At 34.8% G+C, this 72,089-nt stretch overlaps 2 protein-coding genes and 2 long non-coding RNA genes across 5 annotated transcripts; all 4 read left to right on the forward strand.

The window, feature by feature from the left end:
• The first annotated feature begins 10,195 nt into the window (after window positions 1–10,195).
• Window positions 10,196–27,350, forward strand: LOC143593880 (uncharacterized). Its single transcript, XM_077073358.1, has 2 exons — window positions 10,196–10,221; window positions 26,192–27,350. Exon 2 carries the CDS (start codon window positions 26,214–26,216, stop codon window positions 27,327–27,329), a length of 1,116 nt encoding a protein of 371 aa, XP_076929473.1. The 5' UTR covers window positions 10,196–10,221; window positions 26,192–26,213; the 3' UTR covers window positions 27,330–27,350.
• A 747-nt stretch (window positions 27,351–28,097) lies between these two features.
• Window positions 28,098–32,930, forward strand: LOC143593879 (DNA repair protein rhp7-like). Its single transcript, XM_077073356.1, has 4 exons — window positions 28,098–28,417; window positions 29,068–29,229; window positions 29,759–29,834; window positions 32,750–32,930. The coding sequence occupies exons 1-4, from the start codon at window positions 28,098–28,100 to the stop codon at window positions 32,906–32,908; spliced, it is 717 nt and encodes a 238-aa protein (XP_076929471.1). The 3' UTR covers window positions 32,909–32,930.
• A 14,495-nt stretch (window positions 32,931–47,425) lies between these two features.
• On the forward strand, window positions 47,426–47,860 carry LOC143593877 (uncharacterized). Its single transcript, XR_013146210.1, has 2 exons — window positions 47,426–47,467; window positions 47,561–47,860. It is a non-coding gene; the product is annotated as an uncharacterized LOC143593877 (long non-coding RNA).
• Window positions 47,861–50,262: 2,402 nt separating this feature from the next.
• LOC143593878 (uncharacterized) lies at window positions 50,263–52,636 on the forward strand. Of its 2 annotated transcripts, XR_013146212.1 has the most exons (4): window positions 50,263–50,407; window positions 50,631–50,687; window positions 51,771–52,031; window positions 52,376–52,636. It is a non-coding gene; the product is annotated as an uncharacterized LOC143593878 (long non-coding RNA). The 2 variants fall into 2 exon arrangements; XR_013146211.1 differs by lacking the exons at window positions 50,263–50,407; window positions 50,631–50,687 and adding an exon at window positions 50,807–51,476.
• The last annotated feature ends 19,453 nt before the right edge of the window (window positions 52,637–72,089 follow it).

Here is a 72,089-nt window from a genome sequence, read left to right on the forward strand (position 1 = left end):
AATTTTGAATTTTGAATGGTTTTCATTTTTAGCAGTATGATAATTACTATTAGGCTTATTCTCAGTTTTAGCAGGCCTCACACCTCTGAATCGCTGCTTCAGAGGGCAATCTTCAATAAGATGTCCTAATTGATTACACCTAAAACAACACCTATGCTTAACTTTTTTATCAACCGGTGTTTTAGATGTCGAGGCTTTATTACCGCCCGTTCGTCTCACATATGGTGGGACGTACGGGTTTAGTGGAGTACTCTTTTTATTCGTCTTATCTTTCTCTCCACCATTGGGTAATACCACCTCCTCTTTTGCCTTACCAGACTCGGATGACTTATCCGAATCCGATGAGACTGGACTTGGATCAGAAATTTTAACACTTGAAACAGGAGAACTTGTTTCGCCTCCACTAACATTTGGTTCTTTACAAGTTACTTTAACTGGTACTGTCTGAGCAACCTCAAAGTCAACAGATTTCTGAACACTAGGGTTAAAAGTGTAATTGTGATTATAAGGTGGTGGAACCTCATGATAACCGATTCCTCCTCTCTTAGCAGAGGAACCTTGATCACTAACAAGGTGATCAAGAATAGCAGAGGAATTTCTGAACTGCTCTAGTTTTCTATTCAGTTCCACCACTTTTACCTGGTGATCAGCAATCTGTTTTTCTCTATCAGCAATTAGTTTGGTTTTTTCTTCCAAAACTTCATAGCTTAAATCAATCACTTCAATTTCTTCAGCAAGTTTTGTTTTTAGACTTTTAACATCTTTTTCACAGGCTTTTATTTTGACTTTATAGCTATTTTCTCTTGCTTTTGTAAAATGATGATCTTCTTTTAGGGTTTTAAATTCAGCATCCAACCTAAAATACTGATCGGTTATAGTTGCTAATTGCTCAGACAAGTTTTCGCATTTAGAACAAGTAGGTTTAGAACATACCTCGGAGAGCTGGTCTTTAACATCTGCCATGAAAGCTTTTTCTTCTCCGGTAACCTTCTCACTTTCTTTAGTTTCAACCTTCGCCAAATTTGCCTGCTCAAAAGTTTCTTTAGAATGCAGGTTCCAGTTGTATTCACCATCTTCTCTGGACATCATGGCACTATAATCTTTTCTACCCTCATTATGCTGTGTAGACTTTCCTTGACTACGTTCTACACGCTCATTCCTGCACTCCTTAGCAAAGTGGCCGTTTTGCTGACAGTTGTAGCATCTCACCTTCGTCTTGTCAAACCCTGGCTTTCCACCGACAAACTTTCTTCTGGTCTTTCTCATAAACCGCTTCACTCTTCTTACGATCATAGCCATCTGCCATTGCAAATCCATTTCCTCCAGATCATCAGCATCAATCTGGTCATAGTCTTCATCCAACACAGCTGGATCAACAATCTTCCCTTGAATGTAGTTCTCATAGGAAGCAATAAAAGAAGCATAGAGACCAAACTGCTCTTCAGCAGACTTGACACTCATAGGCATCTTGGAGTAGTTGTTGCTGGGAATACTTGGAGAGTAACTACTCTTGCTTACCTGGGGTTGAGAACCACTCGATCCACTTGCTACATAGCAAACATCACCATTTGTGTTGACTGACACATGACCCTCATGTGATGAGTTTGCGCCCGACTCTCCCTTCGAGTAGTAGGCAGCAGATTCAGTCTTCGATCCTGAGCTAGTGTTGACTTTAGCTCCATACATACCTGGATCTTGAACCTGATCCATAGGTGTCTCCTTTCTGACCATATTAAGCTCAAAGGTTCGGAGCTTGTTAACTGCCGTTTCTAGATCATATGTGGGAAAGTCTTTGTCTTCCCTCATCAGCACAGTGTACATGTCCCATTTTGGTGGGAGAGCATCTAGAAGCTTCTCAACTATTTCTTCTTCTCGGTAGGAAATTGAATAGTTGCTCAATTCAGTCATCAGATGGTAATATCGAGTGATAATATCATCTAAAGATTCATTCTTCAAATACTTGAAGACTGAGAACTGGGTTTTGAGCAATTTTATCTTTGAAGCACGGATTCCTACATTCCCTTCAAATCTGTTCTCAAGAGCTTCCCAAAGCTCTCTTGCTGACGTGTACTTTCTAAACGTATGAAGGATCTCTTGTGGAAGAGCCATAGTAATAGCAGCATGAGCCTTGCTCTCGGCCTCATACATCTTTTTCTCTTCTTCTTCCATTTTGCTATACTTTTTGATTTGATCACGACCTTCATACTCCATAACTGGTGGAATATAACCATCCTGGATGCATACCCACATCTTCGCATCCTGGTATTTGACGTATTGTATGAACCGATCCTTCCATGCAACGAAATCGGTTCCCTTCATCAATCTTGGGGCCTTAGTAGCTGACCCTGCTTCAACTTCCATCTTCACTAACTCAGAGATGTTAATCGACGACATATTTCCCGAAAAGTAAGAAACCCGAAAAAAAATCAAAAAATTTTCTGAAAAGTACTGTAGGCGAAGTTACGGATAACTTCGCTTAATCCTTAACTTCGCCGCTGATTAACTTCGCTGAAGAACTTCGCAGATGATTAACTTCGCTTAAGGTAAGCGAACTTAGGAGGTAGGCGGAGTTGTAGAGAACTTCGCTGAGTTAGGCGAACTTGAGAAGGTAGGCGAAGTTGTGGATAACTTCGCCTAACCTTATATCTTCGCCGAAACCCTACGTATCCTGACGGCAACTTCGCCTGATGAACACGGACGTTTTTGCATATCTGAAATCCGGATTTTACGAGGTTTTTGACGGTGCAAAGGCTTGATTACGATGGTAGGAGGTAAGATTGACTCAAAAACACAGAAAACACGTCCCGCGAATAGTCGAAACGGGACGATTTCTACACCCGCGTGAATACCCGAACCACACAATCGAGCAAATGCTCTGATACCAATTGTAGGTTCCCTGGACGGATCGCACGAGATATCTCGATCAACTCAGGTGCGGAATCCCTGCGTAGATCATTACGAGTATAGAACACGAATCACACGAACACACGAAACGAACACACGTTATATAATAACTCAAACACGTGATACGATATCACTATTACAGACTCTCGTCCTCACGTTACAATGAACTTGATAAACTACTGAAACGAACAACTGATTGGAACTTAACACAAAACCAAGCCGTAACCTAGGTATATAAATACACGACAACTTCGCCAGGCATGTTCAGGCGAAGTTGTCCATAACTTCGCTTGACTAACAAGTTCGCCTGTAAGCGAACTTGTCAGTAACTTCGCTTAAACATACAAAACATAATTAAACATTACAGACTCGATTACAGACACTAGACTATGAACTACTAACATTATGCATCAACAAGGTCCCTACTTGATCGAGTCAGAAGCCGGAAAGGGGGTATATCACCTGCTGACTATGGAAGGCAACAGGTTACCTAGAGCATGGAAGCTATTCATCTCAAGAAATACTTTTTCTAATCATGATCAAGTATCCTCAGAATGATCAGGGATCCTGAAATTGGTAATATCTATCCGATCACTTATTCATTTCAGATTCTTATTAATTTAAGGATAATATATTTTTAACGTTTGTCTTTTTCCAAGTTTTAAATAACAATGCAGATTTCAACAAGAGGTTCAATGTCTAAGAGGTTGGCCACTTCTCCTTTACATTTAAGGTACTTTACTATTTCCCTTGGCCTAGCCCACGATTGGATATGACCCCCGACGGTCATATCCCCTAAGGTTTAAAGTTTTTCGCCTTTCTGATAAATTAGAGTTTCTACACTCTCGCCTGGAGCCCACGCTATCCAACGTATAGTCCGGGGCAGCGGGACCAGTACAGGTTTAGTGGCTGACAATTTCGTTGTTTCGGCTATATGGAGGATCCTACGATTTATGGTAGACGTACCATACCACCGGTTTATAACGTTTTCACGTTATCTCACGTTTGGGCTAAATCCCGGTTTGGGCGAGTCCCCAGTTAACATCCGTATCTTTGTGCCAGTCCCCAGTTGTTTTTGGGCTTGTCCCCAGTTCACGGGCTTGTCCCCAGTTGCACGGGCTTGTCCCCAGTTTATTTGGGCCTGTCCCTAGTTTGTTGGGTTTAATCCCAGTTAATATCATAAGTTATTTGCATCAGGTATCCTAAGTTCAATTACAAGGATCACAGAAGGATCAACACTTATGGTAACTTAATGGTGTTAGATATACAGCCGAAAGGAAAGTTCCCAAGGAAACTCCATTGATATATGACAATTATACCCAGTTTGTCAAATCTCAATTGTTTTGCAGGAAGTTTGATTTCAAAGTCAAAATGACAGTTGTGATCTTATCACAACCGCCATTTTGGGGGCAATTGTTAGTGCATGGAAATTTGACACTGTGGATATGTTATCCTGGCATATAATATGAATCAATTATCCTTAGAATATGTTGCAGATCCTGTCAGGATCAATGATCCTCAGTACTTATTATTTATTAACGATTTTCCTTTGTTATCTTGATATTTATGGCAGGTATAACGGCTAATGACCAAGTCAAAGCTATATTCTCGTAATCAAATTAATATACCGCGTGGATAATGAAGGAAAGAGCTATAATTATGGAAAGGCTTGATTCTAGGCTAAAATTAGGATATTTGTTATTTTTTTCCTATTTAAATTGAGTTATGATCAGTTAGGGCACACCACCTATATATAGTACACGTTCATAATCATCCAGGGACAAGCAAGGCTAGCAATACACACTCACTTAGATAATATTATATCACTGATCATAATCTCCACCGATTGTAACACCCTTTATTCGATTAATAAACTTGACGGTGATAGTTTTCACCGTCCGGGGGTTTTTTATGCCGGAGATTAATATAATCACGTACTATCCGACCAAAGGTTACCTCGATAATCCTTGACCGAAGTGGTTCGACCAAAGATTACCTTGTTAAGTTTTGACCGAAGTAAGATTATCGTATTCAAGGGCTTTTTCCCTCGTGATAAAATCATTGTGTACATCAAGATTTCGATTACATATTCGTTATTATCAACATAGCACTATACCTCACTTTACAGATTTGGACACTTAATCCTTAGCTGATTTTTATCCAAAACAATAGTTTACTAAATTAAACAAAAAATAAATTGAAAGATTGTAATCATATATTTATAATTTATAAATTTATATGACAATATACAAAAAAAACAACAGATAAATGGATTTATTTTTTTAAAAATGGATCAACTTTTAAGCACATATTTATAATTTAATGATCAAAAAAATACTTCGTAAACTGAAAGCATATTAAAGTTTTTTTTGTTTTTTTTATTTACAATCTTCAACAATATACATAATATGATATATAAATGATAACATTTAAAATTATATTCTTTTCAATATTTAGCAAACACGGTTTGTTGTTGATTTTTGGATTTCACAAAGTATGTTGTAAAATATGTTCTTACGATGTATAGTAGTATAATATGTAAATATTTATTTTTATAAAAGTGTATAGATATAATATAAATAGAGTTTAAAGGAAAGTGAATAGTTTAATCATGTTATAGTGTAGGTTCCCAGCCGGATCTACACGAGATATCTCGTTCTACGTAGGTGCGGAATCCTTACGTAAGACGTTACGAGCGTAGAAGACGATACGAGTTAACACGATCGAACACACGTTACAATAAACAAATACTCGTTTTATTGCAACCTTAAACACGTGATACGATGATCACTGATTACAGGACTCTCTGACTCGTAAACTCGAATAATTAAACTTCTTCTAAAACAGCCGTAACCTAAAGGCTTATATAATCACGACAACTTCGCCTGGCATGTTCAGGCGAAGTTGTCCCTAACTTCGCTTAGTTCACAAGTTCGCCAGTATCAGCGAACTTGTGAGCTAACTTCGCTTACATACAAAAACACAAATCTAACAAACTCGATTACAGACACTTGACACTGAACTACTGACATCATGCACCAACATATAGTTATTATATAAATGGAATGTAAAAGGAAAGTGAATAATTATTGATCTATGACATATATTAGTTTTAGAGGAAAAAAATTATGAGGATTAACAACAAACTGACACGTATTTACATTTATTTTACTTTATTTGAATAGGTAGATTGAAAATTATATAAATAATATTTAATTATTGTATATTTACATTTGACTAAACCATTGATCTAAATCCCTAAGTTTCTTGGGCTGGTGAGTATCTAATTAAGTAGCCCATGAAACTTAGGGTTTATAGACTTTAAGGAATTACAAATAGAAGGTTTTCTCATAAGTTGTAAAATTCAAAAAGTACAAAATAAACCCTAGCCGCCTCACACCTTGAGTCCCCTTTCGCCCAATCCAACACCGCCGGAGTTTTATTTTTGTTGTTCATTTGGTGATTCTCGCATACGGGCTACACATTTCGTTGCGGATATCATTAGTTAAATCATTCATTCATTCCTACAAGAATAAAAGGTAAGACAATTAAAGTGTTTTAATTGTTGTTGTTCTTCCTCCTTTTCTCCGATTTCTTTTGTTCTTGCGTCTGGATTTCTTGTTGGATGTTTTGTGTTCGATCAAAATGGTTTTTCGTGGTTTCAATCAACTGTTGCATAAACCTTAATTTAAAAAAGTCACAACGAATTCCCAAAAATTACAATGTGCACCCAAAATCAAAACGTAGTGACAGCTGTGTTTCGATCTGTAACTACAAAGTTCACGACGGTTTTCTTACATGCATATATACATTGCACAAACGATTAGTCAATAACATTCCAAAACCCATCATCTCTGTAAGAAAAAACCGTCATTTCCGATTACTAGAAGTCTAAATGATATATAATGATAATGTAAAAAAAGGAAAAAACACATTGATTTTGATTTGAATGAATTTCTATTGTAAGAGTACAAACTATAAAAATACCAATGTAACCAAACACAAAAGATACCAATTGTTGTAGCTCTTTATAGCATAAACTAATAAATTATCATCATCATATAATCTTTTGATAACTTTTTAAAAAAGCCCCATGTGGGCCCACCACACAACACTTTTCACACTATTGGTTGGTGTTGTTCTTATTCCTTAACTTGTTTTGTTTTTCCCCCAATTTTCAACCATGAAGAATCGGAATCCTTGTGCTGAAGACGGTGGCTACAGTTATAATACACAACCGCCGGAAACACTCCGTACAACCAACCGGAAACCCCCTAATTAATTAACGGTACTCGATCGATTCGATTGTTATTGCCACATTACATCAAAATTAGGTTCATTTATACTTTAATTGTTCAATTGAATATTGGACTGTAACATATTATAGCTTCTTCTCATTGTATAGATATTATACCTAGGGTTCGGTTCGGTTCGGTTTCTTTTCTGTTTTTATATTTATTAATAATATTTTATTTGTAAAAACCAACCTAACATTTAAATTTTATTATTAATTTATTATTTATGTTCAGTTTCTTTTGTTAGTGGTTTGTTTTTTAAATCTTGCTTTAACTAACAACAATTAATCTAACTTGTGACTGGTGGATTATTATTATTATTATTATTATTATTATTATTAGGTGTTTAACTTTATATTTAATTAAGGTGATTTGTAATGTTTTGGATTAAGAAAGTTGCTTTTTTTCTTAAGTAGTACATGTTCGTTTGCGTTCGTGAACAGGTTCAATTCTTAACGAACGAACACAAATAAGATTTTCCGTTCGGTTAGTGTTCATGAACCGTTTGTGAACAAGTTTAATGCTAAATGAACGAACATGAACAAGGTTTCGTATGGTTCGGGTCGGTTCATTTACAACCCTAATTATGGCTGATCACTGATCATTCAGTTTCAGAGTGAATTATGGATTATGTTATTAAGTCTTTGATTTTGATGTAAGCATGTGAAGTTGAGGTGTATGCTTCTGTTTTAGCTAAGGTTTTGTACATATTGATTTGGGTTGGTTGTTATTTTTTGTTTAGATTTAGGTTTAATTGATATGACTGGCTACCTAATGTGGCTTGTGTGTAAGCTCCAAGCCTTAATTTTAATGAATCAGTTGCTCGTTTGTTGTTACTGGTTTAAGTTGTAAAGTGTTCCATATTGTTTTGACTTGTTACATATGATGCAACTGTTCATATTTTATGATCTTTGCATTCTCAATACATATGCAAATCTTGAGAAGAGCACATTGTTATATCTCAAGGAAGGAAATACAACACTGGATTTGCAATTCATATGTTCTCTTGAAGTCACTATCATATAATGATACGCTTTCTTGCATTTATGGTGTGAGTGGTTTTGTTGAATTTTCTACTAATTGACAGTTTCCTTTTTTGTATGCAAATAGATGGCCAGTTATGAAGAACATGGAAGGTGAATTGCTGAAGCCATTAAGAGATGGTACTTTTAGTTCAATTTTATGGTACTCTTATTCTTTGTCAAGTTTAACTTATCTATACACGTGCATAGCATAAAGATAAAACACAATTTTCACTAGCTAAAGTTTTGATGATATGAAAACATTTCGTTTTATAATTCATTTTGAATTGTTTCATTATTGTGCTTCGATTCAAAACTATTTATTTATTTTTAAAACTAAAGTATATTTAAGAGAGAGTGACAAATGTCACGTACATTGTTTTAAACTAGTCATTATCTGTGCCTGAAATATTATATGGTGTAAACACACTAAGAACCTGCAATCCCTCCACAATGATCTACTTTGCGACTTATAGGTAGCGAACATGTATACGAAATCATGAGTAAGTAGGGCAATTGGTTAGTACGTATAAAAAAGCAAACTACAGAGACTTGGTCAAATATCAGAACAATATCACATTATCACTAATCATAAATACAACACTTATTTCTCTCTCTCCTCGTTTGGACACATGTCAAAACTCTTTGAGTGGGATGAACATTTTTAAGGCTTTTGATATATACTCATATCTCACTTAGCATTATGTAGATGCATGGCTAAAAAATCATGATCAAACTTATGTAAAGGTGCTTTTGAGCTCAGTTTTAAACTATGCATGTTTGAGCTCAGCTTTGGTATAATTGATCAATCTTTGTGTATGTGTTTATTTAGAAATATTAGGAGTTTTTCTTTTCCTTGTATATCTGCAATTTTGGTAAAATCTTTGTTGATTTATGTTTTTTTGTCTTTGTGCTCAGATAGATTCTTAGCTCTATTGTTGAAGCCATCAAGAGAAGGTACTATTAGTTCTATTTGAAGTGTTCTTGATTATGTCAAGTATATCATATATATGCACTTATATAGCATAACTATTAATCTAGTTTCACCGTTTAAAGTTCAAAGATTTATATCGATAAGTATATTGATTTAGATTTTCTTGTATTGGTGATCCGTTAAAAAATTATATCGTTAGACAAAGGTATTTGTAGTATGGGAAACTTAACTAGAGAGGTATAGTCAAATATAACAACATTATCACAAGTCAGAGATACATCATCTCTCCCTCTCTCTCTCTCTCTGTGTCTTAGATACATGCTAAAACTATTAAGGAGTGGGAGGAGCATGTGTGAAGGCTTATGTGATTTAAATATATGACAGTTTATAAAGAGGTGTTTTTGAGCCCAATTACAAACTATTTGTATTTGTGTGCTAAGGTATAGGCTTTCATATAGTTTTAGCCCAAAGTCAAACTGTGTATGTTTTTGGGCTAAAGTATAGGCTTTCAAATAGTTGAAGCCCAACTTCAAGCTATGTATGTTTGTGGGCTTTGGGCTTTTTATAGTTTAAGCCCAAATTCAAACTATGTATGTTTGTGGGCTAAAGTATGGGCTTTCAACTAGTTTTTGCCCATTTTCAAACTATGTATGTTTGTGGGCTAAATTGTGGGCTTTCAAATAGTTTTAGCTTAATATATCGTATTCAGGCATCAATTTATTGCGTTTGTCGTATTCTCATAAATGTTTTAAACTTTTACACCGTCACATCGCTAATATCTTAGTTGTCATTACTTTTCTCTTTTTTGTTTTTTCTTTCCCTTTTCTTTATATATCACAAGGAATGCAACTTACAAGAGCGTGAGTTTTTATATGTTTTCATCGTTCTCGAGTTTGTTGCGACCGCTCTGATATAATTGATCAATCGTTCTGTATGTCTTTGCTTATAAATAATGTGTATTTGATTTCTTGTATATCTGCAATTTTGGTAAACTGATGACTAATCTTGTTTCCCTCCTTGTGCTTAGATAGATCCTTCGCTCCAATGTTGAAGCCATCAAGAAAAGGTACTTTTAGATCTGTTTGAATCATTTGTTGTTTATGTCAACTATACCATTTTTATTACATATATAGCATAACTATTAGTCCAATTTCACTGTTTTAATTTCAAAGATTTTTAATTGGTTAGTAGATTGATTTAGGTTTTCTTTATTTTAGGGCAAATTGGATTTTAATAATCTAACCTTTTTGCAGTTGGCCGATAATTATCCCACCTCAAAAAACCAGACCCACCTTTCACCCCATTTTTTCTCGTGGGTCCCCCGTAAAAAAAACCTTAACACCATTAAGTTTTTTCTGAATTTCAAATGATGTATTAGGGCTTTTGATCGAAAGAAGGATACGAGTCAATTGATGTAAAACTTTCCTCGAAAACAGTGCTCCAAACGACGAAACAATGCTTCAATTCGGGTGTTTAAACTTCCAATTAACAAATATCAAGCCGTTTGAAGCACCATTTCGAGATAAGAATTACATCAATCAACTCGTTTCTACCTTCCGATCAAAAGCCCTAAAACATCAGTTTGTTTAAAATTCAGAAAAAACTTAATGGAGTTAAGTTATTTTTAATTGGGGCCCAATGAGAAATATAGGGCGAAAGGTGGGACTTGTCGCACACATTTTTAAAGGTAGGATTATTATCGGCCAACTGCATAAAGGTGAGATTTATAAAATCCAATTTGCCTTATTTAGGGGTTCGTTTACTTTCAAGCTGGTTCCGTGCTTTAGCATATCTCTTCATTTTTCTTTTTAATATTTTATGATTATTAGTAGTTTATTCACAACTTTTGGTTATTGTTAGTATATTATCTTTTACTAATGTACCATCATTGTGAGTGGGATTTTTACTGATCAAGTTTACTACTTGAACGTGAGTAATTTCATCCCCCATTTTCCATTTTTCGTTTTGGGGGTGATATTGCATGCTTATTCAAACTAAATGTTTTATACTTGATTCTTAAACCACAAACTTTGTTGTATACCTTACTTAAATAAATGCTCGATTTGGTGTTATATGCATACATGCTTATTTGCTAATGTGTTTACCGCTTTTGGTTAGTTGATTCATAAATCCGAGTATATTTGGCATCCCCTTATAGAAAGGTGTCGTTAATGTATTCTTATTAACGATTTCATAAAAATCCGAGTCTATTTGACATCCCCTTATAAAAAGGTGTCGTTAATGTATTCTTATTAACGATTTCATAAAAATTCGTGTCTATTTGGCATCCCCTTATAGAAACGTGTCGTTAATATATTCTTATTAACGATTGTATAAATCCGAATCTATTTGGCATCCCCTTATAAAAAGGTGTTGTTAATGTATTTTTATTAACGATTTCATTATCTAAATTGTTACTATTATAATAGTTTTGTATACAAGTTGTGGAATTTCCTATTATATACTTATTGTTCAAAACTATGAAATTGCTCACCAACCTTTGTGTTGAAAAATTCTATTTTATTCAATGTTACATGTTTGACTTTAGGTTGACTCGAGTACTTGAAGAGAAAACGTTATCAAGACTATTAGGATATTAGCAAAACGAACAACATATTATTTGCTATGTTTGAATTCGGTTATTGTATGAATAAGTTATGTGACTGTTTATGATTTTATGAATTTAAATGAGTTGATTAAATATTGTCACTTTAATAGTGTCTTGTGTTCTTGGGCAATCCGTTGCACCCCGGCATGTTCCGCCTCCTTTGGTCGGGTATGACATACGATAACCCCTTGATAATTAACCAGCTTTGCATTTTAAAAAATACTTCAAATAAAGCTTATGAATGTCGTCACTGCTTAATTGTACGGGACATTTGAAATATATGAATCCGTAAAGGATTAAAATTCCAGAAGCATTAAAAACATTACCTCGAGATATTCTAATATGAATCTCAAGAAATCTGGTCATATATGGTACAATCGACTCATTATATATTGTTCAAAGAAAGATACAAGTTTCATAAAATTAGGCATGTCTATTTATTAAAATTGTCACTCTAAAAGTTCAGTACAATCGCAGTTTACGGTGATGATTTAAACATCATCGAGAGGAATTGTCGAACTTCTAGCAATAGATTTTGAAAGACATTGACACAACAAAATTAAACCTAGACATGGTGTTCGAGTATATTTTTCCATCAATCAAACTATACAGAAGATGTTAGCATATTTTAATACGTGCCAAGTTTATTTGTTAAGCACACTCATGATTATACTGTAACATCCTACTTTTGATAATAATAAATAAAAGAATTTCGTTTACTTAATGATGTGTTATTATTTAGCTAAGTTAAATACAAATAATAGAGTGTGAGTTTGGACAATAAAAGACAGAATAAGGGATGATGATAAGCCTTAGGTCCATGGGCTTAGGGGTATATAAACACCCTTAAACCTTTCTAAAACCTTAAAAACCCTAATTCCACCAACTTTGCCTCCTTACACACTCAAAAACACACACAAACACTCCTATTTCATTTCGGCTTAGATCCGAATCCGAACCAAGAAGATTTTGTGTTAGATCTTCGTCAAACAACAAGAAACATATCTAGATTCACGTGTTGAATCAGAACCGAAGCAAGAAGTGACCCAAAAAGGTACATTTTAGGTTAAAGGTTAAGTTTTTGAGGTCGGTTTGCCATATGATTTGATACTAAGGCAAACCAGGCCTTATTATGTAATAAAAATGTAAACTTGAACGTAAGCAAGATGTTTTAGTGAAATGGGACAAACGAGTGACGATTGGGACACACATTTATGAGAAGAAATGTAATAGCATTAATTATCCTGGGACTAAATATATTGACATTAGTTATTTGAGGATTAATTAATTGTGTTCCTGATTAAATATAATTGATATATCAGAAAAACAGTAATTACATATTAGTATTTGGTTTAAATGTATTATATATATTAACTAGCTTTAGAGCCCGTGTAACACACGGGATAATCTAAATAATTAAGTTACAAATAAAGCAATACATAACGTTTACAGAAAAATGTATTACATCTATGCTTGTATCATTATATATAAATTGATTTTATTTATATCACAAAACAATTTTTTCCAAAACGATTTCAGGATACAGGTATCAACCAGGATATGGCTAAGGAACTTCAGAAGCTTAAGGATATGATATCCAGCGTGCCAGGAGTGGTCCATCCGATTCCTGAAATACCAGAAGTAAGCCCCAAGTTGTCCAGATTCGCTCCACCTATTTGTGATGCTGAAGTACCAAAACGATTTCAGACCCCCAATATGAAGGTGTATGATGAAACAACTGATCCCGAAAAGCATGTGGCTCAATACAGGGAGAGAATGGAAATCAATCCAATTCCCGAAAAAATCAAGGAGGCTTGTTTATGCAAGGGTTTCGGATCCACACTAACAGGATCTGCATTAAAATGGCTGCTAAGTCTTCCTCCCTTTTCTGTTACTTCTTTTTCACATTTAGTTAACTTGTTCAACAGCCAATTTTCTTGTAGTAGGAAATTTGAGAAGTTAACTAGTGATTTGTATAGAGTTGTCCAACCTTATAATGAATCCCTTAGGGATTTTGTTACAAGGTTTGGCAGGGAGGCCCTAGAGATCCCTAGTCTTGATATGGCTACGGCTGTTGAAGCATTCAAGATGGGACTTCAAAGGGGCTCCCCATTTTATGACGATCTTGTGATGACCCCATGTAGAACTTTAGATGAAGTCAGAAACAGGGTACTCAGATTTATAAGGCTAGAAGATGACAAGAAGATCCAAGAACGGTTAGGAACTCCAACGAAACAAGAGTCACCTAACCAGAAACAAGGATCCTCATTTAGGAACAACGAATCAAAGCTGTACTCCAAATTCAACAATCAAACTGTTCGGGCAGTTGAAGAAGGAGAAGATGATGAGGACTACCCAAGTATTTCCGAGTATTGCTTCCCTGTTGATACCCATGGTTTGATTTGTGTCACGAAGGATCTTGGAGAGAAAGCAAGGTGGCCTCGAAAAAAATGAGAAAACAACATCCTTTAAAGACAAGTCCAAGTGGTGTGCATTCCATGAAGACTTTGGCCATCAGACAGAAGGTTGTATTGGTTTAAGGAGGGAAATTGGATACCTCCTACGCAAGGGTCATTTCAAAGAGCTCTTGGGAAGAAAAAAGTCTAGGATCCAGGATCCTGAAGATATACCACAGAAAGCAACTCCGCCCGCACCAGACGCACAAGAATCAACTTCAACTCTGATGGCTCAGATATATGCGGTACTTCTTTCTCCTCAGCAAAAAGACACGCCAAAGAAACAAAGTTGGAGAACGGAGAACGACCAGTCATATCCACTACTTTGACGACTGACAAAAGAATCTTCTTTGACGAAGAAGATAAGACAAGCATCCAGGATCCTCACCATGACGGTTTGATTATAACTTTATTTGTTGCTAACCATTATGTGCACAGGATCCTAGTCGATGGTGGAAGCTCGGTCAATATCATCCAACATGACGTACTACTGAAAATGAACATCCCGGACTCAGAAATCATCCCGAGAATGTCGGTGCTAGTGGGTTTCAGTGGTGAAACTAAGAAAACATTGGGGGACATCAAACTCCCAATATACATCGAAGGGTTAAACTCTTACCAAAAGTTTTGTGTTATTGACAGTCTTTCTTGTTGCAATGTTATTCTTGGCAGGCCTTGGATACATGGAATGAAGGTTGTAGCCTCTACTTACCATCAGTGCATCAAACTACCAACTCCTTGGGGAGTAGTAAGGATAGATGGTGACCGAGTGGAAGCCAAGAATTATTATTCTTCATCAATGAAGCCGACAGCTAAACAAACGATAGCATAGCAATTACAACAACATCCTAGGGACGTGCTGGAAGCTCGGGAGCGAGATGTAAAAAAAGTATCTTTAGATCCTGAAGATCCAGACATGAAGGTGTTCCTAGGATCCTGTATCCCTGACGAGATCGAGGAGGAAATGGTACCCTTCCTAAAGCGACGAAAATCCACGTTTGCCTTCAGACATTCAGACATGACAGGTATTTCTAAGGAGGTAATTACTCATAAATTGGGTCTTGATCATTCTATTAAACCCGTCCATCAAAAGCGAAGGAAATTCTCTCCTGAGAGGAACGCGATCATACAAGAGGAAGTTGAAAAACTTCTTAAGGCCGGTATGATCAGAGAGGTTAAGTATCCTCGATGGTTGGCTAATGTGGTTGTTGTTTCTAAAAAGAATGGAAAGTGGAGGGTATGTGTCGATTTTACCGATTTAAACAAGGCATGCCCCAAGGATCCTTTCCCGTTACAACATATAGACTCCACGGTGGATGCAACGGCAGGGCGTGAGATGCTTACCTTTATGGATGCTTCCTCTGGATTTCAACAAATTCAGATGGAACCATCTGATCAAGAGGATACATCATTCATTACTCCTACCGGCATATATTGTTATATTGCTATGCCGTTCGGACTAAGAAATGCAGGGGCAACATATCAAAGATTGGTCAACACGATGTTTAAGGATCAGTTAGGCAAAACCATAGAAGTCTACATAGATGACATGGTAGTGAAGTCGAAGAGGGCTGAGGATCACCTTAGAGATCTTGAAGAAGCATTCAATATACTTGACCAATATAACATGAAACTGAACCCGTCAAAATGCCATTTTGGTGTTAAGGCTGGAAAGTTTCTAGGATACATGGTGACCAAAAGGGAATAGAAGCGAGCCCAGAGCAGATAGAAGCCATCATTAATTTAAAGTCTCCTGTGAATGCTAAAGATGTCCAAAGGCTGACGGGAAGAATAGCTGCTCTCAACAGATTCATTTCCAGATCCTCAGAGAAGTGCAAAGACTACTATGATATCTTGAGGAAAAATAAAAAGTTTGAATGGACTCAAAGGCACGAAGATGCACTAAAGTCTCTTAACGATTATCTATCCTCAGCGCCTGCTTTGATGAAGCCAATAGATGGTGAGCCGCTGTCCCTGTACTTAGATGTGTCAGGTAATGCAATCAGTGCTGTTCTGGCCAAGGATCATGAAGGACAACAGCACCCGGTATATTATGTAAGTAAAAGCCTGTTAAATGCAGAGGTCAGGTATTCTCACCTTGAAAAATTAATTCTTGCTTTGATTATGGCCTTAACCAAGTTGAGACACTATTTTGAAACACATACTATTATTTTAAGAACTAATTATACTGTTAAGAATGTGCTTAGAAAACCAAAATTGTCAGGAAGGATGGCTAAATGGGCTGTGAAATTGAGTGCATATGATATTCAGTATGAGCCCAGAACAGCCATTAAGTCACAAGCGCTTGCAGACTTTGTGGCTGATTTCAGTAGTGACATGCTAGATGAAGCTGATTTGGAGGTTCAACAACTGGAAGAAACAAAGGATCCTTGGATCCTCTTTACTGATGGAGCATCCAACGTAAGAGGAACAGGATTGGGTATCCTACTGAAATCGCCACAGGGGGCATAATACCAATTGCGTGTGCATTCCAAGCCACCAATAATGAAACGGAATATGAAGCTCTGATCGTAGGTTTGCAGTTAGCTAAACACATGAGGATCGGGTATCTTCAAGTATATGTAGACTTGTTATTAATGGCTAACCACTTTAATGGCTCATATGCTGTTAAAGGTGAAAAAATAATCAAATATCTAGATGTTGTGAAGGAACTATCAAAGTCCTTCGATTCTTTTAGTATTATACAAGTACCAAGAGAAGAGAATGTTGGGGCAGATGCTTTAGCAAATTTAGCTTCATCATTGAAGATTCCAGAAGATACGAAGATCCCAATCATCCATGTACTCTCACCAGTAATAGGAGAACAAGAAGTTGGGGAGATAACAACTGACAAAGATATTGTGCCTTTGTATCCATTATCCTCAAGTAATCAAGGATCTTGGATCCTCCCGATCAAGAAGTTCATTCAAAATGGAGAAATTCCAGCCACAGAGAATCCTAAGTCCTTCAAACTTAAGGTATCACAATGCATTTTATTAAATAATATTCTGTATAGGAAATCTCTTGCAGGTCCATACTTGAGATGTATAGAAGATCCTGAAATTCAAGAGGTGCTCAAAGACTTTCACGAAGGAGATTGCGGTAATCATACTGGAGGTAGAGCCCTATTCTCAAGGATTCTGAGAACATGATACTTCTGGCCTACCATGAAGAGAGACACCATGGAGTACTCAAAAGAGTGTGACTCATGTCAAAGACATGACAATATTTTGCATCAGCCAGCAGAGCCTATGTATCCTACATCCTCATCATGGCCTTTCATGAAGTGGGGCATGGATATTGTGGGTAAGCTACGTAAAGCTCCAGGAGGAAAAGTATTCATGCTTGCGAAGACTGATTACTTTTCAAAGTGGATAGAAGCTGAAGCTTTTGTTCAAGTCCGCGAAAAAGAAGTGATATCCTTCATTAAAAGAAATATTATTACTAGATTTCGTATCCCTTCAGAAATTATTTGTGACAATGGTTCCCAGTTTATCGGGAAAAGAACCACTAACCTTTGTGACAGTTGGGGCATTAAGATGATTACCTCCACACCAATTCATCCTCAAGCTAATGGTCAAGCAGAATCAAGTAACAAGATTATTATCAACAACTTAAAGAAGAAACTAGGATCCAAGAATGGCAAGTGGGCCGAAGAGCTACCATATGTTCTTTGGGCTGATAGAACAATACCAAAAAATGCAACAGGTCAAACACCCTTCTCATTGGTGTTTGGCTCAGAAGCTGTAATCCCTACGGAGATGGTGGTTCCTACTTCCATAACAAGCATCCGTGATCCTCAAGCCAACAATGAAATCCTTCTCCAAGACCTGGATACTGTTGATGAGCTCAGAGACCTAGCTAAGATTAGAATGGCAGCATATCAACAAAGGGTAGCTGGGGCATACAACAAAAATATCAGGATTCGAAGATTTCAAGAAGGATATCTAGTTTTGAGGAAAGCCTTCCAAAACACAACTAATCCAGCAGATGGAAAGCTAGCGCCTAAGTGGGAAGGTCCCTACTTGATCGAGTCAGAAGCCGGAAAGGGGGCATATCACCTGCTGACTATGGAAGGCAACAGGTTACCTAGAGCATGGAAGCTATTCATCTCAAGAAATACTTTTTCTAATCATGATCAAGTATTCTCAGAATGATCAGGGATCCTGAAATTGGTAATATCTATCCGATCACTTATTCATTTCAGATTCTTATTAATTTAAGGATAATATATTTTTAACGTTTGTCTTTTTCCAAGTTTTAAATAACAATGCAGATTTCAACAAGAGGTTCAATGTCTAAGAGGTTGGCCACTTCTCCTTTACATTTAAGGTACTTTACTATTTCCCTTGGCCTAGCCCACGATTGGATATGACCCCCGATGGTCATATCCCCTAAGGTTTAAAGTTTTTCGCCTTTCTGATAAATTAGAGTTTCTACACTCTCGCCTGGAGCGCACGCTATCCAATGTATAGTCCGGGGCAGCGGGACCAGTACACGTTTAGTGGCTGACAATTTCGTTGTTTCGGCTATATGGAGGATCCTACGATTTATGGTAGACGTACCATACCACCGGTTTATAACGTTTTCACGTTATCTCACATTTGGGCTAAATCCCGGTTTGGGCGAGTCCCCAGTTAACATCCGTATCTTTGTGCCAGTCCCTAGTTTGGGCTTATCCCCAGTTTTTTTTGGGCTTGTCCCCAGTTCACGGGCTTGTCCCCAGTTTATTTGGGCCTGTCCCTAGTTTGTTGGGTTTAATCCCAGTTAATATCATAAGTTATTTGCATCAGGTATCCTAAGTTCAATTACAAGGATCACAGAAGGATCAACACTTATGGTAACTTAATGGTGTTAGATATACAGCCGAAAGGAAAGTTCCCATGGAAACTCCATTGATATATGACAATTATACCCAGTTTGTCAAATCTCATTTGTTTTGCAGGAAGTTTGATTTCAAAGTCAAAATGACAGTTGTGATCTTATCACAACCGCCATTTTGGGGGCAATTGTTAGTGCATGGAAATTTGACACTGTGGATATGTTATCCTGGCATATAATATGAATCAATTATCCTTAGAATATGTTGCAGATCCTGTCAGGATCAATGATCCTCAGTACTTATTATTTATTAACGATTTTCCTTTGTTATCTTGATATTTATGGCAGGTATAACGGCTAATGACCAAGTCAAAGCTATATTCTCGTAATCAAATTAATATACCGCGTGGATAATGAAGGAAAGAGCTATAATTATGGAAAGGCTTGATTCTAGGCTAAAATTAGGATATTTGTTATTTTTTCCTATTTAAATTGAGTTATGATCAGTTAGGGCACACCACCTATATATAGTACACGTTCATAATCATCCAGGGACAAGCAAGGCTAGCAATACACACTCACTTAGATAATATTATATCACTGATCATAATCTCCACCGATTGTAACACCCTTTATTCGATTAATAAACTTGACGGTGATAGTTTTCACCGTCCGGGGGTTTTTTATGCCGGAGATTAATATAATCACGTACTATCCGACCAAAGGTTACCTCGATAATCCTTGACCGAAGTGGTTCGACCAAAGATTACCTTGTTAAGTTTTGACCGAAGTAAGATTATCGTATTCAAGGGCTTTTTCCCTCGTGATAAAATCATTGTGTACATCAAGATTTCGATTACATATTCGTTATTATCAACATAGCACTATACCTCACTTTACAGATTTGGACACTTAATCCTTAGCTGATTTTTATCCAAAACAATAGTTTACTAAATTAAACAAAAAATAAATTGAAAGATTGTAATCATATATTTATAATTTATAAATTTATATGACAATATACAAAAAAAACAACAGATAAATGGATTTATTTTTTTAAAAATGGATCAACTTTTAAGCACATATTTATAATTTAATGATCAAAAAAATACTTCGTAAACTGAAAGCATATTAAAGTTTTTTTTGTTTTTTTTATTTACAATCTTCAACAATATACATAATATGATATATAAATGATAACATTTAAAATTATATTCTTTTCAATATTTAGCAAACACGGTTTGTTGTTGATTTTTGGATTTCACAAAGTATGTTGTAAAATATGTTCTTACGATGTATAGTAGTATAATATGTAAATATTTATTTTTATAAAAGTGTATAGATATAATATAAATAGAGTTTAAAGGAAAGTGAATAGTTTAATCATGTTATAGTGTAGGTTCCCAGCCGGATCTACACGAGATATCTCGTTCTACGTAGGTGCGGAATCCCTACGTAAGACGTTACGAGCGTAGAAGACGATACGAGTTAACACGATCGAACACACGTTACAATAAACAAATACTCGTTTTATTGCAACCTTAAACACGTGATACGATGATCACTGATTACAGGACTCTCTGACTCGTAAACTCGAATAATTAAACTTCTTCTAAAACAGCCGTAACCTAAAGGCTTATATAATCACGACAACTTCGCCTGGCATGTTCAGGCGAAGTTGTCCCTAACTTCGCTTAGTTCACAAGTTCGCCAGTATCAGCGAACTTGTGAGCTAACTTCGCTTACATACAAAAACACAAATCTAACAAACTCGATTACAGACACTTGACACTGAACTACTGACATCATGCACCAACATATAGTTATTATATAAATGGAATGTAAAAGGAAAGTGAATAATTATTGATCTATGACATATATTAGTTTTAGAGGAAAAAAATTATGAGGATTAACAACAAACTGACACGTATTTACATTTATTTTACTTTATTAGAATAGGTAGATTGAAAATTATATAAATAATATTTAATTATTGTATATTTACATTTGACTAAACCATTGATCTAAATCCCTAAGTTTCTTGGGCTGGTGAGTATCTAATTAAGTAGCCCATGAAACTTAGGGTTTATAGACTTTAAGGAATTACAAATAGAAGGTTTTCTCATAAGTTGTAAAATTCAAAAAGTACAAAATAAACCCTAGCCGCCTCACACCTTGAGTCCCCTTTCGCCCAATCCAACACCGCCGGAGTTTTATTTTTGTTGTTCATTTGGTGATTCTCGCATACGGGCTACACATTTCGTTGCGGATATCATTAGTTAAATCATTCATTCATTCCTACAAGAATAAAAGGTAAGACAATTAAAGTGTTTTAATTGTTGTTGTTCTTCCTCCTTTTCTCCGATTTCTTTTGTTCTTGCGTCTGGATTTCTTGTTGGATGTTTTGTGTTCGATCAAAATGGTTTTTCGTGGTTTCAATCAACTGTTGCATAAACCTTAATTTAAAAAAGTCACAACGAATTCCCAAAAATTACAATGTGCACCCAAAATCAAAACGTACGTGACAGCTGTGTTTCGATCTGTAACTACAAAGTTCACGACGGTTTTCTTACATGCATATATACATTGCACAAACGATTAGTCAATAACATTCCAAAACCCATCATCTCTGTAAGAAAAAACCGTCATTTCCGATTACTAGAAGTCTAAATGATATATAATGATAATGTAAAAAAAGGAAAAAACACATTGATTTTGATTTGAATGAATTTCTATTGTAAGAGTACAAACTATAAAAATACAAATGTAACCAAACACAAAAGATACCAATTGTTGTAGCTCTTTATAGCATAAACTAATAAATTATCATCATGATATAACCTTTTGATAACTTTTTAAAAAAGCCCCATGTGGGCCCACCACACAACACTTTTCACACTATTGCTTGGTGTTGTTCTTGTTCCTTAACTTGTTTTGTTTTTCCCCCAATTTTCAACCATGAAGAATCGGAATCCTTGTGCTGAAGACGGTGGCTACAGTTATAATACACAACCGCCGGAAACACTCCGTACAACCAACCGGAAACCCCCTAATTAATTAACGGTACTCGATTGATTCGATTGTTATTGCCACATTACATCAAAATTAGGTTCATTTATACTTTAATTGTTCAATTGAATATTGGACTGTAACATATTATAGCTTCTTCTCATTGTATAGATATTATACCTAGGGTTCGGTTCGGTTTCTTTTCTGTTTTTATATTTATTAATAATATTTTATTTGTAAAAACCAACCTAACATTTAAATTTTATTATTAATTTATTATTTATGTTCAGTTTCTTTTGTTAGTGGTTTGTTTTATAAATCTTGCTTTAACTAACAACAATTAATCTAACTTGTGACTGGTGGATTATTATTATTATTATTATTATTATTATTATTATTATTAGGTGTTTAACTTTATATTTAATTAAGGTGATTTGTAATGTTTTGGATTAAGAAAGTTGCTTTTTTTCTTAAGTAGTACATGTTCGTTTGCGTTCGTGAACAGGTTCAATTCTAAACGAACGAACACAAATAAGATTTTCCGTTCGGTTAGTGTTCATGAACCGTTTGTGAACAAGTTTAATGCTAAATGAACGAACATGAACAAGGCTTCGTATGGTTCGGGTCGGTTCATTTACAACCCCAATTATGGCTGATCACTGATCATTCAGTTTCAGAGTGAATTATGGATTATGTTATTAAGTCTTTGATTTTGATGTAAGCATGTGAAGTTGAGGTGTATGCTTCTGTTTTAGCTAAGGTTTTGTACATATTGATTTGGGTTGGTTGTTATTTTTTGTTTAGATTTAGGTTTAATTGATATGACTGGCTACCTAATGTGGCTTGTGTGTAAGCTCCAAGACTTAATTTTAATGAATCAGTAGCTCGTTTGTTGTTACTAGTTTAAGTTGTAAAGTGTTTCATATTGTTTTGACTTGTTACATATGATGCAACTGTTCATATTTTATGATCTTTGCATTCTCAATACATATGCAAATCTTGAGAAGAGCAGATTGTTATATCTCAAGGAAGGAAATACAACACTGGATTTGCAATTCATATGTTCTCTTGAAGTCACTATCATATAATGATATGCTTTCTTGCATTTATGGTGTGAGTGGTTTTGTTGAATTTTCTACTAATTGACAGTTTCCTTTTTTGTATGCAAATAGATGGCCAGTTATGAAGAACATGGAAGGTGAATTGCTGAAGCCATTAAGAGAAGGTACTTTTAGTTCAATTTTATGGTACTCTTATTCTTTGTCAAGTTTAACTTATCTATACACGTGCATAGCATAAAGATAAAACACAATTTTCACTAGCTAAAGTTTTGATGATATGAAAACATTTCATTTTATAATTCATTTTGAATTGTTTCATTATTGTGCTTCGATTCAAAACTATTTATTTATTTTTAAAACTAAAGTATATTTAAGAGAGAGTGACAAATGTCACGGACATTGTTTTAAACTAGTCATTATCTGTGCCTGAAATATTATATGGTGTAAACACACTAAGAACCTGCAATCCCTCCACAATGATCTACTTTGCGACTTATAGGTAGCGAACATGTATACGAAATCATGAGTAAGTAGGGCAATTGGTTAGTACGTATAAAAAAGCAAACTACAGAGACTTGGTCAAATATCAGAACAATATCACATTATCACTAATCATAAATACAACACTTATTTCTCTCTCTCCTCGTTTGGACACATGTCAAAACTCTTTGAGTGGGATGAACATTTTTAAGGCTTTTGATATATACTCATATCTCACTTAGCATTATGTAGATGCATGGCTAAAAAATCATGATCAAACTTATGTAAAGGTGCTTTTGAGCTCAGTTTTAAACTATGCATGTTTGAGCTCAGCTTTGGTATAATTGATCAATCTTTGTGTATGTGTTTATTTAGAAATATTAGGAGTTTTTCTTTTCCTTGTATATCTGCAATTTTGGTAAAATCTTTGTTGATTTATGTTTTTTTGTCTTTGTGCTCAGATAGATTCTTAGCTCTATTGTTGAAGCCATCAAGAGAAGGTACTATTAGTTCTATTTGAAGTGTTCTTGATTATGTCAAGTATATCATATATATGCACTTATATAGCATAACTATTAATCTAGTTTCACCGTTTAAAGTTCAAAGATTTATATCGATAAGTATATTGATTTAGATTTTCTTGTTTTGGTGATCCGTTAAAAAATTATATCGTTAGACAAAGGTATTTGTAGTATGGGAAACTTAACTAGAGAGGTATAGTCAAATATAACAACATTATCACAAGTCAGAGATACATCATCTCTCCCTCTCTCTCTCTCTCTGTGTCTTAGATACATGCTAAAACCGTTAAGGAGTGGGAGGAGCATGTGTGAAGGCTTATGTGATTTAAATATATGACAGTTTATAAAGAGGTGTTTTTGAGCCCAATTACAAACTATTTGTATTTGTGTGCTAAGGTATAGGCTTTCATATAGTTTTAGCCCAAAGTCAAACTGTGTATGTTTTTGGGCTAAAGTATAGGCTTTCAATAGTTGAAGCCCAACTTCAAGCTATGTATGTTTGTGGGCTGTGGGCTTTTTATAGTTTAAGCCCAAATTCAAACTATGTATGTTTGTGGGCTAAAGTATGGGCTTTCAACTAGTTTTTGCCCATTTTCAAACTATGTATGTTTGTGGGCTAAATTGTGGGCTTTCAAATAGTTTTAGCTTAATATATCGTATTCAGGCATCAATTTATTGCGTTTGTCGTATTCTCATAAATGTTTTAAACTTTTACACCGTCACATCGCTAATATCTTAGTTGTCATTACTTTTCTCTTTTTTGTTTTTTCTTTCCCTTTTCTTTATATATCACAAGGAATGCAACTTACAAGAGCGTGAGTTTTTATATGTTTTCATCGTTCTCGAGTTTGTTGCGACCGCTCTGATATAATTGATCAATCGTTCTGTATGTCTTTGCTTATAAATAATGTGTATTTGATTTCTTGTATATCTGCAATTTTGGTAAACTGATGACTAATCTTGTTTCCCTCCTTGTGCTTAGATAGATCCTTCGCTCCATTGTTGAAGCCATCAAGAAAATGTACTAATAGATCTGTTTGAATCATTTGTTGTTTATGTCAACTATACCATTTTTATTACATATATAGCATAACTATTAGTCCAATTTCACTGTTTTAATTTCAAAGATTTTTAATTGGTTAGTAGATTGATTTAGGTTTTCTTTATTTTAGGGCAAATTGGATTTTAATAATCTAACCTTTTTGCAGTTGGCCGATAATTATCCCACCTCAAAAAACCAGACCCACCTTTCACCCCATTTTTTCTCGTGGGTCCCCCGTTAAAAAAACCTTAACACCATTAAGTTTTTTCTGAATTTCAAATGATGTATTAGGGCTTTTGATCGAAAGAAGGATACGGGTCAATTGATGTAAAACTTTCCTCGAAAACGGTGCTCCAAACGACGAAACAATGCTTCAATTCGGGTGTTTAAACTTCCAATTAACAAATATCAAGCCGTTTGAAGCACCATTTCGAGATAAGAATTACTACAATCAACTCGTTTCTACCTTCCGATCAAAAGCCCTAAAACATCAGTTTGTTTAAAATTCAGAAAAAACTTAATGGAGTTAAGTTATTTTTAACTGGGGCCCAATGAGAAAAATAGGGCGAAAGGTGGGACTTGTCGCACACATTTTTTAAGGTATGATTATTATCGGCCAACTGCATAAAGGTGGGATTTATAAAATCCAATTTGCCTTATTTAGGGGTTCGTTTAGTTTCAAGCTGGTTCCGTGCTTTAGCATATCTCTTCATTTTTCTTTTTACTATTTTATGATTATTAGTAGTTTATTCACAACTTTTGGTTATTGTTAGTATATTATCTTTTACTAATGTACCATCATTGTGAGTGGGATTTTTACCGGGTATATTTGTTTGTTTGTATTTTAGGGGTCATTTCAAATTGTTTCATTACACAAAAGTAACTAAATGAGAAACAAATGCAGTTGCTTTTTTTTAATCTCTATAAAGGACAGCTAATTCCCATATTTTCTTCATGTTTACTGAGATTACATTGTCATTTTTTTGTCAATTTGTTTGTTTAAAGTGTTTATCAAGAACTTGTTAAAACTCATTTCAGGGATTTGATTGGAATCTTGGTAATGGAATCTGATGAGAATCGCGGAATCAAGAAATTTTTTAATTTTAGTGGAACCAAAAGGGTTGGTGAATTAAGCAATTCGCGTTCTGTAAACAAAAAAAGCAAGGTTTCTGAGAATCTTGAATTTGATGATGACCATGAAAGAGAATCAGTCCCAAAACTGGACTTTGATCTCAATTTCTCCATGGATGATAATAATCATGTTAATGATGCTGAAAATCATAACCAAATCGTTCATGGGTTTAATCTTAATGGCCCGATTAACGACGTTATCTATATATCATCCGATGACGAGGAGGATGACACAAAGTTAGTTATTTCAAGAAATGATAAACAAAAGGGCATTGAAGGTAGTTCTATTTTTGGTCTTGATCTTAATCTGAGATTTGACAATCAAAATCTTGTTGAAAGAAAGTACACAGAAGAAGAAAAAGGAAAGTCAAAAGTTGAATACGATGAGATTGACTTTTTCTCATTATCGCTCGAACGTGAAGTTCCACAAGCCAATCCAGTTTATGAAGCTATTGAGCTCAACCCCAGACAAACTCCCGAGCCAATAAACTTGGACCTGCAAGTTGTAGAAGTCCCAATAATTCAAGAAAAGAAAACCGCGCCTATAATAAAAATTCAAAAACCTGCTGATTGTTTAAATCTCACCCCTGTTTATGATTATTTGAATAGTCATATAAGCAGGGCGTTCTTTAACGAAAATTCAAATCCGTTTGGTGAAATGAAGGATGCCATAGATAAATACGTTAAATACGAAGGTGAGAAGTTGGTTGACTGGAGTCCTCGTTGCGTTGGATTTCGTCCTTGTGTTGCTCCTTCATTGCTGGATCTTAGTTTGGATGTACTTGTGAAGAATGCGGATGCTATTTCTTCCTTTGACCATGTTCCTGAATGGATGAGAAAAAAGTTAACCAATTTGCTATGTGAAACGCATAAAATGGATATTCATATACTCGAGTTGCTTTTTAAAGGTTCTCCTAGTGAAATACGTGTCAATAGTTGTGCTTGGATGACACAAAAACAACTCACTGATGCACTTGGAAAATCCAACTTGCAAAAATTAAAAGTAAGTTTGATATTCAAGTATTTATATGTTAACAGTTTATAGATGTATGATACGTCTGCTATATTTGACACACTAATTATTTATATAATGTTATATAATTGGGTTATTGCACTAAAACGTATCCAACTTGATCCGTTTTGTAATTGTTCATCACACTCAATTACAAAACGTGTGAAGTTGGTTACACATTGGTGCAGTGAACCCCAATAAATTTGAAAGCTATTGGAAAACAAAAGTTTCGGGTTGACCCAATCTGTCTAACTATATAGTCATAATTACATGTAGAATACACATGGATATATTTTTGGTACATATTCATATTAGTTTAGGTAGAAATTTTCAAAAACGTATTTTTTAGTCAACTAAACAAAACAGGGAATAGCATAGTTATTGAATGCAAATGATGTGATTATTAGTTATTTTTTGTTACATACAGGGAGTAATATAATTATTGAATTCGAATTATTTAATTATTATTATTATTATTATTATTATTATTATTATTATTATTATTATTATTATTATTATGTTTCCAATTGCTCAACAAGGAATAACTAATTTATTGAATTCAAATGATTTGGTTGTTATTTTTAACTATTTGTTGTTAGAAACAGGGAATAACATATATATTGAATTCAATAGTCCGATTATTATTTATTGTAATTATTCTTTGTTACAAACACGGAATAATATATTTATTAAATTCAAAAAACTTGATTATTATTACATCTTTTAATTATTTTGTGTTATAAACACTGTTTATTACATTAGTTTATTAAACAGGGAGTAACATATATATACTGAATTAAAATGAGTTTATCTGACGACACTCTAAAGCCGCTTTTAGTATCAGCACCATTACTCCAATCCATTAATCTTAGCCAATGCACTCTCCTCACACACACCGCCATTCAAATCATACACCAATATCTAAAGAATAGTCTGAAAGAGCTTTATATAGACGAGTGCCCGAGAATCGATGTCTCGATTTCTGCCTTCTCATTCATAACATTTGAACATTTGGAAGTTCTGTCAGTAGCAGGAATCAAAACCGTGTCTGATGGCTTTGTTAGATTCTTTACAAGATCCTGTGGAAAGAAGTTGAAGGGGCTTAATCTGGCCGGTTGTGTGTAAGAATTTTGATTAGATTTTATGTTTGCTATTAGATTATGTGATTTATTTAAACTAAGTTAAGTGTGCGCATGGTCGGGTTGGATCTGTTTTGTGCTCAATTTTAACCAAAAACCGAAATTTACATTTGGGCTTGAATTTTTTTAGCTTTAAAAAATGACCCAAAATAATTGATTTGAACCTAAATCTTTTTGTTAATTAATAATTAGTTGAATATCGTACATTTGGGCTAAAAATACTTGGGTTACTCTGTTTATTAAGTTTCTATAAATTACTTAAATTCAAAATAAAAATGCTAAAATCTAGATTTGGTTCAGTTCAAAAAGTTTACAGAATTTGTATTAGAGAAGTTTTTATTAAAAGACCAAAATACTCTCGGATTATTTGTGTTACTTTTAAGAAATGACCAAAATGCCTTTGTATTTACAATAAAAAATTACTTTTTTTAAAAAGTTAATAAAAATTTTGGATGGGTTAGCGCCAGCGGGCTGGACTTTAAATTATACGAAAATGAAACCATTGGACTAAAGAAGTCAAATTTAAACTAATGGACTAGAAGTGATACTTAAGTTAAACCGTATTTAACTATATATTTTATTTTTTATTTTATTCGTTTATGTACTTTAAGCTAATTGTTTTTGTTTTGCAGATTGTTAACAAATACCTGCTTGCAATTTATTGGGGAATGTTGCCCGGTTTTATGTTCTCTGGATGTTTCAAATCTGAGTAATTTGACAGATTTGGGTTTGTGTTATCTTGCTGTCGGGTGTAAATCGATTGAATCGCTTAATGTTACCCGTGCTGATTTCAGGTACTCTTTCCTAGGGGTGTGCATGAAACTAAAGAAACCAATCCCAATAAAAAACGATGGTTTGGTTAAATGTTTTCCTAAAAACCGAGTTTTCGGTTTGGCTTTGGTTTCGCATATAATAGAGAACCCAAAAAAAAAATGATGGTTTGATTTTATATTTTTGTAAAAACGAAACTTTTGGTTCGGTTTTGGACTTTTGGTTTTGCATGTAATTAAAAACAAACTAATCCAAATTTTTGGTTTTTTCAATTTTAGTTTTGAGTTTTAAGTAATTTATAAGAATTTAATGAGTAGTGTACACGTATATTTTGGCTCAAATGTAGCATAATCAATTAATTATTATTTTGCAAAAAAATTTATGCCCAACTTTATTGTTTTTGGCTCAAAAAATTTCAGCCCAAATGTCAAAATCAAAACTGAAAATTCGTAATAAACTACAGTTTAACTTATAGTTTATACAGAGTGAAATTGAGATTGTTATGATTTCTATTTCCTGCATATGATTATGGTTTATATTGTGTTGTGGTAGTGATGAAATTGTGGCTGCTTTTCTGGAAACGTCTGGAAAAAAGTTAAAAGAACTCTCCCTCAATCATGTTGGCAAGGTATGTAATATATGCATGTATGTATATGTGTGTGCGTGTATAGAGAAAGAGGACAGTTCAATACATAACCAATGTTAACATGATGTCCGTGAGGTACTCGACTCTATTATTTATATATTTTTTTATTTAAAATATTAAATATTTTTTTACATAATAGTAAATATTACGTGCAATTTTGATAAAAGTAATTAAATAGTATATATTATGTTATTTATAATGAACCATGTATTGAATATGTATGTATAATTGTTGGCTCAGCCGGGACCGAGACGATCCGAGCGCGTTCGAGACGGAAGGTTTGATAACCAAAGACGGACAGAAACAAACACGAAACAAACGATTTCATTGATAAAAACGAAAGATTACATGCTTGTTTAAACACTGAAATCACGATCTATGGCAGGGGGAGGTCGAGCATGGCCTCCCCCCTCATCCGGACAGCACCTGGGCTCCGGGCACGCAAAATCCTCAAACTCCTACCTGTTCACGCCTGAAAGCTGGTATTTATACCCGCTGCCATTCGGTCAGGACTCATTCGATCGAATGAGTCCTATTCGATCGAATGGCAGACTCATTCGATCGAATCAGAAACTCATTCGATCGAATGAGTATCCATTTGAAAATGCTCTTTCAAATGGATCACTTTCAGCGTGAACCACTACCTAGGTGTACAGCATACAACATAAACATTCTAAACTATTCGCCAAGCGACGGCCACACAATGTGCACCAACATATTCCCCCTTGGACGTTGCTTGCGAATTGCTGTAGACACCTCTTGCAATCTTCAGTCAAATCTTCTGCTATATCTTGATAATCACGTTGAAGAATACCATCATTGCAGCAAGATTCCCCCTTAGACTGAACTCTCGGTTAATGATGCAAAGTGTTCTCCATTGCTGACATCTTCAGACAAAACAATCTGTTTAAAAACAACCAACTATAGAAATTCCCCCTCAGACGTTGGCGTGTATCCCAATATATAGACCTGTAAGCTCATATCGTCTTCCGCTGACTTAATAATGTATTGGGCAATCTTTGATGAGGCTTCCGATCCACAGCTACTCCCCCTAAACAGATTAGTTTGTATGCAGATTCATCATCGGAGACAAAGACACATCATTAACTTCGTGATTGCGAATCACCATTCTTCAACAGGATGCAGAAGTTGCTTTTGACAGTACTTCGTTGACTTCTTCAACAGTGGCAGCTTCTGCAGGAATTGTTGAACTTGGAAATGATTGAGGAACATTTGACTCTTTTGCTTGATCCTCCTTAATCTCCACTGATGACATCTTCAGAATGCGGAAAATAAATTAAACTTGGTTGGCCCATAAATAGTCAGATGCTCCTGACTACCCCACAATAACTCATCAGTAAACACTTTTCTCTGTTCTTCTGTGTTCTTATAACAATCACCACTGTAGAAGCTCAATGAACAAGGGGTTATCCATTAAACTTGTAAACGATAATTCCTTCAGGTGATTGTGCTTTGTTCATTGCCCCAATTTGCCGCTTTAACCATTAAACATTTAAACGCTCTGACTTTGCCGGCAAATATCAGTGAAAATTTCACTGTCACCAAACTTTTTCTGGATAGTAATTAACTTGTATAGGATGTCCAGAAAAATCTTCATCACTGACCCGAAAATTAACCGAAAATTTCCCGAAAATTTTGTCGAAAAAATTTTATTTTTGCCAAACTTTTTCAGAAGACTTCCCGACTGATAAAAATGGCTTGGGCAAGTTTTCGTGTAAGCGGGCGTTCCAGACTTTTTTTTTTTTTTTTTTTTTTTTTTTTTTTTTGGTCTGGAACATGTTCGATCGAATGAAGCACAGATTCGATCGGATGAAGAACAGATTCGATCGAATGAAGAACTGGTTCGATCAGCTATTTGAATTTGACACTTTGAGCGGGAAAACCAGTTCGATCGAATACAATCTGATTCGATCGAATACAATCTGATTCGATCGAATGAAGAACTGGTTCGATCAGCTATTTGAATTTGACACTTTGAGCGGGAAAACCAGTTCGATCGAATACAATCTGATTCGATCGAATGAAGTCAATCGAATGGGCGGGAAAACTGGCGTTTGAATTTGACACTTTTGAGCGGGAAGACTGATTCGATCGAATCAGTCAATCGAATAGGCCTATTCGATCGAATGGGGAAATCGTTCGATCGAATGGACTGATTCGACTCCTTCAACACCAGCCCAGAAAACGCGAAGAACACGAAGAACACACCAACTTTTTAACGTCCAGAACGCATAAAATCAAGAGCTCGGCTTGCTAGATCGGTTGTTAGACCTTTCTAGCAGTAACCGTGGCTCTGATACCAATTGTTGGCTCAGCCGGGACCGAGACGATCCGAGCGCGTTCGAGACGGAAGGTTTGATAACCAAAGACGGACAGAAACAAACACGAAACAAACGATTTCATTGATAAAAACGAAAGATTACATGCTTGTTTAAACACTGAAATCACGATCTATGGCAGGGGGAGGTCGAGCATGGCCTCCCCCCTCATCCGGACAGCACCTGGGCTCCGGGCACGCAAAATCCTCAAACTCCTACCTGTTCACGCCTGAAAGCTGGTATTTATACCCGCTGCCATTCGGTCAGGACTCATTCGATCGAATGAGTCCTATTCGATCGAATGGCAGACTCATTCGATCGAATCAGAAACTCATTCGATCGAATGAGTATCCATTTGAAAATGCTCTTTCAAATGGATCACTTTCAGCGTGAACCACTACCTAGGTGTACAGCATACAACATAAACATTCTAAACTATTCGCCAAGCGACGGCCACACAATGTGCACCAACAATAATCATTCAGTTCATTTACTGCATGTGTGATGCACTTTGCAAAACGACTGTTTTCATTTTACGCACATTACTTACAATTGCAGATTAGTTTCAAAACGGCGTTCTCCCTTGCAAAATTTTCCAAAAATCTTACAAGTTTGGATTTGTCATGGTGCCGTGAGTTAACTGATGAGGCGATGGGCTTTATTACTGATCACTGCTGCTCATTAAAGCAGCTCAAAATCTTTGGATGTACCAGGTAAACAATCCATCATATCATGTTCTTAATTCTTATTATGGTGTGCTTGGATTTTTACGTTTTGGAATCAGTTATTTGATTATTGTGAGTTGAAATTGGATTAATCAGTTTTGAATGTTTGGATAAACGAATTCTGTTTTTGATTATCTAGTTAAATACTTCATACCATCTATAAACCTATTTTTTTTTATTTTAACCAATTTGCTAAACTTTCAGTTTCATTTCAGTAAAGCATTTATTTTCTCTTTCAAAAAATTCGCTTTTATCTATTATTCGTAAGCCTGGCAAAACGGACTCGTCAGGCGACGGATTTAAAACAGGTTTGGGTCAAATTGGATTTGGAACAAAACAGGTTGTTTTAAATTGTTTCTTGAATATAAATGGTCATAAATTTCGGACATGGTATTACAAGTTCATCCACGCGTTATTTTCTAATATGTTTATTCTATATCACATAATCATTTTGAAAACACAAATCCAATTTGCATTATGTTTGCTGACTAATTGAATGTTTTACTTGACCGCCATCTGGTCGGTGCTCAGAATGCAACAACTGCTTGAATGTTTTATTTGGGCAGCTTACCGAGAGTTTTCTCTTTGGACACTCGAACCCACAAATGCGCATTGTGGGACGGGACCTGGTTCCCTTGACAGAACGCGTGAAAATGCTGGAGCCGGACGAGATGCTGCTTCAGCATTCTGTGCTGAAGACTCCAGAAAATGGGGCTTAAACTTGTTTTTTGTTGCTTCTGAAATGATATAAGCCGCTTAGCTTACTTGAAACTCAAGAATAAATGGTATAACAGTTTGTTGCCTTAGCGTATGCCGACGATGAAACTTTGGTAGATGATCAAATATGAAGTTTTAAGTATTTTGAACTTATATATTTTGATATTTTCATTTATGGATAGGTAAGCATGATTTGAGTGGATATGTGATATTATCCCTACAGGTAGTGTTGTAGTAATTGCTATCTGCTAATCGGATGGTGAGGTGGGAATTAGTGATTAATCAGGATTAGGGTGGCAATCTTGACCCAAACCAATTCAAATGGGTCAATTTGGGTTGTCTTAAAAAATGAGGTTGGTTAGGGTCAGAGAGTTTAACTAAATGGGTCATTTGAAATTTCATATTGTTATTTCGGGTCAAAATGGGTTGACAAATTCAAAGAAATTGGTCAATGTGGGTTAATGTCCTAAGGATATGTGTCAGGTTTTGGATCGGAAAGGGTATCCCCGCGAGACAGGTTTCGGCACGAAACAAGTTTCAGATTTGGACGGGTTCTGTTCAGGTTTCAAGCTAACATGAGTTCACACGGGATGGGTTGGGTTTCGATTTCTTTTGTTTCTTTTGGTCGGTTTTGGATTCGTTTTTGGTTTTTTGTTTCGTTTTTGTCCGTTTTTCAGTTCCGTTTTAATTGATTTTTTCCATTTTGATTGATTTGGTTCGATTTTGGCTCTTTGTTTCATTTATGTCGATTTTTTCGGTCTCAATTCAATTTCTCGGTGGTTTTTCTTTTTATATTTTATTTATGAAATGAGTACAACGGAGGAAACATTTTAGTTTTTTCTTTTATTGTTTTTTATTTATATTTTAAGTTATAATTTTATTTATAATTATTTTTGAATATTTTTTAGGGTTATTTTGATCTTAATAGAAAACATTCATAACAAAATTCATAAAAAAAGAACAATAAAAAAATATTACTCAATATATAAATAAAAAACGAAAAATCTAAAAAAACTAAAAATGTTTCCAATGTTATACTCGTTTAATAAAAAACCCCGAAACCTGTTTCGGCCATAACATGTTCCTACCCAAACCAAAACAATCATTTTTTTAATTGACTCATTTCGACCCTAACCCATTCTGACCTAAACCCGTTTTGACCCATGACTTGTTCGACCCAACCCATTTGCCACATGTACCCACAGGTTATTGGCCTCGACAAATGCATCAAGCTTCAACTAGGGGTTGTGTAAGTTTAAACGCTTTCAACGATCGAATATGCCAAGTAGGGGAGTATGTGGACCCGTTTGGGCTCAAGTAGAACAAGAAACTAAATATTCGTTATCTGATATTTTGAAAATCGTTCGGTCTTGGTTTGGTCGTTTGGTTTTGAAAGTTTTAGAAAAAATAAGTACTGAAATAATAAATTTTGGATTGAAACTTTCGGCTAAACAGTTATTTAAAAAATTATATGGGTTCAATTTGGTGTTTACGGTTTCAGTTCTTTTTTTTTCTCGGTTTTTACAAGTTCGGTTAGGTTTTAGGGGATGAGGGCATGCAAAACCAAAACCGAATTGAAAATTCGGTTTTTGAGAAAACATAAAACCAAACAGGAGATTTTGGGTTAGGTTTGGCTAGTCTTATTCAGTTCGGTTACATCGGCTATTTCTTTACGGGTTAGGTTTGTCATTTTTATTTTTTAAAATATATTAAAACTAAAGATCTAGGTTTGCCACAATATCGACCTTATAGGTGCATAGATCCGCCTCCTCACAGTTATAGTCATTTTAAGTTTCGTTTTCTCACATCATCTTGATCCATATCAATACAAGCTTCTTACAAAAAAAACAAGATACATGCATGAAACTCTACGGATTCCTTTCATAAACCAAACCTCAAAAATCTTTACACTTCAAAATGAACATAAGAACTACTAAAAGAGCAATGATCCCGCCCGAAGATCCTCCTACTCGGTATATCCAGTAAGGATCAAACCTTGTAAGACTTTGATCCAAATAACATGAAAAAATTGCAACAATCAAGATCAACAAAACTAGAACCAACGAAGTGGAAATGCTAAGAAAGGTTTGCTCCTCAAGCTTAAACTCTTCAATCGTTTGCGGCCTTTTATCGATGAATAAAGGCGAGATGACACATATAAGTCCCAAGCCTATAGCCACCAGTCTTTCTGTTGATGAGTGTCTTCTGATTGAGCCTTCATGGTCCATTTAGTAGGGGTTTAGTTTAACAAGCTGTGTTTTGCTTACTTTCTTTCTTGTTGTCTTTTATATATGGGAACTTGATTCCATCAAAGTTCATCAGAATAATATCTTTTATATGTGGGAACTTGATTCTCAATTCCATTAGGGAAAATAGTGTTGGACTCGGTCTGCCCAAGAGACATATTAAATTGATGTGGCTAGTACGTTATGATCCAAGTCTGGCCATACCCAATAACAAGCTAGACAAACACCGATAATATTCGTTCATATATGATGTGATCATAACAAATGAATATTAACACTTGAGTTATTTGGAAAGGGGTTTCTAAATAAAATGTACTTGTGTAATAAACAAATCATATGGATGATTTATGTTTTATGAAAGAACATTACATAGTGTTATTTAAGTTGGTTAAATAACAATATGTGAATAATAATAACCAATCATGTCTCTTAACATATAATAGGTTTTATAAGTTATAAGTTATAAACTGATAAAAGTATATACGTATGGATATATATATATATATATATGTTTAAAGTTTTATAAAAGAAAAAGATAATAACTCTTTCAAATGTAATATTATTATATGTTTGAGTGGAGACATGCAAGGTGAGTGGAGACATGCAATGGTTATTATTGGTGGAGAGAAAGATGCCTTTAAATAAAACCAAGTCTTTCTCTTTCATTCTTTCATAACACACATAATTTCCAAGTAAACTTTTCTCTCTTCCTCTCTTGGGTATTTTCATCCAACATAAGAAAAGAAGAAGAAAATTTCAAGTGCAAATCCTAGCTAGAAGTGGTGTGTTGTTGAAGCTTGGGGTATGCTAGCTTGAGGAGCTTCCATATTCAAGTTCTTACCTTTCAATCATCATCTCTTTCACCCGGTTTTGTCATATTGAAAGGTAGTAGTAACATGCATGGACTTATAGTGACATGCATGTATTTGATAGTGTGTAATTCGTATTTGGATCCAGGTTTGGGTTTTGCATGTTTAAAATTGGTTTTATACATATCATGTTAACAAGATTTAAAACTTTTATATCCGCTGCGTTTTTGGTAAAATAGGGATTTTATCACTTTGATAATCTTGTTAAAACCCAGCAATGGCATCAAGAGCCGCTTATACGAATGCATGCTTCATTAGACCCAAAATTTTTCGGGTTTATGGTGGGTTTCACCATTTGGCCGAAACTTTTTGGGGTTTTGGTTACTCCATGGTTTTTCAAGGTTATACTTTACATGCATGTGGTAATCTTGAAAAACCAAGTCATTTGGATGATTGTTTAGTTTGTTTGGACAAAACCCGAAACTTTCGGTTTGCTTAAGCTTTGGCCGAAAGTTTTGAGGCAAAAAGGGGAACCATTTGGTCTTGTATTATTGCATATTTGGATGTGTAATAGATGTTCATAACCTAGCCATGGCCTTGTGTTTGGTTGAATGATTGTGTTGGTTGTTTGTTCATTCGATTTGGTTGTAATATTTATTTGGGTTTGTAATCTATTTATTCATTCATATGGCTTGTAATAATAAGTAGATTAGATGTATTTCTTTTACTAGAAAAATGTATTAGGATATATTTTGTAAAAGAAGATGCATGGATGGAAGCCCAAATAAAATGATGAAGACCACAACGCCGGGAGTAAACACTTGGAGCATATGGATGCAGAATCAAGTGGGAGTTCACCGACACAAGTGCATGTTCTTTTGGGTCCCTTAGGAGAGACTTTTTGACACACTTGTCTTCGGTCAACAAGTGTGGTCAATATTAGGAGGCTATGGTTATGAACTTGTGGTTGTGTATATTTTATGCTTGCATGGTTGATTTACTTATTATTTGCAATATGGTTTGCTTAACAACTTAAAATCAACTAGCATAAAATTGGTTCCTTAGAAATCGTTAGGTAATAAAAATTGGTTTTATTAATAACTAATGATTTCATAATAAAAATGGGTTTTATTAATTGGAACTTTGAAAATGGGTTTTTCAACTAAGTACCATACATTTTTGAATGCATGCAAATGAAAGGTACAATAAATAGTTTTCCAATCTAGAATTTAGAAAACTAAAATCCCTTTTAAAAACAAGTTAAACACCATCCTTTTATACGACACTTAAGTCACTTGTAGACTTGAAAGTGAGTTAGGATCACCTAAGCACTTTTAAGAAAACTTGTGATCTTAAGGTGATTTTACAAGTACTTTTGGCATTAGGATCACCTAACCACTTGTATGAGTAAACTCACACGTGTGTATAAGTAGGACGACTTGATTTGAAACCATGACTATAGGATCACCTTAACATGGCGTTCAAAGGTGTTGATGGGATTTAACATACCAACTAAACATATGATGTTTAACCGATCCCATAAAACTAGAAGTTGCAAAGGGTTGCAATTGTCAAACGTTGACTACCTTGTTAATTCGAATAGTAGGATAAAGGTCACCTAACTACTATTTGAATGAAACGTTGGGTTCTAGATTTTAATCAATAATTGTCTTGGAGACATTTAAAGGGTATTAAAGATTAAAATTTTATTTATATCGAAAATACTAATTTGAACTTTGTTAAAATTCTTTTAGATGGCCGCAAACAACGCACCAAACGCAATTATCCCACACGTGCATAATCTATCACTAAGATCCATTCTGGATAAGGATCGTCTAAACTTTAACAACTTCATGGATTGGTATCGAAACTTGAGAATTGTTCTCAAGCAAGAAAAGAAGTCTTATATTTTAGACGATCCTATTCCCGATGAACCCGATGTCAATAACTTGGATGCCTATGCGGATTGGTTAAAATACACCGAGGATTCGGTGCAAGTTTCTTGCCTCATGTTGGGAACAATGATTCCTGAGATCCAAAAGGATTTTGAGAATCATGGGGCGTATGACATGATAACCCAACTTAAGGAAATGTTCCTTACTCAAGCACGGGTTGAGCGATTCGAAACAGTTCGAGCGCTTCTTGCATGTCATATGGAAGAAACCCAATCTGTTTCATCTTATGTACATAAGATGAAGAGCCACATTGATCGGCTTGAACGGCTTAACTGTCCCATCTCAAAAGAGTTAGCCACGGATTTAATCCTAAATGGCTTAACTAAAAGGTTTGAGACATTCGTCATGAACTACAACATGAATGGATGGGACAAAAGCATTGGTGAGCTTCACGCAATGCTTAAGACAGCCGAGGCCGGCATGGGTAAAAAGGTTTTACCCGTTCTTGCGATCAATGAGGGTGGCTCAAAGAAAAGGCATCACCCGGAACCAAAATCAAAGGTTGCCGTTGGTAAGGGGCAAGTCAAGAAGGGGTTCAAGGGAAATGCAAAGGCGGAGCCAAAGCCAAAGAAGCTAAAGGTTAGCGCTGAGGATCCGTGCTTTGGTTGTGGTGAGATAGGTCATTGGATGAGAAACTGTCCGACCTATCTCAAGGAGTTGAAAGCTAAGAGGGATGCGGGGCAAACCTCAGGTACAACTTTCATGATTCACATTGATCTTAATATTATTTCTTCTAACACATGGGTATTGGATACCGGATGTGGAACTCACATATGCAATTCATTGTAGGGGTTCAAAAGAAGAAATGAGGTGAAGAAAGGAGATATAAGTCTCTTCATGGGCAATGGAGCAAAGGTTGACGTCCAAGCCCGAGGAGATTATGTTTTAAAGCTTCCAAATGGTTTGGAAATTGTTTTGAAAAACATTTTATATTCCCCTAGTTTGACTAGGAATATTATCTCTGTTTCTGTATTAAGACAATCTGGTTATGACTTTAAGTTTGTTGATAATGGTATTTATGTTTTCATGAATAATGTCTTTTATTTTAAAGCGATGCCGTTTTATGGCATTTATGAATTAATTCATGATGACTCATACATTGATAACTCGTTGTACCAAGCTAACACCAAAAGACTCAAAATGGATTTGAGTAATACTTTTCTTTGGCATTGTCGTCTTGGTCACATAAACAAGAATCGTATTCATACACTTCGAAAGAATGGTCTTTTGAAATCAAATGTTGATTCATTTGATGAATGTGAATCTTGTTATTGGGAAAGATGACCAAAGAACCCTTTAATGGAACAATGAAAGGGCGAAAGACTTATTAGGTATCATACATTTGGATGTATGTGGACCTTTTAGGACAATGACAAGAAATGGTGAAAGATACTTCATTACCTTTACCGACGATTATAGTCGCTATGGGTATGTGTTCTTGTTAAGACACAAAAATGAGGCCTTTGAAATGTTCAAAGTCTTCCAAAATGAAGTACAAAATCAACTCAACAAAACAATCAAAGTACTACGTTCCGATAGAGGAGGTGAATACTGCGTTTCTAGAACATCTTAGGAGTTGTGGGATTGTCTCACAACTTACTCCACCTGGAACACCACAACATAATGGTGTGTCCGAAAGGAGGAATCGAACTTTATTGGACATGGTTCGATCCATGATGGCTAGAAGCTCATTACCTCTATCATTTTGGGGTTTCGCTGTGATCTCTGCTGCCCGTATTTTAAATATGGCACCAACCAAGAAAGTGGATAGGACACCTTTTGAAATATGGCATGGAAAGGCTCCAAAATTTTCATATTTAAAGGTATGGGGTTGTGAGGCTTATGTTAAGATCTACACCCCTGACAAACTTGAATGTCGATCCACTAAGTGTATATTTGTAGGATATCCCACGGATTCGATGGGATATTATTTCTACAATCCAAGCGAGCATAAAGTGTTTATAGCTCGAAAGGCTAAGTTCTTGGAAAGAAGGTTCCTTATGGAAGGAACTGATAGAACTGTAGAACTCGAAGAGGATCGAGAACTACAAGCCGATACACGTTTGGTTGACACTAGCAATCAACAAGAGGTTGTTGAGGATGATCGAATGGTTGATCAAAACACACAAAACATTAGAAAATCTGGTAGAGTTAGCACCCCACCTGAGAGATATGGATTTTTCATGGATGGATGCTACGTGGTTGATTCGGATGAACCCACCACATACCGAGATGCAATGTCGCAATCTGATTGTGAAAAATGGCTAGAAGCCATGAATGTTGAGATGCAATCCATGCATGACAATCAAGTATGGGACTTGGTTGCTCCACTTCTAAATTCCAAGCTGGTTGGAAGTAAGTGGGTTTTGAAGAAGAAAACTGATATGCATGGAAACTTGGATACTTATAACGCTAGACTTGTAGCAAAGGGTTTCACTCAAACTCAAGGGGTTGATTATGATGAAACTTTCTCGCCCGTGGCGATGCTAAAGTCTATAAGGATATTGTTTGCCATAGCCGCATATTATGACTATGAGATATGGCAAATGGATGTCAAAACTGCTTTTCTAAATGGGCATCTTAATGAAGATGTTTATATGGTTCAGCCTGAAGGTTTTGTCGATCCACAACATCCTAACAAAGTATGCAAGTTGAAGAAATCAATCTATGGATTGAAACAAGCATCCAGAAGTTGGAATCACCGTTTTAATGATGAAGTTAAGAAATTTGGATTCATCAAAAACACTGATGAAGCTTGTGTGTATAAGAAAGCTAGTGGGAGCATCATAACCTTTCTGGTATTATATGTCGATGACATATTACTGTTTGGAAATAACATTCCAACCTTCGAAGGTGTGAAAGCCTGGCTTGGAAGCTGTTTTTCCATAAAGGATCTTGGTGAAGCCGCCTATATTCTGGGAATAAGAATCTATAGGGATAGATCAAGGCGGTTGATAGGTTTGAATCAAAGTGCATACATTGACAAGATCTTGAAAAGGTTCAAGATGGAAAACTCTAAGAAAGGTTTGGTACCTATTCAAAGAGGAACGATGTTGAGTGCTTCTCAATGTCCAAGCTCAAAAGATGAGCAAGACAAAATGAGTGGTATCCCATATGCATCTGCTATAGGATCCATCATGTATGCCATGATTTGCACTAGACCGGATGTGTCATGCGCCTTGAGCATGACAAGTCGATACCAACAAAATCCGGGAACTAGCCATTGGATGGTTGTTAAGAGCATATTGAAATACCTTAGAAGGACTAAGGATATGTTTCTAATATATGGCTCTGGTGAGGAGGAACTCGTTGTAAAGGGTTACACTGATGCGAGTTTCCAAACTGATCGAGATGATTCTCGATCACAATCGGGATACGTTTTCGTTCTCAATGGTGGTGCTGTCTCATGGAAGAGTGCAAAACAAGACGTGGTAGCTTTATCCACCACTGAATCTGAATACATCGCCGCCTCCCTGGCAGCTCAAGAAGCTGCATGGATTAGAAAGTTCATTGCCGATCTAGGAGTGGTTCGTACCATTCAAGACCCTCTAGAGATCTTTTGTGACAACGAGGGTGCGATTGCTCAAATCAAGGAACCCCGCGCACATCAAAAGACTAGGCACATTGAGCGGAGATTCAACTACATAAGGGATGAAGTTGAAAAGGGAAAGATATGTATTCGCAAAGTTCACACTGATCAAAACATTGCGGACCCACTCAAGAAACTCCTTGAAAGGCCGAAGCATGAGAGTCATACTTGCGCCTTAGGACTTCGATATTCTAGTGATTGGATTTGATCAAAATTTGTATTTAGATATTGGAACAATTTTATTTTAACTCAATCATATGGTTTTGGTTATGGTCATGTTCTTGAGTTATGTTCCATTTTAGTATGTTTAAATCCGTGAATAATTTGAATTATTCTAAACGTCCGTAGTCGTTCATATTTGTGGGAACAAATGTGAAAGTAAGACTATTATGAACTTGGATTGGTAGATATTCATGAGGTATGAATATAGCAAAGGGTTGCTGCCAAGGTTCATAGATATTTATGGGATAAATATTGGACTGACCCGCTCTCAATTTTACTGCATGGAATCCTTGGGATTTATGATCATAAGTAAATTTGAGTAAAGGCGAACTTCATAGTATCCTCCGACCTGAGATACATATTGGGTCTTGATATTCATCGACTATTATGCTTTGACTTAGTTCTTCGCTGCTCTGAAATATGTCAGTACATAAGGCTAAGCTCAAGTATAGTACAAGGTGATAGTGAGAGACGTATGTAGTCAATATGGGATTTGTCCCTCTTATTCGTTGAGAGTTAAATGTCTAAGGCCTGACAAGTTAAATCAACAGAGAATGATCACTCTGTGTCTCTGGATTTAACATGACATTTGTGGCAAAAGGATAAATGATAGTTTCACCTAAATCATTTTCAAGTATGGGACTTAAAAGGGACGATGTTATTGAATGGCACTTCGTCATATGTATTAGGGGTAGTAAACCGTAGTTAGGCGGTATTTGCTACTTGCATCAATCTTCTATGTATCTTGTGCAAGTGGGAGATTGTTGGACTCGGTCTGCCCAAGAGACATATTAAATTGATGTGGCTAGTACGTTATGATCCAAGTCGGGCCATACCCAATAACAAGCTAGACAAACACCGATAATATTCGTTCATATATGATGTGATCATAACAAATGAATATTAACACTTGAGTTATTTGGAAAGGGGTTTCTAAATAAAATGTACTTGTGTAATAAACAAATCATATGGATGATTTATGTTTTATGAAAGAACATTACATAGTGTTATTTAAGTTGGTTAAATAACAATATGTGAATAATAATAACCAAGCATGTCTCTTAACATATAATAGGTTTTATAAGTTATAAACTTATAAAAGTATATATGTATGGATATATATATATATATATGTTTAAAGTTTTATAAAAGAAAAAGATAATAACTCTTTTAAATGTAATATTATTATATGTTTGAGTGGAGACATGCAAGGTGAGTGGAGACATGCAATGGTTATTATTGGTGGAGAGAAAGATGCCTTTAAATAAAACCAAATCTTTCTCTTTCATTCTTTCATAACACACATAATTTCCAAGTAAACTTTTCTCTCTTCCTCTCTTGGGTATTTTCATCCAACATAAGAAAAGAAGAAGAAAATTTCAAGTGCAAATCCTAGCTAGAAGTGGTGTGTTGTTGAAGCTTGGGGTATGCTAGCTTGAGGAGCTTCCATATTCAAGTTCTTACCTTTCAATCATCATCTCTTTCACCCGGTTTTGTCATATTGAAAGGTAGTAGTAACATGCATGGACTTATAGTGACATGCATGTATTTGATAGTGTGTAATTCGTATTTGGATCCGGGTTTGGGTTTTGCATGTTTAAAATTGGTTTTATATATATCATATTAACAAGATTTAAAACTTTTATATCCGCTGCGTTTTTGGTAAAACAGGGATTTTATCACTTTGATAATCTTGTTAAAACCCAACAAATAGTATAAAAGTTATAACCTTTTAGGATTTTTTGGAAAAAAGAGTGTGAATTATATTCTTGAGGTTATTGAGAATGTTTAAAACTTGTTTTTGAAGTTATAAACGTGTGTGCCTATGAATTATTCGTTGAATACCAAATTGTTACGTATGTTTTTGGTTGCATTGAGTGCAAATCTTAATAGAACTACACGATTAAGCATGCTTCAATTGAACCAACTCATGATGAGTAACCAAAAATAACATCATAAAATTTACATGGATAAAACGAACAATACTGATTGATATAGAGGGTTAGATTTTAACCGTTTATGGATGTTTTCTTAACCAATGACTATATTTTTATACCTCACTCTTTTAAAGACAAAACATTATCTAACTTTTTGATACCGCCACTACTAGAAAAAAGGCCTTCCTTGACATGCGCACAATGACACGCGTCGATTTATGACGCGAAATTGTGCAAGTCGTTAAAATGAAGTCATAAATTTTGAAAATTAAAAGATTTACGACACTCATTTTTGTGTGTCATTAAACAAGTGTCGTAAATAAAAAAAAAGTTATGCATGCCACATATGGGGTATGTTTGGCAAAACTAGCTGGTAGCTGTTGGCTGGAAGCTGGTGGCTGTTAGCTGTAGCCAGTAGCTGTAGCTTTTCAGATATATTTAGGTGTTTGACAGAGCAGCTGTAGCTTTTAACAAAATGTATAAAATGACTAAAATGGGTATAACTATAAAACATAATACAAAAGGTAATCACACATACACGCATATATATGTAATTATTTTTTGAATTAATTTTTATATTTAAGTAACCTCGTGTACACCCGGAATCTAAACTAGTTATTTAACTATGCCATTTTGAGGAATAATATCATGATAAGATTTGTATTGATACTTTTATACATGGTTAGAAATCATTTTCCAAAACATACAATACAAATATACAATAATTGGTGTCTTATACATGAAATCGTGTTTCGAAGCGACATTTAAATTAACAAGGATTATACATAAAATGAACATTTTATATTTAAATAATTTGGAATACTTTATTTATAAGCATAGTATAATCCACTAGATTTTTAATTATGAACTCCAATTTAAATTCTATTATTGGTTTGGTAGGGACGTACCATAAACAAGTGGTAAAAGTCAAACTACTATTAGTCTATCCTATGCATCAATATGAGTCAAGAAACAAGCTTTGTAAAAGTTGATCAATATTCACAACAAAAGGATGATGACTTTGAATTAACTGAAGGGAAGAGTTTGCCACATTCACAATATCATTACAGCAAGAAACATTGCCAATAATCCACCCACAAATGCTTCAGATGAGAATGTCACATTCACCATATCATTCCACTGCAGAAACAAATAGAAAGTTAGAGACTTTGACCTTAAAAATCAAAAGTCAACACCTTTGTGTTTTCAAAAGAATGTTAGAACTCTTACCTATCTAGCTTTTGTGTGGACAGGATCATAACTCCTGATAGCAGTGTACTCGTTGAAGTATTGCGGTATCGATAGCTCGATTAAAATCGAGAATCCAAGAATAAACTTTACTTTGAAACTGTTTCGATTGCAAAACTGCAGAAACCCGAGACCCGCGGAGCCTGTTTTCATGCAAAAGTTTGAAAAATCCTCATGAACAAATTTAAATAATCAAATCGACAAATGCAAGTAGCGAAAAGCTTTATTTAATGCATACGTACCCACGTAGTTGAAGAACATACAGTACACTGCTACAATAGGTGTTGTATTGATGCAAATACGGCACCGAATTTTCCTGCAAGTTAGTATTAGTTACAAAGGAATTAAGAAAAAGAATGTTAAAACAAAAACACCTAGAAGACAATATTGATTAAATTTATGTTGGATTTATAAAGTAAAGTTTAATCAATATTTCATCTTAATTAAGAAAAAGGGTACAAACTGAATTTAGTAAACTTGTATTGAAAATGCATAAGAACAATACTATAACAGCCCCCGTCTCTCCGTCGTAGACCTGCTGCCCTTAACTTAAATGAAAGCACATAAAACACATTTCAAAATTATATGTGTAGGAAGGAAGGGCACATGTTATTATCACCATGAGCATATCATATTGTTGAATCTCGCAGGGCTGAGTTTAAATGAACCCAAGCGTAAAAGTAAGCCTTTTTGAAAACCTACTAAGGAGCAGAAACTAGATCTTTAGAAATAGAGATCGAAACAAACCAAGCTTTACTAATGGTTTGTATAAACAATTATTTGAACCTCCCTTTTCCGGCTGTCCCGATCAATTCGAACCGAGTAGAAATGTCAAGAGTCAATCATACATGTCACTATCAAATCAGAATTCATGGAAGAATCTTCATCCCACTTTCCTTCCTCTGTTTCCACTAAACTAAACCCCTAGGCAGTCAAGTCAACTTCTTCATCTCCTTCGTTATCTGGTTTCACACATTGAGAAAGAAAGAAAGAAAGATGAAACCCAGTGATGATGATGAAGACCGCCCCCAATTAACAACAATAGTCGTAATTTATCCAAAACCATCACTGCTTTCACTCTCTCCAATCAAATCGATACCCAAAGTAGTCGAAATTAGGTTTTGTCTGATTGTCTCGTATGATGTGATGAAAGTTGGAGGAGTGCCGGTTGCACAGACGACGGCGCCATCGGTTGTAACAATTTCTTTTTTATAATCAAAACAACATCTTTTACTTATTTAACAAGATTAGAAATTACCTGCGATTAGTGGAAGCCGATGGATGATTGCGGTGGTGGTGGTGGTGGTGGTTGTTGAGTATTACGACAACGACGAAGATTACGATTACAACAACGATAGCTCGTCGGAGATGGAGGATTCGTTGGGATCTGTCCGGCAGAGGCGTGTAGTGGGTTGTGATTGGTGATTCGTTGACCAAGAGGCAAATGTACGCCCAGAAGCTTTCGCAGGGTTAGGTATTATTATTATTATTATTATTATTATTATTTCATTTCTGTCTTACATTATTAGGTTATAATTAGGCTTCTAGTGGTTTTCTTCATTTCCTGTATATCCTTTAGGGTTGTAAATGAGCTTAGCCTATTGCCTCTTGAGTAGTTAATTTGTGTAAGGGTATAAGCATAGGCAAAAAAATAAAAGCTAGTCCAAACACCCCTTAATTAGTAAGCTTATTTTTTTTTTCTTTTTGAATTTTGTTCGAGCTTTTAACAAGCATATTTTTTTGTCTAATAATTTTTATGTGAGATTCTTTATTAAACATTGTTTATTTTTTTTATGCAGGACATTAAGTGCCAGGGTTGTTTTAACATGTATGTGTTTTGTTTTGAATTTTTGTTTGTTTTGTGTTATAATTCTTGTTTTAAAGGATGTGTTTTGAATTTGTTTGATATTTGTGTTGACAGAACAGCTGTTTTTAGCCACTCTCAAACTGTGGTGGTGTGCGGAAACTGCCAGACTGTTCTCTGCCAGTCGACTGGTGGGCGTGCCATACTCACTGAGGGATGCTCTTTCAGGAGGAAGGGTGATTAAGCAGTGAAGCTGATTTGCTGTTTTCATATGGTATTTTGCCTAATTTGAGCCAAGTTATAAGTTTTAGTCCATTGTTCTAGCTTTTGCTTCTTTCTTTTTCGGGTGGGAGCACAAACATGTTAGATTGATATTGTTGATTATGTTCATGTAATGGCTAAAGTTTTGGATATTTATTATTATTATTATTATCATCATTGTTATTTCCGGCAGATAAACTTTCATCTGTCCCTTCTTTTTTAAACAAATAACGTGAACAGAAAATAACCGTGTCATAATGACGTTAAAATAGCCGTCTGTCTGTTGGGTATGGAATTGATGATTATGAATGTACTCTCCTTTCTGTTGGATGAAAACAAATTTAAGTTTTTTTTCACATTACCTGTGGGTGACTTGTATGGGAATGTGGGTGTAAGGTCGGCTTTCTCTGCTGGTGGTGATGTTGCAGCCCTTATTAATGATAATAATAAGGGTTTATGCCTTTTTTTAACACTCACAGTAGTAGCATTTTGCAAATTATTGTCATGATTTTGCAAATTATTAATATGGGTTTATGCCTTTAAGGCTTGTCTATTGCACTATTGCAGGAGTAGGGGAACCTTGTACTGATGATGGTTTCGTTTATTCATCCTGCTTTATTTTTATTTAGGACGGAACAACTTGAGTCAAGTTTTAGGTACCTGTAACATGCCAGCCACCAGACTGGTATAAAACTAGTTATATTATTGTTTATAAATCACTAGGTACCTTATTTATGTCTCACAATTATATTGTATTTTTGTAGTGTCTGACTCAGCTGGGAAGTACCGAGTGTGGTTATTAAGTCTTAAATTTTATGAAGGAGATCGTTCATGAATGACTTCAAATACTCGTTGATAACAATGTAAGTTTAGTTTTAACAGTTAACTTTTTTATAAGCACAATAAGCTCAAACCGTGAAACCAAATCGGTACCAAACCTTGAACAGTTTAGTTACAATCGTTGTTAATTTTCAACGGTTCGGTTTCGGTTTGTCTCTTGGTTTGACTTAAGAACCGTCAAAACCGAACCGTGAACACCCGGCCCTTATAAAGGTCGTGTCAAAATTATAAAGGTTTTGAAATGTTTGCTTGCTTTGAATTGGGGGTGTTCTTTTAACCGTATTCGAATACCGAACCCGACTCGAAGTGACTCGAGACCCAAACAACCCGACCCGAATTTACCCTACCCGATTAAGCGTCAAACCCAAACCCGAAACTGTGTAGTTGGGTCGGTATTTTGGTTGAAAGAAGAAGATTAGGAATGAAAAAAGCTTTATAGTGCAGTAACTTTATGATCACATATGATATGATATGGGTGGTTTTTTTTAAACATTATACCTACTGTGTAATATATTGTGATATACACTATATTAAAAAAAGGAATCTTTTAGTTTGGTATAGCATACTGCTTGTATGCTTGTTAAAGGTGAATATATATATGTATGTATGTATTAACATTTTCTTTGTTTATTTTCATCTTAGGTTGGGGGAGGCAAATACAAATACACGCATGCGGTTTTCGATGCGATTCGAGAAGAATGGTCGGTGTATACGACAAAGCTTATATTTTGTTAGTGATATGTATGGTATTAAATATTAACCGATACTTTTGTTAACTTAGGGAATATATGTAATATTTTGATTTAGCATGTTTAATTTAGAAATGGAATGCGTAATTTTTGCTTCTATATTTTTAGTAATTAATGGAAATATTAATAATTATAAAAAACAATTTTGTTTTAAAAAAAAGGTTATACTATGACACGCATATATGCATGTTGTTAATGGGTGTCGTAAACACCGGTTTTGAAAGCTCGTCATAAATGCATGTCAAAAAGGTGTGTCATTAATGGGTGTCAATAAATATGACATGCAAAAAGCGTGTCATGTTCAATTTATGACAGGGGCTTCCTTGACGCTCATTTGCGTGTCATAAGTACCAATTAATGACAAGCAATGCGTGTCTAAGGAATGCCTTTTTTCTAGTAGTACTAAAGACCCTTTGATCTTGTTATATAATCCGCCACTGGTCATAACTATTTGAGTTCTGGCCTAGTCAATTAAGATTTATTTATTATTAATATTTTAATTTTTAGTAGAAGATTTAGAATTTTATATGCAAAGTCGAAGTCAATTTTTTTAGAATTTTATAGCTCTCATACACACAAGTTAAATGAATCAGATATTAAAATAGTTATTTATATTAATTATCTCTCATACACACAAGTTAAATGAATCAGATATTAAAATAGTTATTTATATTAATTATTAATGAAAGTAATACGTTATATATATATTAAAAACTAAAGTTAGTGCTACTCTAAGATGAAATGCCGTTCGATCTAACTATCTATATAATTGTCTATCAAAAAAGATGAGATGTCGCGCTCTGGTCGCTCCCCATCCCCTATCTAGTCACCAGATTACTTGATTTCTAAACGGTGAGCTCTCATTCATTTAATCCGGTTTCAACCCGTTTAAGCATTAAAATTCGCGGGTCATGGGTCTAATAGCCGATGGGTTTGAATCGGGTGAAAAATTATATCCCCATCCCCTACCAATCTCTTCTCACAACTCCACCGTCCCTTGCCATAATCTAACCTGGAATTGTAGTTCAATCCAAAAACCCTAACTGGAATTTTTGAAAACGATTTGAAGGTTATGTTTTTGAAGCAAATCTCGAGGTCTCGCCGTTACCGCTAGGTAATTTAGGGTTTTTGTTTACAAAAATTTGAAATTGATTAGGTTATGGTCAATACACTCTCAAGGATTTGAAGTTACGCCCGTCTCATCAGATGTACTAACAAATTAGAAAGATTTAATACTACAAATTAACTTGAAGCTTTGTTACTTAATTGTAGCAATTGATTCTGTTTCTTCGGTTAGGGTGCTGTTACTTATTTTCTTTCATGCTTCTGTTGTTCAGGGAATTGATCAGGAACTGAAGTAGTTAGTGAGTGAAGGGGAGTAGTCATCTACAAAGGTATCTTACAAATAAGATGTTTACGCATGGATTTTGATAATTATAGGCTCTATTGGCTTTTTTTTACCACATTTACATGTCAAAATAAAAAATCTAACCTGGGCACTTTGCTTGATAGCAAACCATTTAATTGATTTATGGTGGGCATAGTTTATCAAGTTCTTAACACATACCCACCATATATTGATGAAATGCCCACTTAAAAATTTGCAGAGCATGTATTTAACTCTTACACTACCAAATCTAAAGTGTTTTTGTAGTAGGATATCTACAATCATAATTTGTTTGTAGGTGTGTTCTATGATCACATTCTTTTGTTGACAGGAAAGTCTGTTTGTACCTGACAAAAAATGAGGGCCAGGTCAAATTGAAAAAAGAAACTATGTTTTGAAGAAAGTAAAGAATTTAAATTACGCGGGTTGGGTCAACCAGAACGAGTCGCCTTAATTGTTCTCATTGGATCTGAATATATTTTTTTAAAAATTGCATGTAACATTATGTGAACCGCCTCAATTGATATATTCATAAATAACAATGATTTGTTTCTATAAACTGGATTTGGGAATATTGACGGTTATCTTATGTCCATCTTCCTTCGTTTAACTTCCATTTTGAAGTAAGTATTACCTCATTAAATGTTTTTTTTATCGGGCCAAGGTGTGTTTTTCATACAAGTGTGTGATTGGTGCTTATTTTTTGTACTGTTGACTTTTTGGCAGCATGATGCCTCCTTGGAGCATAAGAAACAAGGAATGGGGATTTATAACGGTACCCAACTTTGTACTGAAGGTAATTTTATGTTTTCCAGTTTTGTCCTTTAAACATTTTAAACATTATTTTAAACTAATATAATGATTGCATTAACTTTAGTACAAAAAAATTCTTATTTTTTTTGTGTACTACCTTTAAAAGTTGTTGGTTTATTGAAAGATTCAGATAATTATTGCTACACAAAGTTATGTAAGAGTTAGTGCATTAGTTATTTGTGGTAGAAAAATGAGCAAAAATGTGTCAACGGGTCAATCTAATTCTAACCTGACTTGACCTTAAAATCTTGAATTTTACTGGTATGGATGTTTTCAGGTAAAACCCACAAGAGCAGGATCAAGTATTGGTGATACACTTGCTTGTGGCATTGTTGATTCCCTTAACAAAGTTATACAAATAATTTTTAAGGATTTATCATCCTTTCCACTTAATCTTTGACTTTATTAATCTTTCTTAACCCGACCTTAAACACGTTTTAGTTCATAACACAATCCAATTGATGCCACACACCAGAACTTATAACTCTTTATCAAGTTGAACGACATCTTCAGTACTCGCCAATCGTGCCCACTTGATGTAAGTTTTGCACGTTCAACGAATCTCAACATTCATTTATTTTTAAAATCTAAGCATTTATATTGTTATTAATTGTTGAATTACATGATTGTATTACATTGAGTGTCAAATTTAAATACTTTTTCTTTGTTCTTTTACATAGTAGAAAAGTACTACTTTTGTGGCGGATAGTTCTGTTTCTCAGCAACTTAATATTACTTAAACCGTACTACATGTAGCTAGGTTCTTTTGCCAGTTTGACTTTTTATTTAAAAACTTTTCATATTGATGTGCGTTAGGGTAATTCTACCGCCTTCCTTTTCCCAATTCACTGATGTTGTACATTGTATCTATTTTTATTTCAGTGGAATTCAAATCCCGAAAGGATCACTAGAAGCAAACGGAACTAGGAGCTCGAAAAGCTAGACTCGTACCTATTGAGGTTGATGATAAAAATGGAAATGAAATCAATCCACATATTCCTTAGTATACGTTGTTGTTCCTTTGTATCTTAATCTTGAGAGACTGGTATGTTATTAGTATGCATTATTATTGTCTTCTTTTTTAGGTCTAACTAATAAGACTTTGGTGTAATGTCAAGTCTATATATAAGGAAATCGGTTTTTTTTGTCCTTTGATATTAAGCGGTTTTTATATTTGAGCCTTTACAGAACACATGCAACACTTCTAATCTGCGGATTTATTTTGCATTCGGTGATAGTTTAGGAAAAATATTTAAAAAACTGCAAACGGGTTAAATTTGGTAGTGTCAGTAGCTCATAAAAGGTACAAATTCTAATCTGTTTATTTTGCATCCAGTGGTAAGTTTAGGTAAAATATTTAATAAAATAAAAATTGCAAACGGGTAAAAAGTTTGTTACGGATCAAAGCTAAAAGGTGATCTGTCAGAGGACATTTTTAAGTCAAAAAAAGTTTACAACAACATTTTTTCAGGTTTGTGGTCAAAGCTGGTTCCATTTACTAATATAGTCCCACTGCATATTAAAGGTTAATATATGGGATTACAATTGAAGCTAAGGCGTTTTTGGGGAATTCAAATTCAACGTGAATTTCATTAGTCTTTCCTCAGTTAGTTACTGATTTGTAGATTTATGTAGGATTGTTTTGAAAAACCAAAAAGCAAGGAGAAAAAAAGAAAATTTATTTTCCTCTAGGGGTATTTTAGGCATAATTTTGTTATAAAATGCATTTCGGGTAAAAACTGTTAACTTTTTAGTGCGCCTCAAAACGAACTAGAATGATTGGCATATAACATATTCATGCACATTTGTCTTGTATTCCTCCGAAGTATGTTTATTAGACAAACAAAAATTGTTCTTGGATATAAGTAGAAAAATATCGACCGCTAATGATCAACATTGCAAAAGCCGCTAGACGGACTCTTGACGCTTGACTTGGGAGTTGGGTATACTCGAACACGGTAAACATAAAAAAAAATTAATTATATATAAACAACCTATGTAATACAATAAAACTAAAAAATAAACATTAAACCTATTACAACAAGCCCATACAAAATTACTATAAGCATAAAAATTATACTTAAACACGTCATCCAAACTATGAACCAATGTTATTCCAAAACAAATCCTGAATAACAAACACATACAAACATAGTAGCCACAAACTAACTTAAACTCCAATTATAAACATAAACATCTCAATCCAAATAGCCTAGCTATAAACTCCAACTTCAACCAACTATAAACCTATTAATCTCAATTGAAATAGTTCAAAGGTTAAAATATATAATTAATATAACAGACTAATATATACATATTAAATTAAAACAAATTTCGAGTGACAAATAAACAAATAATTATAAAATAATAAAAAAAACCAAATAAACCCGCGTAACACGCGGGCTAAAAGCTAGTATATGTATAAACAAGTTGTGGTTGTGAGTTAAAATTTATTTTAGCAGTGTGGTACCATGGTACAAGTTCTTAAGCCTGAGTTACCTTTTGTATATGCGTATCTCTTTTGTGTTGCAATTAACCGTGGAAGTAAAACAACGGTACACAAACGCACCTCTACTTTTTATTATGCATGTGTCTTCGTATCTACATTTACTCCTTTTCTCTTTTAGTAGGCGTATCTATTGCTCTCACGTTTTCTCCTTTTCATTTTATGTTTTGTTATGTTGCTGAGTTTGACTTCCCGTTTCGAGGTCTCGATTCAAAGATGAGTGACTGTTGGATAAAGTGTTATACAGACTATGGCTAACGGCAAGAAATTGAAACCAACTTTGTACTTTTTTCATGATTTTAACATGTAAATAATTAAGATACAAGTTTTACTATCTATATTATTGGTAAAACGAAAGTGTGTTGCTCTAATTAAAACGGATGCAACACATGGTGCATTCAATATCGTGTTGACTTGGTGTGTGTAAGGTTATCAAGGTCATTTCGTTTAGTCTATATGTCTTTCAAGACAATATTTATACTATTTTGTTTCAGCTAATGGAAATGAATCTAAGGCTGTTCTCTATGGTTGGGATATCGAAGTCAATTTCGAAGCCCCATGGGAGCCCCCAATAGCGCCCTGATATAGTCTAAACGAGGGTAAGTTTCCATATTCTTTGTTTGAGATGGACTGATTAAACCGATACGCTGAAGAGAAATTCTGCTGATTAAGTCACAAATATGGGTAATTTTGACCCATTTACTAATTCATAAGTCAATTTGGCTCAAACGGTCAAATAAAAAGCAACTCATGTTTTTACGCATTTGCCAGTCGCCTTGGGTCGTGTTACGTCTCAAACGGGTCAAACAAAATACTAATATTTTGACCAATTTTCTTACGTAACAAGTCGATTTGGGTGGTGTTATGTATCAATTGGGTCAAACAAAAAGACATACATATATTTTGACCCATTTTCTTATGTGATAAGTGGATTCTTTGTATTTTGGATGATAAAATATACACTCTTAAGGAGTCAGTCAAGTTCTGTTCAACTGCTCTTTAATTTATGACATACATATATGTCCGTAGTTTCTTAAATCATTTATCATTACATATTTCCATAGCATATCCTTTGGCATGTTGACAAGAACAAAAATTAATTACTACTGCAAGGCCAAATCTTAAGGTTACAAAAATCCGTACAACTTATTATAGTTTTCTTACTTCTGATGTGTTTACTTAATTTTTAAACCATTTTTTTTTCGCATAGTAAATTTATCACAATTCTTCATCCGGTCACACATTTATCCACCATCATCCTTATGAACACAGAGCATTTTAATTGTATGATCATATATAAGAAACACAACTATAATGTGAGGGTCTGCAAGTCACGAGGGTTTTTTGGCAATTGGCCTTCATCTCGCTAGAAGGATGAATGCGGGCGGGTTTCTTAAAAATTTGGAAAAATCATGCATTGGCCCTTGTATTATATTATAATTAAACTAATAACTAACTTCTTGTTAATAAGTGATTTTTGAATATAAAGTTATGTATTTGTTTCCTTACATCAACATCAACTCACCCAAATGTTGTCCACAAAAGTTTGATGTTAGAATATATCAAAGCCTAAAATGTATACCATAAAAGGTTGATGGCAGGTCATATGAAAATAATATAACCATTACCTTTGTGAAGCTTCCACTAGGAGATCATTCAAGCTCATTATTATTAGGCTCGCGCAGGGCACCAAAAGTCAAAATATACAAGAAATTGAAGATTAATATGGCCTTAAAAAGGTAGATAAAAAAGGAGAAAATACATAACCAACACAAATACCCTCCAGGTTGCTTTGTACCAAAAATTAAACCACTAACAAGAGCATCGTCTCTCAAAGACGTAACCACAAAAGTACAATATTGGGGAATTTTTTCTAAAAAAGAAATTAAAATAAACCCAAACAGACTCACACCAAAATACACCAGCTTAGCCCACCCATTTTGATTTTGCAGCCTCTACAAAAGCATGAAGCACACTGAATAGTCAAATTTTAAATGTACACGCAACACTAATCTAACTTTAACTTACACATAACTACTCAAGTTACCAAATTAGTATAAATAACTAATCAACAGTTTATACTTGACTAAAATCGCTTTCTTTTATTATATAATGTATGTACTCTGTCAAAAGACAAACGAATTTACCTGAGAGAAAAACGGTAACATACCTAATTTCAAGCCTAGATTTCTATTCAAATGTGTTCTTAGAATCTGCTAATTATAAAGCGCGAACCAACAAAAATAACAAACCAATATTCCTTATAAATCAACTAACTAAACAAGCCAGCCATGTGCGTATGTTAAAGCAGTTATTTTGCTTTTAAGCTTTACTCGATACATCCATAGGAGTAAACTAGTATTAAATCACCTTCATATGACTTTTTGGACATGGTTTCAAATTTATACTTTTGAATCTCTTTCAAATTTCAGACATACATGATTTTAGTGAAATTTCTAGCACCCCTACTCTATGAGAAGCCATGAAATTTCAAAACAAGCAAAATGCCCTTAATTCATATCTTGCAGTCCATCGCTAACCACAAGTCAAAAACCTACAACGTTTAGATAGGAAATTTTAACCGAAGAGCTTGTGAGTGAAAGAAGTCAAAATAAGAGCCGTGAAGTAGTCGGTTTTAAAAGAAGAGGCGCGAACCTGGGGACGTTTAGTTTTGTGATCTAAGAACTGGTGTAACATGTTTTATAAGTGATGAACAATGTTGAAAGGTAATTCGTTCGTTTCAACATTGAATAGGTAGCAGTTGTTTTTGTAATATATGTTACAAGCTTGAATCTTGCAACATAAATTTAGTGTTTATTCATGATGACTATCCCATGATATTGAATATGTTAAAAGAGAATGCTAATTCATAAACATCTCCTAAATATAGAGATCTTTTTTTTGAACTGCCATTTGGATTACTAACGGGTCATTGACCCAGTCGATCATCTCCATGCCATCCTCAGGAGAAACTCACCATATGTAAGAAAACCCCCTAGCAGCAGAAATAGGCGGGGACAAACACGTAATCTCAAAGGTCTCAAAGGAGTGTGTTTTAGAAGTAGTTATCAATATGAAGATTTAACTCCTATTTCTGGAATGTTTGTTGTTGGTTTGTGCACATTGGTGTTTAACTTTTCTTAAAGTAGTCTATTTTGACCTAAATCTATTTTCGTAAATATCGTTCTATCCCAAAACCAAATTGAACTTTTTCTTAATCCTTTCTGAACATTGACCCGCCCGTTTTTCCAAGCTTTAATATCCAATTCTAAAACTGGTGGTTTTAATAAATAAAGACATCATCATCATCATCATACTCAGTATATCCCACCAATAACAAAGCTGTGGTAGAGTCTGAGGAGGGTAAGATGTAGACAACCTTACCTCTACCCTTTAAGAATAGAGAGTAGGGGTGTTCACGGTCCGGTTTTCGCGGTTTTTGGGTCAAGCAGCGAACCAAATCGTTAGTAACGGTTTTTAGTTTTCGGAAACCATAACCAAACCGTAGAACTTTTAAACCGAACCGAACAAAACCAAACCAAACCAAACCGTTACTAACGGTTTGGTTCCGGTTTGGTTTCACGGTTTGGGCCTTTCGGATTTTTATGCAAATTGTTCAACAAAGGTATGATATGTTTATAGTAAAGTTGTCAATAATTTGCAAATATCAAACATGTTTAAACACAATATGTTCACGGCCTAAGTTTAAACACAAGTTGTTTGAAACATGCATCAAAATACTATGTGACCAAACTTCAATATGCCAAAATACATCAAAAAGTTAACGGTTTGGCTTAGCACATTTTCTAATTCATTGCAAGTATGCGGTTAATAAATATCATATACATTACTAGTTCTAATTTAACAAATATAATCATATGTAATCTTAGATATATTAAGAAATTAAATATAATTAACTTATACATTACGGCGGTTTTATACGGTTGGTTTTCGATATAAACCGTAAACCAAACCGTTCGCTACGGTTTGAAATTTTTGAAAACGACCGACCGAAACTTAAGAAAAAAAAACCAACCATGAAACCTAACCGATGACCGGTTTAGGCAGTTTCACGGTTTCGAACCGAACCGTGAACACCCCCTAATAGAGAGGCTGCTTCCGGTGAGACCTCCGGCTCGATAATAGTTTTGCATCAAGCCTTGGACATAAGGTGCATAACACTCAACCATCGGGACACCGCCAATTGGTGCATGTACCCATGTCTTTCGGCTATCAACGCCACGACATGATGTCTGATTAACCTTCCGCCATTTTTAACGTTATTCTCATGAGATTAGAAAAATAACGTCAAAATTAGTGCAATTTCACTTTTGCCCGCCTAAGGATTCACATATATACATATTATATGCGCACACCATAAGAAGAGCAATAAAAAAACATAATATCCATAATATATCAACTAACTAAACAAACTAACCGTGCACCTAAGTTAACGTGGCTATCATGGTGCTTTCTAAATTATACTATAAATATTTATACTAAGATTAATGTGCTTTCTAATCAAGTTATTCTACAAATGGTAACAAAAATGAGAAGTGTGAGAAACCATAAATAATTGACATGTGTCAAGTGAGGATCAAAAGAAAAATGATATAGAGGTAATTGTATACATTTTCTCTCTCCACATGCAAGACACATGTTAATACCCCCATCAACGTCTATAACTTTTCCGTATGATATTTAAAAAAATCATAATAACAAGCGTTTTTTTTTATCTTTAATATGAGTATGATTTTTGTTATATAAAATTTAAAACAAAAATTACGTCATTGCGTTTTTCGCACACCATTGTGTCTTTCGCCCACCATTGTGTCTTTTCACTTATCATTGTGTCTTTTTTCGTCATTGTGTCTTTTAGCACACCATTGTGTCTTTTCGCTTATCATTGTGTCTTTTTTCGTCATTGTGTCTTTTCGCACACCATTGTGTCTTTTCACTTATCATTGTGTCTTTTTTCGTCATTGTGTTTTTTCGTCATTGACTCTTTCAACTCATCATTATGTTTTTTTAAATACTAATAACGCCGTTGTGTAATAATAATATGTAAAAATAATGATAAAATAACAACAAATTATCTAATACATAAAACACAATGATTAATACATGTTACACAATAACTTGAAACGTAAAATACAATGATGAATACGTATAACACAATGACCTAAAACGTAAACACAATGGTAAATACGTATAACACAATGACTTAAAATGTAAGACACAATGGTGAATATATATAATACAATGACTTGAAACGTAAAACACAACGAAAACAACATATTACACAATGACTTGAACGTAATATACAATGAACGCAATATTATTTTTCTCAAATTAAATGAATTTGTCATATGTCAATCTGAATAAAAGACAATGAGCGTATTACACAATGACTAAAAGTTAATGACGAGCAAAACGCCACAATGACGTAATCTTTGTTTTAATTTGTCTTTAATATGTGTACTAATTGAAAAATATAATGATCAAAATCTATAATACAATTCATATGAAAACTCAACTAAAAGACACAATGAACAACAAAAAACACAATTAAAAAAACCATTAATTTTTTATATTTTTATATAACAATATGATACTCATATTAAAGATAAAAAAACACTTATTATTATGGTGAATTTTTTTTTAAAAGAGTTTGCGTATGAAAAAGTTATGGACATTTTAAACTGATTGGGGGATTTACATATGCCTTGCATGTGGACAGAGAAAGTCAACAAAAATGGGTTATTATCTTCATGTCCTTTCCATCAATTTTTATTTATTACATTAATCCCAGCCATTCATATCTAAGATCAATGATTACATTCCTTCACACTCTTTTCATTTTTGTTGTCCTTTGTATTTTAACTTTACCCTTCTAATTTATACCTTGATTGAACTTCATGTTTTCTAAATTATACGATAAATATTTAATAAATTCGTGGAGACTGATAGTCTTAGTGAGTTTATTATTAGTGCCTATTTTATTACACACTCACACTGATCTAAATATTAGATATTGCCAAGCTATAATGATCATAACAGATACTAAATATGATCGAACTAGCTTTTGAGTAACAGAAGTTAACTCAACAGATGTGATATGCTAATCCGGATGTCATATGCTAACACTGGCGGATCTAGACTCGAAACTGAGCCGGAGTGCTCAAAATTTTTTTTCCCCATATTTAATACAATGTTAACGAAAAAAATATAAAGAACACGACAACAAATAAATTTAAACTAATCGGGTTAACGAACCAACATTGGCGGATCTAGGTTGGGCTGTAAATATCTCCTCTTCGATTTTTGATAGCTTGAAACCGAGCCATTACATCTTCTTCATTTACTTTATCAAACGTTTCTCTTTTGACCGCACAAACTAAAGCATTGTTCAAATACTCATTACCCATTCGATTGCGCAAATCCGTCTTGATAAGCTTCATTTTAGAGAAACGTCTTTCAACGGTTGCAGTTGCAACCGGTATAACCAATGCTAGCTTTAATATCCGATAAACCAAAGGAAAAGTTATGTGTTTTCCGGTTTCCACCATTACACGAGCAAGATCACCCATTCCACCAAGTTTTGCAAATTTATCATCTTCATTTAAAGTGTAATAAAAGGTCGTAAGATCACCCGGAATACACCCTCTTTCTTCGTTAGTAAAATCATTCGGATACATCTCTGAAAAAGCCACTATCTTAGATATGTCAAACTTGGAAAACGAATCACAAGGATTTAAACCCGACATATTTTCTAACAAAGTAGTTGAGACCTCACTAAATCTATTTTCAGGTTCTTGAATTTGCATATCCAAGACCATATTAAAAACTTCAACCTCAAAATGATGTCGATTAGTAATGACATACTTCCGGTTTCTTTGACTACCATAACTTTCCTCCATATCTAACATCTTAATCTTGTTTTTTTTTTTCACAAAAAGATGTAACTTTTGCCAACATCTTGTCAAATCCGGTTTGTCTTATATTATTCAATGCTCGATTTGTCCCCCTTATCAACTTAAACGCTTCCAACAAATCTTGACTCTTTTTTTGAAGATGTTTTGATAAAGCATTTATGAGGCCTAAAATTTCGTCCAACAAGTGTATATAAAACACAAATTCAAGAGTTTTAAAATATGATAGAATACCTTTCGTATTGTATCTTTGTTGCACACTATCTCCATCTAATTTAATAAATTGAAGCACCTCAACAACTTCCGGAAATAATTTTAACAAAGTTGTGATTGTTCTATGATGAGAACCCCATTGCGTGTCTCCGGCTCGTGCAAGGGAAACCTCTTGATTTAATCATTTTCCTGTTTTAATCTCACCAAGAAGAACTTCATTTTTCACCATCTCACTTTTTAACTCCAACATCATATCTTTTCTTTTGCAAGAAGCACCAATCGTATTAACCACCATGCCTAGAGATTTATAAAATTCTTTAACACCGGTATGTTTTTTTGCCACAACCACAATCACTAACTGAAGTTGATGAGCAAAGCAATGTATGTAATGTGCTGATGGATTATCTCTTAAAATCAAAGCTTTTAATCCATTAAACTTTCCTCGCATGTTGCTTGCACCATCATAACCTTGACCCCTGACCTGTGTGAACAATTATAAGCTATAAGTATAAGATACATATATAATATTTTATTAAAGTTTATGTAACAAAAGTATGAAACATATTACTTACTTGATCAATGATCAACTGGTTATTTGATAATAAAGAAACAATGGCTTCTTTAAGAGTTGCAGAAGATGTATTATTTACGTGAGCAACTCCAATTAAACTTTCTTTAACAACTCCGCGTTTATCAACATATCTCACAACTATGGCCATTTGTTCTTTTTGAGACACGTCACTAGACTCATCGGCTAACAACCCAAACACATCATCTTTAATTTTTTCACAAAGCTTTTTGGTTACTTCTTTCGCAAAGCAATCGATAATCTCTCTCTGTATTGATGGAGCTTTTAACTTATTATTCTTTTTTGCGTTCCCTAAACAATACTTACCAATATCCGGGTTGTTCTCACAAATCAACTTTAAAACCGCAAGAAAGAGCCCTTTAGAAAAAGAGTCTTCAGATTCATTATGACCACGAAATGATAAACTATTTTCTAACAAGAATCTCGAACTACGAACATAACCCAATAATCGATACCAATTTGCAATCTTTTCTTCATTACTATGCTTAGTGACATTCGCCTCATAGGATCGCTTTTGGTTCAAAAGATTGTCACATTTTTGCACCGAATTATTATGAATACTATTGACTTCCCCAACGTGTTCCTTTAAGGCACCCGGTTTACTCCAATTACAAAAGCCTCCACTAACAAAAACCTCTCTTCTACCTTGATTATCAACACTTCCATTAAACAAGTAATAACATAAGCAATACACTTTGTCTTGTTTAGTGCTATACTCCAACCAATCATATTTATCAAACCATTTGACATTAAAACGTCTCCGGTCACTAGAATAATTTGACCATTTAAAGTTATGACCTCGTGGTTGAAAAGATTTTTTAAAAAGATATGCTCTTCTTACGTCATTTATTTAATTAGGTGGTCTATCGGCGGGATCCGAAGGAAGATCATCCAAATTGATTTTTGAACGTATTGAAGGACTTGAACTTGGACTGATATCTTCATTTTCTTGCAAATGATTAACCATATTTGAACATGAAGTTGGAATATTTAAACTTGGTGAAGATGAACCAATGTTATCGTTTTCTTTTCTTTGACGTTTAAAAAGGTTGCTAATAAGAGCTTGTTTACTCATCTTCAAAGATTCAAAGTTCCTAAAAAAATTTGAAACAAAAATCTAATATCAATAATCAATAACCAATATCAATAATAAATAACCAATAATCAATAACCTAACAAAAACCTAATATTAATAATCAATAACCAATATCAATAATCAATAATCCATAACCAATAATCAATAACCTAACAAAAACCTAAACAAAAACCTATTCAATTCCAATTTAACCCTAAATCCTAAATTAAACAACCTGTGGGCTGTGGGCAGACAGGGCAGTGGGAAGTGGGCGGTGGGCTGTGGGAAGATGGTGCCATGGTGGTAATGTGGTGGTGAGCCGGCGGTGCTACAGTGTGCGATTGGTGGCTGGCTCTGTGCTGCTACAGGGGAGGGTGGAAGACTGGAAGGTGCGTATGATTTTTTTTTTTGTTGTGAAAGGTGGGTTAATGGGTTGGTTGGGTTGGGTTAATGGGTTTTTTTTGTTTGGGCTTTATCTTTTGATTGAGTTTAAAACATATATTAGTTGGGCTTAAAATCTTATCCGGGACGTTATTTTTTTCCAGCCGTAATGAAACACGAAAATTGACCAAATTTTTTTACACTACCCATATAAATTTGAGCCGTAGCGGAGGCTACGGCTCGGCATAAGGTATGTCCGCCCCTATATGCTAATCCGATTGCTCCTAAGTCTATTACTTAGTGAATTTAATGGAGAAGTGAAGCGGACTGGATAAAGTATGACATTATGCATTACTTAAAAACACTAACTCTGCTAAAGGATGTGATTAACATATTACAATTTACAAAGCAAACACAATGAGAGCCTAATGTTTTATTATATTAAAAGGTTTAATGTAAGGCTTCAGTCCCGGTGCTCTACTTTTAGCGTTGAATTTACTTATAAACACAATTTTAAATATCATAGTGAATTAGAACTTTTCGCGGTATAATAAAAGTCAACCATTTCTTACAAACCGTACAATACTTGTCTTAAAACATCACGAATTGTCTCAACATAAAACGTAAGATTAAAACATCATATCTGACTTCTTTAGATGTCAGCCGCTCAGTCCATACCATGTGTCATCTTCAAGCCAATTCCTTTAACCTATTTACATGCGTGCATACTAAAAATCATCTACGCTGAGTAAGTTCTAGTTAATCAGACAACATACATTACGTTCACATACTTACTCATCCGAAGATACATATTACATACTTACCTGCTTACCTTTCATTCATACGTACTTACGTACATTTATAATTTCATATTTTCATACTTTCTTGTTTTCATACCTTCTTGTTTTAACTTATTAATACATACATAATTACTGATTTTAAAGAGCATTTCGCCTTACTTCCTCGGATATTATTAGGATCTGGTCCTTACATACCTCGTATACTATTAGGGCCCGGTCCCTACATACCTCGGATATTATTATGGTGCGGTCCCTGGGTAATAATTCTAAATAAGTCCTATTTCTAAATATATATATGATGTGCTAAAAGTAGTCAAATAATTTATTAACTAAAATATGCAAATCTAGACACTAGATAATAATTCTAGACTCTTAAACTACTAACCGGTAAGTATACCAGTCGACTCTAGTATAACTAAGTAAGTCCGGATATCGAACCTACGAGAGTCTTTAAATTACGTATATTAACTAATTAATTAGACTCGACTTATTGACACGACTATTTATTAATATTATTTAAGGGGGGGGGGGTTTAAACTATATTATATTAAACTAATAAAATAAACTGATTAATAAAAGACAATTAATGAAACACAAGACAAGCAAGTTTGACTGATTCAGATGATAATGAAAAATTACCTTGGCTAGAGTGTCCAAATTTTCAGTTATTAAATAGTTGGAAAATAATAGTTATGGATCTGGGATCGTAAAATAGACACTTAAGAGAAAACCCGAACATGACCCCTGACCCTTCTCAAGAAGACATCTATGAGTTTCTACTAAGTTTTAAGACACCGGATTTATAAATTAAACTCCCTTATAGTTATCTAATTAATTATGATAGAGTACCTTTATAGTGAAATCATACCTTACAGCACGAAAATCAAAGGTAATTTGACAAACTTAGTTGACTCACTAGACAATATTATTTAATCAAACCTAGACGGACTCCATATGAAAAACTAAATCTCGCAATCTTAATCAACAAAGATCTAACAATAACCAATCACATTACAACTTTCTAGGTTAGCAATACACTTTTATTCGTTTAACTAATAATATTATTCCTATGATCTTATTCGAATTCAATCACAAATTAGTAAAAAAACACAGTAGATAACCTAACAAAATCCTATCATATGAAACAATCACCAAGGATAGTGTGGAAAATAAAACTAGAACAAGCAAAACCAAGTGCACATACGCATCAATCAAATAAAATCAAATAGTTTACTGAATTGTAAAACGTTAACAAAAAGAAACAATCCAACTAAAATCAAAACATCAACGATAGTTCATCATAAGCCTAGGCAGTCTATAACATTTAGCCTAGCATCTTGAAATCAATCAAGACAATGATAATGGAAATCATGGTGAAAAACAGTAGAAACGAAATAGTAAAGGCAATAAAACCCTGTTTGAACCTATCGAATTAACACTTAACAGCTAACAGATCTCAGATCTGAAGTATACGATTAATTCTTTACTCGGATCTAGCTCATGATCACGATTGATTATATGTTATGTATGTGTATATATTATCAGTATTGATTATAATGTTAATATTTATTTGTATGAAGATTGAGAGAGAGATCGGACAGGGTTTCGTTAATTAACTCTCAAAAAACTTAACTTAATTGTGAACTGTGTTCACATATAAATAGAAGATGGACCTAGTTCGTTAACACCCCCTAACGAACTAGATCCACTTCGTTACATACATTAAACGAAATAAACTTTAACGAATCACCCCCTGATTCGTTAAACATCCTTAACGAATCAGGAGGGACTTAACTTAGATCTAGTTCGCTAAACATCCTTAGCGAACTAGACTCATACATTAACGAACTATAAGATAAATTAATTGTTTATTACATTAAACAAAATGACAAATACGTTAACGATAAATACAAAGACTCAAGACGCAAAACTGTGCACTAACAGACACCCCCTCGTCTTGAGCTCTTTGTCTTTGATCTTCACTTGAAACGCTTGGACTGCCAGTCTCTGCAACTATGAATCCCGTTTTCATAACAAACACGCACAACACGTTGGAATTGCGTAGCCAGATCATAGTCTTAATCACGCTCAATCAGAATCTTGTTCTTGTGCAGCACGTCATTGTCGGTCTCAGTTAGATTAGCCAACCACATCGGATCGATATTCTTGATAAGCTCAGTCTTCAGTCCTTTACCCAGCACAATGACGGCGTCGTACGATTTTCGTAGTACCAGCGGTCGAACGAAAGATGCATGTGTTGGTGCATAGTCTTCACCGGCACCCGCTTCATCATTTTCGGTGGCTTTACCTTAAGAACAAGCTTCCTCCAGCCCGTCCTTGGATCAATTTCATCAATAAGTTTACGTGTGGGGACCTGGGGCTTGAAAAACTTGAAACCATGATTGACCTCGAACAGCAAGTGTTGATGAAACCACTCAGCTATCCGGTCACCACCACGATTGATAAACGGATGACACGCGAGGGTACGAACATCCCAACGCGGTAGGGTAAGCGCGTCCATTATCTTCTCGTAGTACTGGATTTCCTTCTCCCATTTAACTATACATACCTTAAGGTCAGAATCATATAGCCAGAAAACGATATCACCATGAACCTTTGATACGGTCTTGAAAGAGGTCACTTGGTTTGCTTTGACCCAGGCTGCAGCTTCATCTTTCCGTTCTTGATCGACATACCGATATGCCTTGATAATCTTACTCACCTTTTTATAGCTGAACCACTTAGCAATATCGGCATCGGTTATGACTTCAAGTGATTTAAATATTGCATCAGCTGCCTGTTTACCCTTAGAAGCCTTTACCAAATCATCCTCAGCAGCTTTAAACGTTTGCTCATCGAATACTGGAGCACCTTGATCAACATTTTTGTGTTGAAACAGGTCAGGATACTCCTCAGCAGTGACGTCTTCTACCTCAACTTCCTCGTCTTCATAAATAAAATCCGTATTCATTTGAATAGAAGGATCATTTATTATGCCTTCCTCATTCACCACCTCAACGTCAGGCTCTGTCTCTAACACGGTTAACTGTTCATCATTCAACCCTAGCAGTATGGAAATATGCTCTCGTGTTAGAGACCTTCCAATGAACTCATCAACCTCAATCTCATCCCTGTTCATCACACTCCTAACCATTCCCGATCCATCCACAAATATGACGGTATTGACTTCAATCATTTCAATCGGTTTGGCAACTGTATAGTCCTTATAAACAATAATCTGCTTATCTGAATCCCCACCACCACTAGTACCTGCACCGGAAGATGAACCATGCGCTTGTTTAGGCTCACCTCCTGCACCAGACTCATCAGGATCTTGGTCATCATTCTTGAGTTTCTTCAATGTATCGTCTTTGCATGTTAACGGCAAAATCAGATCCTCCTGTTCTTTGAGTTTCACCCCCTGAGACTCAACAATCGCACGAAGCTCTTTCGTCTCCTTTTGACAGAATGAAACATAACTCATCAGCCTTCTTTGATTCCCCATTAGGCGCTCTTGATTTTGACGATCAGCAGACATTTGGTTTTCATACAAATGAAGGAGGTTCAATAGCATGTCTGTCTGACGGTTCTGTGGCATAGTATACAAGGATGGATGAACAGGTTGGATTGGTCCCTGAGGCCTTGTAATTCTCATAAATGAGACATAACTAGGTGGAGGAGGCCTCATAGACGGTGTTGGAGGAACAGTGAAAGGTGTAGCAGAAGGCATTGGTATTTCTGCTAATGCCATCTGTGGAATCATACCAAGCCTCTCATGAGGGACCATCGTTGTTGTTATTGTAAGCGCCGGAGTGTTAGTAGTAGGCGGCACTACCGGGCATTGAGACATGGTTTGACGAGGTGGTGGAACACCAATAATTACACCAGCTACAACAGATACACGTCTTTTGACTGGAACGTCAGAAGCTGGTGCTTTCCCTTTTCTTTTCCTTTCACGTTGAGCTGCGATTGTAGCAGCTAACGCGGTATCAGCTGCATCTTGTTGCTCTTGAAGAGCTGCATCACCTGCACCACCATTACCACCATCTCCACCATCATTACCATCATCATCGTTCCCACCTTCTCCTCCCTCACGCTCGGAGTCCGAGTCATCGTGGATCCAGCGTTCATTGGGAGGACATTCATAATTAGGGTTAATGATATGACCAGATACGTTTGTACCGTGGCCTCTCTTTACGATAGATCTTCATTCTACGCACAGTGTCAGCCTTCATGTGTTCTAGATCAAGAACATCTTCCACTAACGTTTGATCAATTACCAAGTTTGGTATAAGGTCTTGAATTATCAATTGTAGAAATCGGGGATACATCAAGAACTTCTTTTTCTGAGCCGTTTGTTGAACTTGTTCTTTCAAATGATCGAAAACCATTTCTGAGTAGTTGAATGGTTTATTGAGAATAAGAGCCACAAAAGCCGATTGCAAGCTTATACGGCATTCATCAAATCCACCTTTACGACCACCCATGCAATGAATCAGTATGTGTAAAAGATACTTATAAGGTGGGCACAGGCCGTTCATGTTAAGCATAGACTCTTCGACATATCTACCATAACGTACACGTGTAAATAAACCCTTGATTAACTCCTTATCAAACTCACTTGGGTTATTATCATTGTCCCCAAACTGAAGCACCCTCCTAATCACTTCAACATCCACAGTTATAGAAGTTTGATTGATTGTGGCTCGAATGTGATTCTCGGCGTCAACAAACTCAGCAGTATTCCAGAACTACCTAATAATACTCAGAAAAATAGTAGGTCGAGCAGTTATAGCATAACGGATCACTGAACATCGTAAAAATGCCAATATATCCCCAAACATAGCTACGTCAGCAACATCCGAATCAACATAAGCACATATGTTGTGCTTTTAATCATAGGATAACAACTGTACATCAGCCTGTTCTTAAGGTTGCTCTTGATCTTGGGGTTGTTCTTGTTCTTGGGGATCAACGGGTGGGTCTTGATCCATTTGATCGGCCATTTCACTGAATAAATATAAACGAGTATAAGTAATGTGAAAGTTTAATATATAGTTAGTACTTATATATATGTCGATCAGTAGATGGTGTATTTAATTTTATATGTCGTGTGTAATCGATGTATCGACGCGTTTAGACCTTTGAAATAATTTATTAATTACAATATTTGGTGAACTTAATTAAATAAGTAATTGTAAAATGTCATTCGTTATAAAAAACAATCTGGTTCGTTACAGAAATGTAACAAATTGATTGATTCGCTATCAAGTAAATAATTTAACGAACTAGACTTAGCGAATTAACTTGTAGTTCATGTCAAATTGATGAATCTTAAGCTTATTCGTTAAAATACCTTATTCGCTAATCTAGTTCGTGTAAGTTATTTAACGAATTGGACACGAAGAGTTTCAATTCGCTAAGTATAACGAATGGCCATAAAAATGGCTTAATCTTTGACTCTTCTGGTCAAAGTCAAAATTAGAGATGAACACTGAAAGTCAACTTGCTGAATGTTCTATTATCCCATAATAATAGTTGAATAACCGAATCGACATTCGTAATGATCTCGGAAACACAATACAAATCAAATGGTGTTGATTTGGAGTTTAATCAACATGAAATAAGTTAGGTTAATAGGGGTTTTAACAGAGCATAAACACCCGAAACCATAAATAATCGATTGACCCGGCAAACAATAATCATGTACTGATTAAAGTCCACCCAGGGTCTCGGATCCACATTCCGATCATAATGAAACCAAAATAAACTACGTTAACACAGTATGACTCCGATGATACAGAGTTTATCAAGCCGTAAAACCCTTATAACAAAATCACATAATTAGCCTAGCAAAGCTATAGCATTTTTGACGAAAATCACAAAGAAGTGACCATCTATACCTTAGAAACACACTGGTATACTCAAAAGATCAAATTTCGAAGATTGAAAAATTATTAAAAATTTGAGCAGAGTAACTTTAAGAGTAAGGAAGGAGATGAATAGTATAGGACGGTTCGTTTTCACGCCTGTCCTTTATACACAGTCCTTACACGATTCCCAAGGCACGAATCAGATCTAATTCGTTTGAATTTTAAACCAACAAATCAGCTAATTCGTTATTTAACTTAGCGAATGAGAATTGATTTGTGTTCTTGATTCGTTAAATATGCATAACGACTAGAAGTGCGTCATTACAGAGTGCGGAAGCGAATTAGGTGAACGAACTAAATTATAGTTCGTTAAACACACCTGATTCGTTATCCTTAATTAACGAATTAGACCTTACTTTATTTTTATCTTTTAAAATAAATGAATTTTAAATTAAATTAAATTAAATATATTAAATAAATAACTAAATAAAATGAATTAAAAAATATGTACAACTGAAATATAAAATATTTTTGGTATTTTGTAAAAATTAAAGAATGTATTTTCAGAAATATCCGAACTAGAAAGTAGACGATCTTTTTGTGTTTTCCCATGGTTTTAAAAAACAGTACATATTTTTGTATTTTTGTTGAGTTTGAGCAGAGAATCATATTGACAAAAATGCCCTTCCATCACAGTTTTATATTTCATCGATATTATGATTGGGGTTAAGTCGGTCATTGATATTGTTGTCCACTTAAATCTTATTACAAGCCTTCGATCATTTTTGTGATATGATTTTAAGGTTCAATTAGCGCACAGAATATCAGAAACTATCAGCCCCTAATCTCGGTTCAAGCTTAATTTTATTTTTGCCAAATAACCCCAACTTGACTTAAACCATTATAGTGTTGATCTTAATTTTGAATACCAATTGAGAAGGTTATAATTTTTGAGCAATGCATCAAGTTTCCTTAACTGTGAGTGAGTATGCACGAGTCCATCTGTCGGCTTACATACATTGTATCCCCTGGGGTCCGTTTCTTATTGGTATTAAGACGCACGCAAGGGAGGAACAATTGTATGACTAATAGCGGATTTTGATCAAGTCAGTAATTTGGATTGTACGAAGTACAACAGTGATCAAGTTTAATGACTTTGGGTTTGCTCTAAAAGCGAGTGAAATATTCATGCATATGAATACCCAGATGATTAAGCCGCATAAAGACTCACAGTGTCCAGAATCCTAACGCTTGTTATTTGCTTTATTATATTTTTGGGAGATCAACAACTATAAGGCTTGAGTATGACTGGTTATTACATTTCTGCCATCCTCACCGAGGCTTTTGCTAGAGACTAATACCTCTTTCAATTTGGCTTTTCTTTAGGTTTATATCACTTACTTTACTCTAACAGCTTGTTTAAGACCTATCAATGTACCAATGATTAAGCACTCAGTCTTTTAAGCTTATTTTTTTCTGGATTTGGGGTCAAATCATCAATGTACTATCATTCTCTTTTTGCTTCAAAAACTCAAAATTTTGAGGAGCATAAACAAAATTTAATTGCCCTGGTTAATTTTAAGTTCATAAATTAATGGCTATCCTGTCCGTCTACAAGTAGATAACATGACCAATACATGCAAGCATGCTTCACAAACTTAAATAACTGACATAATTTTCAGCTAAAAATAAAATAGAAAGCTTAACGAACACCCCAAATACTTTCCATTATCAGGTAAATGGCTATCCCGAAGATTTACAAGAAATTATCAGGACCAAACATATACAAGTATATGTCTTTCAAATAGAAGTAAATGACATAATTTTCAGCGAATGTAAGAAAAATTCTTTTCGGATTTTTCTTCATAAACAGGAAATTCACATTCTTTTTGACTTTTTAAAAAATTCTCTGTACAAACTGAAAAACACAATCTTTTTGATTTTTCAAATTTTAAGATGTTTTTGGTTTTCAAATTAAGTTCAAGAAATTAAGAAAGATCACAGTATTTTTGATTTTTCAAAATTTTTCTAATGTTTTTGGGTTTTATCTATACAAACGAAACGCACAATATTTTTGTATTTTCTAAGATTCAACCCCCTAAAACCTAAAAAAAAAGTAAAATGATAAACCAAAATTAACAGAAAAGACAGATAATCATCCTTGTTTCAGGATATCAGCAAGGGTCTTCAATCCATTTAAACCAAGAAAAAAGTGAAAATGCGTTTT

This window comes from Bidens hawaiensis, unplaced genomic scaffold (assembly GCF_021521415.1).
Source record: "Bidens hawaiensis isolate Kalapana, Puna unplaced genomic scaffold, B.hawaiensis_p1.1 tig00042879_1, whole genome shotgun sequence".
Classification (NCBI taxonomy): Eukaryota; Viridiplantae; Streptophyta; class Magnoliopsida; order Asterales; family Asteraceae; genus Bidens; species Bidens hawaiensis.

Excerpts from the sequence above, each read along its gene's own strand:
- LOC143593880 (XM_077073358.1), top strand. The coding sequence starts at position 26,214 with ATGGAATCTGATGAGAATCGCGGAATCAAGAAATTTTTTAATTTTAGT.
- LOC143593879 (XM_077073356.1), top strand. The coding sequence starts at position 28,098 with ATGAGTTTATCTGACGACACTCTAAAGCCGCTTTTAGTATCAGCACCA. Across the intron at positions 28,418-29,067 it reads CTTAATCTGGCCGGTTGTGT|ATTGTTAACAAATACCTGCT; the intron begins GTAAGAATTTTG and ends TTTGTTTTGCAG. Across the intron at positions 29,835-32,749 it reads CCCTCAATCATGTTGGCAAG|ATTAGTTTCAAAACGGCGTT; the intron begins GTATGTAATATA and ends TTACAATTGCAG.